Here is a 56562-nt window from a genome sequence, read left to right on the forward strand (position 1 = left end):
GATCAATGTCTGTGTAAAAGTCAGTATATAGCACTGTTATGCATTTCAGGGGACTTTGTACTTTGTGATGTATTTATCTCCTATAAATGGCACTCAGAAGGATGAGGCCACGTGGGCCAAATACTTTTGTTAGAATTGTGGACTGTTAAAACAAAAGAAAAAAAAAATACTTTAAAACGTTTTTTTATCAGACCTTTGACTTGACTTTGAAGTGTTCAGGTGAGAGTACACGATTCCAAGAGTATACAGCTGCAGAACAAAGGACCCCACAGCATAGCTCACACAGGGTAGTGCCATGTGCACAACTCGGAATTTACGTAGTGCTTCACTGACCCGCAACACCCCTACCACGTGACCACAATACCCCACGAACCTTAGGTTTAGGGTTAGGTTATTGTTGTGTGTATTTAAGGTTACAGCCACTAGCCCACAGACCTTAAGTTTTGGGTTAGGTTATTATTATGAAATTAACTTTGTTTTAGTACCTAAATTTATCACCCTTATCATGTGCATATAATGATGACGTCTATTACGAGTTGCGTACGCAGCACTACCCTGTGTGAGCTAAGCCTGGATCCTCCGGCCGTGCAGCTCTCGTTGTGCAGCTCCAACATTGCAGTCATACGTGTGCCGCTTTTAGACGTCATCATTATACTGCCGAAGGCAAGCTCATTCATCAAACTCATTCATCTGAACACCCCAATCACATGATCACATCGTACCTTATCGTAATACAGCCGATGGAAGGCAAGCTCATTCATCAAACTCATTCATCTGAACACCCCAATCACATGATCACATCGTACCTTATCATAATACAGCCGATGGAAGGCAAGCTCATTCATCGAACTCATTCATCTGAACACCCCAATCACATGATCACATCGTACCTTATCATAATACAGCCGATGGAAGGCAAGCTCATTCATCTAACTCATTCATCTGAACACCCCAATCACATGATCACATCGTACCTTATCATAATACAGTCGATGGAAAGCAAGCTCATTCATCTAACTCATTCATCTGAACACCCCAATCACATGATCACATCGTATCTTATCGTAATACAGCCGATGGAAGGCAAGCTCATTCATCTGACCACCCCAATCACATGATCACATCGTACCTTATCGTAATACAGCCGATGGAAGGCAAGCTCATTCATCTAGCTCATTCATCTGACCACCCCAATCACATGATCACATCGTACCTTATCATAATACAGTCGATGGAAAGCAAGCTCATTCATCAAACTCATTCATCTGAACACCCCAATCACATGATCACATCGTACCTTATCATAATACAGCCGATGGAAGGCAAGCTCATTCATCTAACTCATTCATCTGAACACCCCAATCACATGATCACATCGTACCTTATCATAATACAGCCGATGGAAAGCAAGCTCATTCATCGAACTCATTCATCTGAACACCCCAATCACATGATCACATCGTACCTTATCGTAATACAGCCGATGGAAGGCAAGCTCATTCATCTGAACACCCCAATCACATGATCACATCGTATCTTATCGTAATACAGCCGATGGAAGGCAAGCTCATTCATCTGAACACCCCAATCACATGATCACATCGTACCTTATCGTAATACAGCCGATGGAAGGCAAGCTCATTCATCTAGCTCATTCATCTGACCACCCCAATCACATGATCACATCGTACCTTATCATAATACAGTCGATGGAAAGCAAGCTCATTCATCGAACTCATTCATCTGAACACCCCAATCACATGATCACATCGTACCTTATCGTAATACAACCAATGGAAACTTCATAAGACCCCCATCAAACGATTACTATTAACAATAACAATAAACATAACAAAGTGAAAACATCAATTTTACATAACATATTTTTGTCTTGTAAATTAAAACTTCAAAGAAAAGTGAAAAAATAATTCCCCCGATAACTCTTATTCATTATTAGGGGAGACCCTGTCTTGTTCATACAAGGGACATTTTGAAACAGTGTTGATGAAGATTATTATTTAAATTCAATTGTAGTACACGATTGTAATGGGAATGTCAGATTATATGGTAATATGCAAATCACTGTGTGCATTATTACATATTATTATAGTTATCCATGTCACACTGTATGACAATTCCCCAATAATAATTAATCTCAGTATCTGAAAAAAGAAGCATATGAGGAACATTTCTATGTGAATGGGTTCAGAAAATAATCATGAGGATTATTTAAATCAATGTGTAGGAAATAAAACAACTGAATTCAAAGTGGTGGGGTGGGGAGAACTATTAAACACAAACAAACTTTATTGTCGCCTACAATAATGACGTCATTTACAATCTGCGCACGCATGACTGCACGGGAGGAGAGCTGCACGGCTGGAGGATGCAGGCTGCAGAGATACACTGTTCGTTCGTTCTGCAGCAATACCCTTCTCCACGATCCCCCAGTCAACCTATAAGGGAGGATCTTTTATTGTGAAAGAGCCCTATTCAAATGAGCGTGCCTCTCATGGGAGGGGCCAATGTTTTGAATTATTTTACTGCTGCCACAAAAGAGCAAAAACGTTGTCTTGCGCTATTGTGGTGTGATGTGGCATTTGGAAGGAAGCACGCAAACGTCGAAAGTAACCTGGCTGAACCCAGCTCCAGCAGGCTTAGTTCATTAATAATGAATACATTAAAAATCTTTACACTTTACAAGTAAAAGATAAGTGAAGAACCTGGAGTTATCAAATCGTGAAGAAAATGCAAAAGTAACATTTTATATTCGGTAAATGGACACAGTGTAATACATAAGAAGACAGAAATGTATATTTGTTTGAGGAATAAGTGGTGAATTTAAACAGCTGGAGATAATAAAAGGGTTACCCTGTGATGTACAGTACGCGGCGTCAGCAGAACGAACTACAGTATTTTGATTCTGTCTGAAAATTGATTTGAACAAGTACAATATCACATCTTTCTACCGTGAATCGAAATGGTATGTTACACTTTCATTTTTCACTAAATTCTTTCTTATTAACTACACAGTAAAAAAAAAAAAAAAAAAAAGAAAAAGTAAAGATCATGAACCTTCCACTGCTGGTCCAGAGGCTAGGATGGAGTGCATTGAATCAACATAGTGAAGTAAAACAGTTAAATAAATACTACTAAAAAAAGTCTGCTCTCTCCATCCTCGGCATGCATGAATGGGCATAACTGTATTGTTATATTTGGTTGTGCAGTGCTAAATGTAATGGAAATGTCATTTGGTATATGTGACTTGACTGCGTGGGAAGGGTTATTTACCAAGTAGCGAGTCACATTCATTTACTCAAATCTGAATTACCATGTGAATTCCCAAAGAGTACACACTTCAGAAAATACTTGAAAAAAACGATTAGCTCCCTGAAAGAGGAAAAGGGACTCTATCAAAACTAACGGAGTTTATACATTAACAAAAATGCAGAAAAATTAAGCAGAAGTTTAAACTAAGCGTGCAAATTGACTGTTAAAACGTCAGATGGGCGATTAGCTGTTTTAATAAAAACGCACAGAAAGCTAAACTACGGAAGAATAAACTGGCACCAATAAGTTATATTTTAGTGAACCTTGTCTGTTGCGTAAAGGGTTACATTTTTTTTTCTTTTTTTGTTAAACTTTGTAGGTCGGCTGATAAAAGTTTTCAAGTACATATTTGAAATGTAACCGGCGCCTTTCCAAAACAAGCAATCCTGACAGCAATAACTGTTTTAGATCCGTGCCAAAAGTCGTCCTGCAGTAAGCGGGGCAGTAAGTTATACCTAAACATAGGTACTGGTGCCAGACAGTGTAAAAACTGATGTTGATTGTAATGTTTTTAATGTTTACACGTGTATGATTTAAAATGGCAATGAAAAAGTATAAACTCCTTGAAACTATCAGCACTTTTTAACAACTGAAATGATCTGTTTATTTATTTATTTATTTATTTATTTATTTATTTATTTTGTGCTGGGGTACCTGTGTAGTGTTATTTTCAGGTTCATGGTAAAAAGTGTTATCCAGCGCACTGGGATTGCTCGCCTAAACAATGCCTAACAACTTCTGTTAAGAAAGCAGGGAAGTGCCCATTCAAATCTGGTACCTTATTCTGTTTTCAGTCTTTTACATATTTTTTAATTGAATTTATCATATTTTACAGTCTTTTACGTTGTTAATGTAATTTATCATATTTTTCCACCATTAAGAAAATAAATAGTATGCAAATGTGTATCATGCAATACATTGGGTCTTTTTTTTTTACTTGTGCAATTTTGCTTTGGACTTCTCACTTTGTCTTGTTCGTCGTGAATTGTTTTCTTTTTAGGGAAATTGATTGTCTGTTTCCAGTTAAGTTTGCAAAAAAGTAAGGTATAATTAATGGTAAATGTACCTGTGTTTGACAATAGGAAAACACCCATCAAATCGCAATTGAATGCACCAGTACCAAAATCTGACAGCGTACTACTTTCAATGTGACAATGTATTGCTTTCTGACATTACATGGGTCAAGTTTTGGTACACGTACCACTTTCTAACACTACACCGGTGTTGTGCCAAATAGTGTCATCGGAAGAAGTGTCTCATTTGTAGTCAGAACACATGCGCAGTCATGCAAATTTATATGCGGATGCCATAGAATATTTTTTCCTCCATCTTTGCCACATGTCACATTTCATTTTGAATCAGTACATGAAAATGAAATACCTAGTTTTAGAAAACATTTACATTTTTAAACTGAGGGTAAATAGTCGAATAATTGTTGCAAAAATCAACAAAGAAGTTTAAGAAGACATGCCAACAAGTTCTTTTTGGAAGGTAGCAAAGTACAGTATTGAAAATTTGCTTACAGAACCCACCAGATTAGTCTGCAGATTTTCTTTACCCACCAGATTAGTCGGCCATTTTCTTTTAACAATGACACGTTAATGAATAGTTATGCTTATCATGTTTCATAAATAGAGAATTGGTAATACTTATTAGAACAGTCATATTCCGTATATGATCTGCTCATAAACGTGTCGGTAAGATGTGTTTCACTGTCTGCTGGACTATCGGTTGTCTCAGCTAACAATAGTAAAGTTCATCATTAAATTATAATATAAACAAACTAAAAGTAATTATTAAAAATTACCCCAGTGTACGAAAATAAAAAAAAATCCTAAAAAACAACGTTTGATCGGAAGCGACATCGTCGATTGGGAAACCTTTTTAATTAAGAAGAGGAAGGTACCGTCCACACACCATTGAATGCATTTCTGCAAATTTGCACTATTATTAATTAAGATCATTGAAATAACATGAACATTAAGTTATTAGACTAATTGAATGCAAGAGTTGTCACTGTATTGTATATAAAGCAGCCCAGTTTTGTCAACTTTGTTTTACAGCAGTCGCTGACGATGATCGCGCTTCCGACCAAACATTGGAAGGGGTTTTGAATGTTGCTGGGTATCTCAACATTAATATGTCTTTTCTTTAGGTCTATAGTACAAAATATTTTTTAAATAAAACTGTATTTTTAAAGTGTCAGTGAGAACAATCTTTGCATCCTCAGCACATGATTACACACACTGAAAGGTAAATGTAGACAGTATTCTGCTAAGCTAAAGAAGTAAATACACTAATTAGCAGTACAATGTTCTTTGACATACAAAAACAAAGAACACAATACAATTAAAATATCAAATCAATATGATGGTTATACTATCTGTTGCACATTGCTACTTTAGTCGTAATCTTCAATGAGACACAATTGTGCTGGCGACACTATTTGGCAGGGAGACCATGTTTCGCACTAATAGTGACAAATACTGTCAGGTGACACTATTTGGAAGAGACACTATTTGGCATAACACTGGGGCCTCATTTAGACAATAGGATAATGCAGAATAAGCATAATGTGTTCCAAAAAATCTAAAGAATTGTTTATCAGTTCATCACCATTGTTCCATATTGATAAATCTGTCCCATTCACAACCTTACAAAATCTAGCAGTCAGCAAGGTTGGATTACACTGGGTATTATTTATTCAGCATGTGTGGTCACAGCTGCATCCTCATTCTGAGGTTAAAAAGCAAAAGTGGAGAGAGCTTTTAAGACTTCAGGCATTGAATTCCATATGAGATCCGATCTCAGAGTCCGCAAGGACAGGGAAACGCGGGACGTGTGGCCCCAGCATATCAGCGATCTGGGAAGCAGTTTCCGAGGAAACACCCCAAACAGCCTCCTAGACAAGCTCCACCACAGCCTCAGCAGCCCCAACAGGGCCCCTGAAGGCTTGGGGCCTCAGACCCATCCCTGCTTCCAACACCAACTGCAATACTGGCGCAATTGCACCTCAGACTCCTGGGTACAAACCGGTTAGACACTGCAGTTTCGCGCAGTTTCGAGGGATTACATCCGTGAGCAACCCTCTCCAGGTCTTGCTTGTCATGCAATAAGTAGATACACTACTTCAAAAGCAAGCCATCAGTTTCGTAGAACACACCTCTCAGCAAGAGGGGTTCTACTCGAGATACTTTCTGGTGCCAAAGAAGGACGGGGGCCTTTGCCCCATCCTAGACCTGAGACACTTCAATGGGTTCTTGAAGGAGAGGAGATTCCAGATGGTCACACATCACCACATCCTCCAGTCAGTCCGGTCGGGCGACTGGTTTACCACTGTGGACTTAAAGGACACGTACTTTCACATTCATATTTGTCCTGTGAACCTCTTTGCCTTTCAGGGAAGCATTTTCGAGTTTTCCATGCTGCCATTCAGCCTCTCCTTAGCCCCCCGCACGTTTTCAAAGTGCGTGGATGTCATCCTAGCTCCCCTGCGACTGCAAGGCATCAGGGTGTTGAACTACCTGGACGACTGGTTGATTTGCTCCCAGTCACTGCAGAGAGCAGTGATCCACATGGTGCTCGTGACAGAGCATCTGGTGAGACTGGGTCTCACCCTGAACAATGCCAAAAGCAAATTAACACTGGTGCAAAATATGGTTTACTTGGGTCTCTGCCTGGCTTCATCAGTCATCCCACTAGGAATGCTTCACGTGCGCCTGGCCCAAATGTGGCTCAGTGCCTTCCGGCTACATGCCAAATGTGACAGACACCGTCAGCTGACCATGTCCATGGGTCCATGTACCCTTGAGCAAGGTACTTTACCTAGATTGCTCCAGTAAAAACCCAACTGTATAAATGGGTAATTGTATGGGTTAAAATAATGTGATATCTTGTAACAATTGTAAGTCGCCCTGGATAAGGGCGTCTGCTAATAAATAAATAATAATAATAATAATAATAATAATAATAATAATAATAATAATAATAATAATAATAATAATAATGTCTTGCGTATGCTGGGAAGCCCAACATCTGGGACATTCGCACATTCGAGAGGATTAGCTGCATCATGGGCCCTCTTTAGAGGTGCCTTATTGACAGACATCTGTACTGTGGCTAGCTGGGCTATTCTGCATACATTTACCAGATTCTACCGACTCAATGTGGTAGATCCATCCATGCCTTCATTAGGCACAAGGGTCCTTGAGGTTGCACTCTCACACCATGGAAATTAGTTCAGTGGTCGCGAGACTTCCCTCATCTGCTGTCTGCTCACGCTCCGTCGCAGCGGCTTTGATATACTTTCCCAAAAGTATTGTTGTTGGTTGTCTTCGAATTGAAAGGGAATGATAGGTTACAGATGCAACCCCGGTTCCTTGAAAGAGAAGATGACCAACAAAACTTGCAAGGTCGTATCATTCGCATTCGGGGGTTTGATGCAAAAGAGAACGCAGTCTCCATGGAGTGACTACTTAATCCCTCAGTAGGCGAGACCAAGGATGTCACTCCCCGGAGGGGCCTATCGGCAGCTTTGACATAAAGTGCTCAATAAATACCTGACTTGTGATAAGCATATCCCAAAAGTATTGTTGTTGGTCATCTTTTATTTCATCGTTTTTGTTTGCTGTCCTGTAGAAACCCCACCAAATTTTATGTAAAACAAACATTTTTGTTTCTTGTTGTATATGTTAAGCTTACCGATTTCCAGGATTAAAACTTGAACCTCATGTTGTGAAAACTATTATAAATACATATTTAGATTAATTTTCCCCTTTTCCTACTTCTATAGACAGACACATTTTATGTTTATGTAGGTACTGTATATTGTATTTAAAAAACATAGTTGAATTTTCATCCCCATGACGTCACACACCATTCCCCCTTCCTCTGTGATTTTTAGTACATATTTCCGTGACAAAATGCCTTATCAGTTATTAAAATAGGAATCACACATCAAACAAATGTCACTCTCCTCCATCTAAAAGATCTTGGTTGGCTTGTCAGAAATATCGAGTGGAATTTATCACAAAATGGCCATTCATTAAAAGAAGTCGATTGTCTCAATCTCACGTCTGCTGTGAATACTGCCGGACTGTATCACTCACGTAGGTACGAAGAAACACCAGCAATAAGCAAAATCTGACACTCCCCATTACTGTATATTTGTATACTATATACTCGCTTTAAGTAATGAATTAATTATTGGATACTGCACAGCATACTACAGCAATTTGTGTTTTGATAGTTGTAAAAATGTAAATAAAAAACATTATGTTAAATCTTTATTGAGGTGTTGTTATTTTGATTATTTTAAGGTTGAATATTTCAGTCCAGGTTTGATAACACTTACGAGATCCTAAAACACTCTCATTACTAATATTTAAATCCAGAATAAATAGAATTTCAATTTAAAAAGAAAATCAGAGTTGTAGTATTTTTATTGTTTTTGTTTTTTGTTTTTTTAATTCTAAAGGACTTGTGTTTACAATTACCAAAATAATAGATTGAACAGCAAAAATGTTGCCATTGGCTTGCCAGAGCCTAAGAACCTTTTAATTTCTAGGGGCTAGCAGCCACTGGCCTTAAAAAAAATTTCTGACTCACTTTGCTCGGCACATGCTACTATTTTCTCCTTTCAGAAGTTGGCATCTCTGTCAGGACAGGGACATATAGTAAATCATTACAAAGATATTGTATAACAACCCGGTAAATGCATAGGAAGACGTATAGGGGATGTTTACTCCAATTGAATAAGTGAAAACTACAGTAGTTGGGTTTTGACTATTTTCTGCTATATATGTTTTTTTATTAAATCTTGTTGCTCATGCAACAGTAACACAGTGTATGAGTGTGTTAAAAAAAAAAAAAATTGTTTGATCATACATATCCCAATTCCCCGAACTAATCACAGAAAATCTCAGCAAGACAATGAGAAGCAGCTTAGTTATACAGAGCTTGTAGTCTTCTTTGGCCTTTTCATTTGAATTTGGTACCAATGTTTTATCAGAAAAAAAGCAAATAGGAAAACAAGTAAAAATGAAATTAGGAGCAATCGGAATTCTGATAGAATTATTGGAAACAATGAGTAATATGGAAAAAAAAAACAGGAAGTATGAGTAATGCAAACTGTATAAATAGGATATTTGAGATATTTTCTGGAGAAAGAATAGAAATAAGGATATGGAGAAAGAATAAAAAACATGGGAAGTTATCAATCTAAAAATAACTTTTTATTGAACCTTGTAGTGTTTTCCCATTGCTAAAATGTATTATCTTTTCATTTTCTTAAGACTGAAACAAAACAAATATTGACAGAAACTCTATACATTATTACCCACAGATTTGGACATTGTAATACATTTATTATTTAGAAAAAATACATCCCCTCCCACCCAATGAAAATGACCCTGAGAGAAAAGCCATTATCCATGGCAGAAGGCCATGAATGTCATCTGCAAGTTTTTTGACTGAAGCTGGAAAAAAAAGTGGTACCATTCAATGATAAACCATTTCCTTTTACACAGAACAAGGGCTTGTAGTGGAAACAACCTTCTGCAAAAAAATTAGCTGAGACTCCAACTTTAACTATGAGCCCTCTTTTCAAAATATGGGAAGGACTGGAGAAACACCACTGCAATTTGAAAGACATTTTGTAGCAGTGTGAAAAAGGCATTGGAATGTTTTTAAATGTAGTGTGTTTAATGGAGGAAGCTCACTGGTGATTTCCACAAATGTATTATGCTAAAAGAGAAATTATACATTCAGCGAGAGAAACATTAAACATACTACAGGGACATGTTGCTTGAAAGAGGGAAGTAAATCTCTTTAACCCATAGTAAAAAGAGAAAGAGGTCAGGAGGGAATTCCCTTCTTAAGAGAGTCAATAACAGATTTGCTGTTTGCTGGTTATGTTTTTTTGAGGGTTACAACTGTTCATGAATAACAGGCCACCTGCATAAACATGTTCATGAAGTTTAAATTAAGCATGATTTTAAATTATTGCCTGTTTAGATAAAGGGGGACTGCCATATGAACCTAAATGTTGATAAGCACGTAACCAAGTAAAAAACTGATCATTATCCTTGAATACCTCACTTTTTCACAGTCACTTAGCATGCTTCTGTATATTAATGCAAATGTATAAACATCTCAGCCACGTCTCCTTTGTGACTGTCTGCTGCTTGGCTCAATAAGAGTAATTTAACATTGTGGGTGTCATTTTCTGAAATAGATTCCACTCCTACACCGCATTCTGACACAATGAGAGATGAGAAGGAAATCCTTTCTTGATTCAAGCTGGTGAGGAAGCAAAATACTTAAAATGTAAGAGTTAATTTCTGTGTTATAAACGGATTAAACATGATACTCTGAAACCACTTCTTTATTATTTCATATGGTTTAATTGTATCTTGTCTTTTTTTTTTTTTTTTTTTTACATTCCTGTGTTTATCTGAAGCTCACTGCTTTACATGCTATTGGCAACTGCAGCACTGTAATATAGGATTACAAAATCCGGATCACTGTTATCCAGATTACTGGCCCCTGAGTATTAGAACTTTAAATTGAATTCACCCCAAGGTCCAAAGCCGAGTTCAAACCTGCTGTCTAGACCAGAATTCCATGCTTCCAACAACAGAGCATTGTTTAAAGAATTTAAAGCTGTTTAATTCCACTGCTGAAAAAGCAAATCTCTGGTAATTTGAAAATAATATAAAGGGATTATAATTCTTATAACTATTTTAACACTGCAGATCTTTAGGTCTAGGAATACAACTGCAGAACTCTAATACTATGGGAAAGATAACTCCATTCAAAATAGCAGACCAGTAAACTAATCTAATAAACTAATATTGTAATATCTGTTCCTATTGTTATTTTTTGGTACATTGAAAGTATTTCATTAGGTATCGCACGGTACTATTTATATAAAGGTACTTAAAAAAAAAATTCAAAGGGCTTTAGCTAGCATATGTTCTGTAAGTTTCGATGTATACAATTAGAATCAGGTGCTGCAACGTGATAAAAAGAAGATAAACTACAGAACAAAGCAGGGATTGACTGCACTTGATTCAATACAGCCCTTCCAACAGAAAGCTTAATGAATTCTTCCATCATAGAAGAAGGACTGGGTTTGGCCAGAGTCTCAATTTCCAGCTCAGTGGTGTAGCGCTGGGCAGGAATCCCTGCTGACATAGCTTTTAAAACAGGAGAGGCTGGTTTTCAGAAATGCACCGAAGATCTTCAAAAATGCAAGCAAGCCATTTTCTCAGGGGTATAATGGAATCCTTTTAGAAAAAGATCTGCAAAAGCCATAAATGTGTCGACTCAGTGAAACTCCTGTCATAGCTTCGGGAAAAAAAAACAAAAAACTTTAAAATTGCCTGACACATGAACCCCTGCTAAAATAAATAAGAAAGACACTGGGGGAAAATATATATATAGTTTTAACAGGCAAGGTTATTCACAAGATGTATGCCAGTTGTGATAAGTTTTCTGCCATACGTTATATATCTTTGTCACAGATGGCTGGGTGGGTGACGTCACCAGACCAGGAAATACACAGACTCAGTGCTGCGGGGTGAGACGCAAATGCGCTCCTTCTTTATTAAATAGATTAAACAAACCGAACACAAATAAAACGGCACGGTGGCCAAAATAAACAAACACAATAATCAAACAAATATTGTGCTGGTCTAAATCCAGAACAAGTAGCAGCTGTTGTTGTAAATTTCTGCTCTCTCGTTCTTTCTCCTCTCCTCTCGTTCTTTCTCCTCTCCTCTCATTCTTTCTCCTCTCCTCTCGTTCTTTCTCCTCTCCTCTCGTTCTTTCTCCTCTCCTCTCCTCTCTCGCAGCGCTCAGCTGCTACACTTTTTATACATGTGGTCGGCCTCAAATTGGCAAACAATCAAACAATTTGAAGACCACCACATTCTGAATAATAACCTCTACTGCCTGTACAGTGCATTGGACAGTACAGTCCCATTCAGCCCTCTGATTGGGTGCAACTCACAAGTCACGCCCAATCATAACTTGAAGAGCTTCCAGGTATATGATAGACAGAATCTATCATGCGCACCCACTTACTGTCAGTTATACTATTGCTCACTGTAAACATCACCGTCAAACCACAAGCAGAAAGGATACAAAAGTAAATACAAATAAAATACAAAAATTTTCTCAGCCTTATAGATAACAAAAAAAATATGTTAACATAACTGTTAAGCAGGGTGTATTATTGATTAATCTTGGACAACCTAATATTTTTTCCGGTAAGGTAATCCAACATTTGTTCTCACCAGGGTCTGTGAAACCAGACATAAGACATCAACAACAAAGCCTGGTTAATGAGCTCTGTACACCAGAACCAGTTATATTGAACATGTATGTATGTGTCTTAAAACAGAAAATTCTCTGACTAGATAGAAAAAAAATCTTTTCTCTATTTATCAAACAGATGTAAACCATACATTTTATAAGGGTGATAATAAAAAGGAAAAAAATGCCTGCAACAACTCTTTGAAGCTATCCCACACCAATACAAACAGAATGCAATTCTCTTTATGATTCATTTATGAAAGAAGGATATCCAAGACCCAGACTTTAAAATATGCAATTCATTCTGATAACCTACAGCTGCAGACAAGACACTCAAGCTATTCCATCAAATATTCCATGCACGTGACAGACGTTGAGGAAGCCCAGATCTGACTTATGGATTCATTCAGTAGGAACTTTGGCCTCCAGTGTTGCCACTCCAGCGCCTTCCATCATCCGTAATCTGCAAAATTCAAATGTTTATTTGCAAATAACCACAATAACTTCTCAGGATTGTAAAACCTGTGTTTGGCGCAGGTCCCTCCAAGATATTGGAACACAGCCTAAAAATCATTAATGCATGCTTTCCAAAACTGAAAAAGCTATTGGTAACAGATGTCAGGACTGCCCAGATCCTGACCACCTTTCGGCGCCTCCTCAAGACTCACCTCTTCAGACAGCACCTATAGAACTCCTCTTTTCCCTCTGGACACTTTATCACTCTTCCTTAATGCACTTTACTTGCACCTATCTGCTCCCTATTTTACTGCATTTAATCCTGTACTTTACAGATTACTGTACTGTAATCTGCCACTAGTGTTATTCAATCTGTAGTATTTTGCATTTAATCGTATCCTGATGTAACTATCACTGACACTGTTATCTGCTCTGATATTGATTTGTATTTTGTAATATACTTGTACTTACCAGAAATGAAGTCATTGTATTTTATCTTGCTCTTAATTGTATTAATACTTGTACTGTGATTCCTGAAATGTATTTTTTGTTTATGACTGTAAGTCGCCCTGGATAAGGGCGTCTGCTAAGAAATAAATAAATAAATAAATAAATAAATAAATAATAATAATAATAATAATAATAAAATAGCGTAAAGAATTTTACGGTAGTCTCGTGATCATGCACTGAATGAAAGCTCCGGTGTCTGTGTACCATGCATAATTTTAATGAACTTATACATCAGAACTTTAGTTCATAGGTTTTATGTAGTTTATGCTGTAAGGTCACAACTTTCTTTGCATTATCTCAAATTAGACAAATAGGCATGCTCCTGCAACTACTTGTAGCACTAGGAGGATTGGCACAACAAATTCATACTACTACTAATTCAACATTTTTAATTAAAAAAAAGAATCTAGTCTAATTAACTCCTATGTTTTCTATGTTAATATTACAAATTGAAAAAAAGTCCTGAATTATATTTGTTTTGTTCTAGTTTTGTATAATAAACTTTTTTAAAGACTAGAGTAAATGCTAAGCTGCAGTATATTCTTTATTTTTAAAATGGGAGAAGAGAAATGAGTCTGAGCAGCAAACTTGACATGTTCCAGACTTGCCTGAGGGCATTTAGTGTGTTTCTTCCCTTCATTTCAGAATCCAGCCTTTTTAATGTAATGCTTTGACAGGATTTTTCAAAATGAACAAACCACATGTTTAAAGCTGGCTAGGAAATGTATATTTGAACAATAACTGTATTATAATTTCCCTAAAACCCTCCAGCCAGAGTCTATAATTATGTGTTCTGTAGTTGCCTACTTCTCTACAGAGTAGAGTTGTTTTATTATTATTTATTTCTCTCCCTCTCCTCTGTAGGCCACAAGACTGTGTTTGAAGATGCGCTGCAAGAGGAGACCTGTAGTTGCTTTCAGCTTCCTCTTTGCTCTGTCTGTGATGATGATAAACAGCTTTCTGTCCTTCCCTCCTGCCTACTACAGTCTGCAGGAGTTGGAGCCACGTGAAGACTCCATCAGGAAACGAGCTGTCTTCACTTCTGTCCATGAGCACTGGACACTTGGTACGAGGGAAGAGCCAATCAAGTACTTTATTGTTGAGAAACCAAAGAACGATCAGAGGGCTCACCCCAATAAACTTCCTATGAGCAGCAACACACATACCTCAAAAGCAAAAAGGAAAACTCAGGTATATACCTCAAAGGCCAGAGAAGGAAGGTACCTCCATCTCTCTGCACTGGATGCAGAGGGTGTACTCAGTAACCGCCAATTACAAAGGAAGGAAGGTGACAGGAAGAACATAGTGTCCAATCGGACGCCTCCAATTGGTGGGGACTTGCAAAGTTCACTGAAGCTTAAACTCATATTCACTGCAAAGAGCCAAACTAATGGTGGGGAGTTGTTACAGCGCAAATACAAACCAGATGTGCAAGGCGTCACTGGTGGTGCAAAGAAGTTTGTAGTCCCTCTGGCAGCTGGAGGAAAGCTGCATGCTAAAGATATTAGAAAACTTGAAAGGAAACCCAGGCCTGCCACGTCTTTGGATAGGAAGATGCTGCCTTTGCTAGGTCAGTGGAAGGATGAATCCAGACCTCTGTCCAAGGCTGCTAGACAGACAGAGTTTCCTTTGTGGGGAAAGCTTGCAGAAGACCCATTCCCAGAAGATCTGAAAGGGAACGTCAGGTTTGGAGAACAGCCACCCCCGTGGTTCAGTCCAGAAGATGTAAGAAAGATGAAGCTGCTTGCTGACGGTGTGGTTATCAATAAATCAAGGGTGCCATCTCATGGACAAGTAATGAAGGTGGGCCTTAGACGGGGCACTTCTCCAGAGCCTGAAGACCTAGAACACCACTGCCAGGATGGCCTCTGTGCTCTGATCAAGCGTCCAGAGGACTGGTTTGAAGTCTTTGCCTTCCACTTGGACAGAGTTCTGGGGTTGAACAGGAGCCTGCCATCCGTGACAAGGAAATTCCACAGCGAACTTCTTCCATACAAGTTTACGAGAGGTCCAGCCAGGCCCATAGTCTGGTGGGATCCGGACATTCAGCATTTATCCGATGATAATACTGACCAGAACTCCTTCCCGCTCACTTGGCTGCAGTATCAAGCTGTGCTCAAGCAGAGGTGTGGTGTGAAAGAGTCTTCCCTGGAGTCATCAGTACCTTGTGTGGGTGTCCGACACTCTGAGTGGGGCAAGCTTGCCTTCTTTGATTTCCTGCTGCAGGTATGTTCCTTTGGGATACAACATAGTGGTTGTAAAATAATGATTAATCATTTTTTTACTTGCCGGCCACTTGGTCTGCAGAACTAATTTCATTGTGTACATGACTTAACTATATTTCTGGTTTCAGTGGCCTTACACTTTAGGTTTTACTTTTAAACAGGTTTCGGTTACCCCACTTTCTGCTCATATTTTATTCTTTAAACTTCCTTTTTCAGGAAACACATCTAATTCTCTCTTGAACCTATTTGTACAATAGTATTTACTTTAGTGAATTTCCCAGTAGTCTTGTTCAATGATCATAACTAAGGCGCACAATTTTGGCACAGTAATTTTTAGTACATTTCACTGTAAGGTGCGGCAAAAAAACAAGAATTCACGGAAAGGGCACCAAATAATGTAGTTTTGGCTACATCAACATATCAAAAGTGGTTTTACATCCATTTCCAAGATTTCAATGACTTTATTCAAATTTACGATTTCCGTGAACACTGTGGCAAAATCATAGCCTTTTATATGTCATAACCTTTGTGTGAAATAGTCTTTAATTTTTCGATTAGTTATTATATGCTACACCCTTACATTACTAACGTTCAACAGAAATATAGAGAAATAGAGCTTTACTCATGAGCAGCAAAATTAATAAAACATATATCTACGTATATCTTCCTGGGCCTAAAAGATAAATAAATGCAAAGTACAGTACATTGTATTTCCTGCTCGGGTTTATTTTTAAATGTGACATATTCTTTGCTGTATTGTAATAGTACATAATAAAATAATTAAAAAAAACAAAACATATTGCTTGCCCTGGCTTGCATATGTTTAGAGATCTAGATTTCTAACCTACTGTAATTCTTTTTGCTTTTGTGTTGTTGCTTTGATACGCTGTGCTGAGTAAATAAATGAGACTTTTTCAATTGAAACAGTAAGCCTCAGAGTTGTCGATGCTGTTTACTGTTCGTTTTAAGAAGGCTATTGAGGCTTGTTAGCCTCAGGAAGGAGACTCTGAAATGTAATGGCTGCAGTTTAAGCACTAGAGCGCAATTTTATTAAAGCAAAATAAAAGATTTAAACAAACAAAAACAACAATACAAACCAAAAAAAACTACACCCAAGCAAACCACTATCTAAGTGCGATTGCTGCTCGCCCCACCTGCTACTCTCAGCTTTTTCTTCTCCTAAGGGTTTTTCTCTCCCTTTATATACAGGTGGCCATTCCCCAACTAGCACTCAATTACCTAATTAGGGAATGGCCACACCTGTGATTGATGGCAGGGATAGATTGAACCCCATCCCTCCCAAGCTTACATTTATGCCACTATTTACAGCGGCAGGCTTCCACCCTGCCACAGTAACCAGTAATTTACACATTAGTTGAATAGTGGCATCGCCACGTTAGATACATAAACTCTCCGGTTCGCGGTTTGCTTAATGTGTTGGAAACCAGGAATAGCGTGGCGCAGCAAATCAAATACAAGAGCCAGTCAGTGTGCACCTGCAGATAAAAGAGCAAGACAAATGGTGACTAGTAACTACATTACAGTAGAACGTAATACACAAAAAGTAACTGTGTAACTGTTTACAACTGTAAAAAATGATGTGCATTATAGCCGAGATCGCGGTTAGCCCGAGAGCGCTCTACCAAGGTAATACTGTATACTTGTTAGACTGATATATCAATGAAACTGAACAAAAGTGACTTGCAGTTATACCTTCTAATTAACCTCTCTCAGAGTGAATAGAACACTTTTAATAAACTATTCAAGCTGCGACTTGGCATAGGCTTCCCTCCAGCTCAAGTCGATCAGGACCGTCTCCCCACCACATGCATACTGGCACTGCCCATTGTACGAGCTTGGCACTGCCACGGCAAATCCGTGCCACGGTAATATGGGATCCCATCAGCTCACCCCATCAAACAAAGATATATTTGGTAGGGATTGTTTCCTTATTCATGCTTTGAAACGAGGCACATGCTGTAACAGCAGCAGAGTGTCAGTGGCTGCAGTTATCACAAATCATTCCCAGCGTGTATTGGTTATTTTCAGCAGTGATGTAAACATGTGGTTGCTTTTTATTATTATAAATAGAAAATATTGTTTGTTCTTAAACAAACTGGATTTTGCCTTGTTAGAAGTGGTTATATCTGTCTTATCCAACACTTGTTTGACACTTGACACTCCATTTTTTTCAAGGCTCGCTGGTACCTGCCTCAGGAGCTTGTATGCTTAATGAAAAAAAAAAAAATGAGCACATTTGTTTGGTAGCTAAACCAGGAGAATGTTTCAGGAAAGTGTGATGTATTCCTATGAAAACTATTTGTATGCGAGACTGACAGTTATGCAGTATAATTCCACAGGTGTGAGAAAAATAATGGGATGCTGCCCAAGCTGAAATATACAGAGATGTTGAAGTCACTCTGTGCTGCTGGTGTTGGGGGGGGGAAGCATTCATTGCAACTCAATACTGTACTGCTTGAAACAAAATAGGCAACAAGGCTCTAAGATCACCACCAATGGCCATAAAGGGCAGTGTTACCAACACCTACAAGTGCTATTGTATTAACTGCTTTATATAGCCACCAGTCATATCAAAGAGATTTAATTTAAAATAGCAGAATGCTAGATTTTCAACAGCAGTAGCAGGGTGTATACAGTTCTAATCGCCCTATATAATGGATCGCTCTGTGAATAAAACATGAGGCATGTTAGAATGCTTTTACAGAATAATGCATTCGAATCCTGCCACCGGGTCTACAACCCAGATACTTTAACACCTCTTACATGAACGTTGTTTTTTTTAAAAAAAAAAATACATGTGGACATGTGTGCCCATCCAGTTAGATTACTTAAAGAGGAAAGGGTTAAAGGAGCAGTCTAGCAACCAAACAGTTACTGCATTGGGTAGACTGATGCTAGATATGAAACTTGAACTAAAGCACTTTCCAACAGATAAATAGAATTTCATCTAGTAGTGTGAATTCCTCAGGCAGCCAGGGCTCCTTAACCACTATTCACGTCATGTACATATTTTGTGTAGCAGAGTTTGCTTTATGAGAACCTGCCTGTTGAGAGTTTGTCTTTGAAGTCCTGATTATTACAAAGGGCTTAGGGGCCAGATTAAAGATTTTTACACCAAAATGCAATTGGCACCATTGTTTGAGAAAGTAAAATAAAAGTGTTAATGTTACATAACAAGTAACAAACTGCACACGATAACATCTCTTTTAATAATAAGCAACACACTACACACATTTTATCTCAGGTTATCTGTTTCTGTTAGTGGCTTGGAACTGAAGTAAATAAGGTATATCTAGTCAGAACCAGAACCTGTAAATTCAGCGTCAGAATGTTAGAAACCAAGCAGGTTTCTCAGTTTCAAGAAAGTGGGACCTATCAAATACAAATACCAAGTAATACACTTCTGGTTCCCTGTACTGTAGGTCAGTGATCGTCTGGACCGCTACTGCTGTGGATTCAAGCCTGACCCCTCTGAGTCCTGCGTAGAGGAAATGCTCCATGAAAAGTGTAGAAACCCAAAAGGACAAGTACTGGTGCACATTTTGGTATGTTAATACTTAGAGTAATGCCCAAACTGTTTGGACATTCCTGCAATCCGTGTCTCAGACCACCTACATATGAACATGTTTTATATGTAGTGGAAAGGGAATGGCTCTACCATTCTCATAGCGGGTTAATCTACTCTTTTTTAGACTAGGGTAAGTGGGGAATTAAAACATTTTATGTTACTTACTGTAACTGTGTCAGAAGCTTGTAAATCAAGACAAACATGGTTAGTCACAGAGTGTGGCACAGTGCAGCACAGACATTTAGAAAAATCAGAAAGCTTCCCGAAGGCCAGGTAATAGCGTTGTGTAAATGACATGTATATCAGCCCAGTTGTAGGGAATTGTATTTAAAGGTTCATGCGTGTTAAAAGGTCTTTTTCAGTATGTGAATTTTTTGTATTTATGATTTCTAGCTGTATGTGTGTGCAGGACATGCACATGAAAAAATGACTGGTAAGTACACATTCTTATTAACAGATATACAGTACATTTGGGAGGGTTGTGTGAAAATAGAGCTTTATGTTTTTGATTATAGGCATGATTTTATAAAAATGTGGAGTTTTAGTGATCGCAGTACCTGTCAAAATCTGTCAGAGTACTAAACCATAAACAAAATTGCAGAATCAATATCAGCCAGTACGTTTATAGATGGTTTTTTTTCCCAAAGAGATAAGTACAAGATAATCAATAAAATATGACCCATAATGAGAACTGATTTACGTCCCATGGCGATCCATGTCAAGGCACAGTACAGCAGCACAAGAGCAAATTCAAATACAAAGATACAACAATAAGAAGAAGCAAGAGATCAAAATGATATACATAAGAGAACCAGACTAACGGCTGGTTGCAGTGACCCTGATAAGCACTAATCCTGGACTGCATTATCTAGTAAGTCCAGATTGTCCAAGACTAGTATTACTCAGGATCATAAGCGATTAAGGACAAGTGACTAAGAAAATGCAAGATAAAACAAAAATGTGAGACTTGAAGACTGGATACGTAGCAAAACAATACTCCATCACTGAGAGTGTGTGCATTCATTAAAAGTGTTGTATAGTACCTAATTGGATTTTTGTAGTTTCTATTGTAACGTAGATTTATGAGGTACAAGTAATGTATATACATTATAACGCTGTTTACTGCTGTCGCAAGGGGCAGCATTGCAAAGAATTATAAAAGAAAATTTGTGGCAAGAATTTATCTTTAATCTTTTAGGATGTTGTGGTTTCCTATGTCATAAAATATAAACTATCTATCTATCTATCTATCTATCTATCTATCTATCTATCTATCTATCTATCTATCTATCTATCTATATATATATATATATATATATATATATATATATATATATATATATATATATATATAAGACATTTAAAAAATAACAACTGCTGTGTACCAAAAAGAGCAAAATCAAAAAATGAAATGTGAATAATTGATTTGAAAATCTATTATATTCGGACATCTCAGACTACAAGTCCTTCTTCAGCTGGATGGAAAAAGCAGTGCTATGGGACAAATGCAGCCAGGAAGCAAAAAGAAAGCAAATTCATTTTCATATGAGGCACTTTGGAACCTCTTGGAATTAACATTATATTCTGAAGTCATCTGGATCTTTTCTTTTGAAAGACAATATAACAATAGCTTGTTTGTGCACTGCTTTTTTTCCACCCAGCTGAAGAAGGACTTATATAATTTATTTATTTTGTTTTTTGTGTACCTACATTACCTTTTTCTTGTATATATATATATATATATATATATATATATATATATATATATATATATATATATATATATATATAAATGTATGTATATATATATATATACACAGTGCCTTGCATAAGTATTCACCCCCCTTGGACTTTTCCACATTTTGTAGTGTTACAACCTGGAATTAAAATGGATTTAATTAGGATTTTTTGTCACTGATCTACACAAAATAGTCCATAATGTCGAAGTGGGGAAAAAAATCTACATATTTTTTCAAAATTATTTACAAATAAAAAACTGATTGAAAGTCTTGATTGCATAAGTATTCACCCCCTTTGCGGTGACACCCCTAAATAAGCTCTGGTGCAACCAATTGCCTTCAGAAGTCACATAATTAGTTGAATGGAGTCCACCTGTGTGCAATTAAATTGTCACATGATCTCAGATTAAATACACCTGTTTCTGGAAGGCCCCAGAGTTTGTTAGAGAGCATATCTAAACATACAGCATCATGAAGAACAAGGAGCTATCAAAACAAGTCTGGGATAAAGTTCTGGAGAAGCACCAATCAGGGTTGGGTTATAAAAAAATATCCCAAACTTTGAACATCCCCCGGAGCACCGTTAAATCCATTATTAAAAAATGGAAAGAATATGGCACAACCGCGACTCTGCCTAGAGAAGGCCGTCCACCAAAACTCAGTGACCAGGTAAGGAGGGCATTAGCCAGAGAAGCAACCAAGAGGCCAATGGTAACTCTGAAGGAGCTGGAGAGATCCACAGCTGAGATGGGAGAAACCGTCCATGGGACAACTATAACCCGGACGCTCCACAAAGCTGGGCTTTATGGAAGAGTGTCGAGAAGAAAGCCATTGCTGAAAAAAAACCATATCAAATCCCTTTTGGATTTTGCCAAAAGGCATGTGGGAGACACAGCAAACATGTGGAAAAAGGTTCTCTGGTCTGATGAGACCAAAACTGAACTTTTTGGCCTTAGCGCAAAACGCTATGTGTGGCGCAAAGCCAACACTGCTCATCACCCTGAGAACACCATCCCCACGGTGAAGCATGGTGGTGGCAGCATCATGTTATGGGGATGCTTTTCATCGGCAGGGACTGGGAAACTGGTCAGGATTGAGGGCAAGATTCATGGAGCCAAATACAGGGAAATTCTAGAGGAAAACCTGTTTCAGTCTGCAAGAGACCTGGGACTGGTGCAGAGGTTCACCTTCCAGCAGGACAATGACCCTAAACACACAGCCAGAGCTACACTGGAGTGGTTTAAAAACAAGAACCTGAATGTCTTAGAATGGCACAGTCAAAGCCCAGACCTCAATCCGGTTGCGAATCTGTGGCAAGACTTGAAAATTGCTGTTCACCAACGGTCTCCATACAACTTGACAGAACTTGAGCAATTTTGCCAAGAAAAATGGGCAAACATTGCAGGATCCAGATGTGCAAAGCTGGTAGAGACTTACCCAAAAAGACTCACATCTGTAATTGCTGCCAAAGGTGCTTCTACCAAGTATTGACTCAGGGGGGTGAATACTTATGCAACCAACAAATGTCATTTTTTTGTTTAATTAACTTTTGTGTCACAATAAAACATATTTTGCACATTCAAAGTGTTAAGTATGTTGTGTAAATCAAATGGTAAAAATCCCAATTAAATCCATTTTAATTCCAGGTTGTAACACTACAAAATGTGGAAAAGTCCAAGGGGGGTGAATACAATATATTCAGTGCCTTGCAAAAGTATTCAGACCCCTGACCAATTCTCTCGTATTACTGAATTACAAATGATACATTGAAATTTCGTTCTGTTTGATATTTTATTTTAAAACACTGAAACTCAAAATCAATTATTGTAAGGTGACATTGGTTTTATATTGGGAAATAAAAAAACTGAAATATCTTGCTTGCATAAGTATTCAACCCCTGTGCTGTGGAAGCTCCCAGTTTATACCGATGAAAGAAATTGCCTTAACGAGAACACAATTACCTTACCATTGGCCTCCACCTGTGAACCATTAAAGTTGCTGTCACATTTTCTGGATAAAAACCCCACTGTTGAAGGATCATTGGTCAGGCTGTGAATCTGAAGGAAAATGAAGACCAAAGAGCATTCTACATAAGTTAGAGATAAAGTAATACAAATGCATAGATTAGGGAAAGGGTACAAAATAATATCCAAGTGTTTGGATATCACAGTGAGCACAGTTGGATCAATAATCAGGAAGTGGAAGCTGCATCACACCACCCAGGCACTGCCAAGAAAAGGCCGTCCCTCAAAACTCAGCGCTCAAACAAGAAGGAGACTTGTGAGAGAAGCCACAGAGAGGCCAACAATCACTTTGAAGGAGCTACAGAGTTCAGTGGCTGGGAGTGGAGTAATGGTGCACCAGTCAACCATATCAAGAGCTCTGCATAACACTGGCCTGTATGGGAGGGTGGCAAGAAAGAAGCCGTTACTCAAAAAGTACCATCTGAAAGCATGTCTGGAGTTTGCAAGAAAGCATGAGAGTGACCCAGCTTCGGTGTGGGAAAAGGTTTTGTGGTCAGATGAGACCAAGATAGAGCTTTTTGGCCAAAACTCAAAGCACTATGTGTGGCGCAAACCTAACACTGCCCATGCCTCAAGACACACCACCCGTAAAGTGAAGTATGGTGGTGGCAGCATCATGCTGTGGGGATGCTTCTCATCAGCAGGGACTGGGCATCTTGTTAAAACTGAAGGAAGAATGGATGGAGCAAAATACAGGGAAATACTGCAAGAGAACCTGCTTCAGTCCGCTAAAAAACTAAAGCTTGGGAGGAAATTCACCTTTCAGCAGGACAATGATTCCAAGCACAAGGCCAAAGCAACATTGGAGTGGCTCAAGAACAAAAAGGTGAATGTCCTACAGTGGCCCAGTCAAAGTCCTGATCTCAATCCCATTGAGAATCTGTGGCACTATTTGAAAATTGCGGTCCACAAGCGTCGTCCAACCAACCTGAACAACCTGGAGCAAATCTGCCAAGAAGAATGGGCCAAAATCACTCCGACACTGTGTGCAAAGCTGGTACATACTTACCCCAAAAGACTTAAAGCTGTTATTGCAGCAAAAGGTGGCTCTACCAAATATTAATGTGTGGTGGTTGAATACTTATGCAAGCAAGATATTTCAGTTTTTTATTTTTCTTAAAAATATTTCCCAACATAAAACCAATGTCACCTTACAATAATTAATTTTGAGTTTCAGTGTTTTAAAATAAAATATCAAACAGAACGAAATTTCAATGTACCATTTGTAATTCAGTAATATGAGAGAATTGGTCAGGGGTCTAAATACTTTTGCAAGGCACTGTATATATACCTCAGAAATGATCAAAGTAAAACCTGAATAAACCAGTCAGAAGGGACTGAACATGCCTATTCAATGTGCCTCTGTCATTTGCTGATATTAACGTATAAGACACACGTGAACAATACAATAGCAGGGTCAAAATATACTGTATTGGCACCTGATACACAGTACTGTTACAAGTTAACATTTTGTCATTGAAAGTTATTTTATTAGCTAAAAACAGTAGATTCAGAATACTAATCATTAATTGAGTATCAGAAGCCATAGGTTATCAATGGGGCTTATATGAAATGTAATGTAAACGTTTGTGGTATATTGAAGTTAGATGTGTGTTCTATCTGTAGGCATTAACTTTTTGTTTTTGAGCTACTCAAAAATACAAATTAGAAAAAAAAGTAGTTTCTGGAAAACAGCTGTCTTTAAAAGATTACCTTTGACCTGCAATGCATTGTGTTATAACAGGAAGTGACATCAGCAAGTAGTCATGCATGCATGCTCTTGTATATTTCTTTTTTTCTTTCTAAAAGGTATTCCTACCAAAGAACATTGTTTACTTGATTGCCTTCATCAGAACAGGAAATAATTACAAAATTGATTTAATCTAAAAGCCAGATCTACAGGAGGGACAGAATGGCTGGCGTGCAATGTGGATCAACAGTTCTATTTTCACAGATATACTTCAGTAACTCAAATATGATGGACAATTTGTTAACAGAATTTTGATATAGTTAAAAAAAATACATACATTGCACATGCTTTAAATATATTGCTGTTCTGGAAACCAGGTTAGGAAGGAGGACCCCACACGACTGGTGTTCATTGACAATGCTGGTAGGCCTCATCATCCTGAAGACAACCTCAACTTCAGGCTGTTGGAAGGTATTGTTGAGTAAGTACTGGGAAAGTTGGATCCTCGTCACCTGCTTAATAAAACAATACAGTAAAATACTTTCTTCACACACTCAAGTTGTACACTATATAAATATATAATAAATGTGGACTGGAGAGGGGGGCTATAGTAGAAGATTATTGACCCGAGGGAAGACTATTGTTACCGACAGGGGGCTATAATGCCGGACATATATTCTGTTTAAATGTATCAGATACAGCATAAGTAAATACATAAATAAATAACAGAAAATGTTTTTGAAGTTCATACCGTATAGTTAGCAAAGTTTTTCTCCATCTGGTTTGCCGGCTGCTGCATAATCCAGTTTATATCCCGCCCATCATATTTGTTTTCGTCGAGTTGAATTTCAGAAAACCGTGACATGGATGAAGGCTATATTTGCATCCTGAGCCATTTAAAAAAGGCATAATACCACAGTAGTGATGTCAAAAAGTGATCATTCCTCTTGAGGAAAATATACTTTCGACCCATTCGACTCCTCGAGACCATCACATTCAATTCAAACACAAAATGTCTCGTTTTCAATCACTCGACAACACCCACAGTACAGAAATGTTCATTAATTATCAACAGATTGAGAATATGTAAAAAAAACATTCGTATCTCAGAGAAACTGGAGAGGAACGTGAAATGAAAACAAGTTAAAGGCAATCATCCAAATAAAGCTGAAGCACTAATGGATAATGACATAGAACGTCTGTACAGCACTGAAACACTACGTTTAAAAAAAAAAATGTACCGCTGAACCTTGTCTTCTTTAATATTAGCATCACAAGGGTATCCACATATTTTAAAAAATAATAGATGGGCCTCTTCAGTGAGTTACAGGAAAACAATTCCATCTCTGGTTTCTGTGACAGTTTATAAATTACTCGATCTTTGGTCTCGTAATTTATGACATCACAGAAACCCTGTAACTCATTGAAGCCCATCTATTATATATATATATATATATATATATATATATATATATATATATATATATATATATATAGAGTAGCATTTCCGGGTTCTTCACGAGTAGGTGAGGGCTCAAGCCGTTTATTTTCATAAAATAATAAGTGAAATAAAATCATAAAGTAGGGGAAGGGAACTGAGAGTCAAAAATGAAAATAAATGATTGTAGTTGTCTGTTTTACTCTACCCTTTCCTGCTCTCCACACACACCCTTCTCTCTCACTCTTATTTCCTCCAGTCCTCCCAGTCTTTTCTAGGCACCCTCTTATATGCCCTCTCTGCCCCTCTCCCCTTACAAAGACCCCCACCCCCAACGTCTTTTGCGCCAAACCTGCACCCCAATTCCCCTACACACACTCTATATATATATATATATATATATATATATATATATATATATATATATATATATATAGTCAAAAGTCTACATACGCCAGTGGAAATTTAGAATTTCTAGAAATTTCTTGACAAAGAATTTTAGAAAACATCTTTTGTAGCAAAAGGTTTGCTCTTGTGGAGGGAAATAGATGTCTGAATTCTTTATTTCAGTATTTTTTTTGCAAAACTCCAAAACTACTAATTCAAAAGTATTTATATCCTTTGATGCTATGATAATATTGTCTACAAGGTGCTAGACATTTCAATATGATAATGCAGAACCTCATTCTAGAAAAGTCTAGAAAATGCAGGATTATAAGTGAACATTCTTAGAGAGTATAAAAGGGTTAGGCATAGGATGATTGTTGTCATTACCAATAAGTCAATATGTGAAAAAGTAAAGAGCTATCTGAAGACCTTGATTTAATGATTTATTGTCATAAAGCTGGAGAAGGATACAAGAAGATTTCCAAGCATTTGAGTATCTCAATTTCAACTATTGTTTCTATTATCAAGAAGAACAAGACTCATGATGCTCTCACAACGCTCCCTCGGTCTGGAAAAAAGAAGGTTCTTTAACCAAGAACAAGTAGAAGAATTGTGAGGAAGGTTAATAACAATCCGAGATTGACTGCCAAATATATTCAAAGTGACCTGGCTGCAAGTGGGACTGGGGTTTCCATTTCAACCATCGGTTGAGTTTTGCATGGTGAAGGTCTCAATGGTCGCAGACCAAGGAAAAAGCCACTCTTAGGAAAACGTCACAAGGACAATCGCTTAAAACGATATTTGAATGAATGATATGAGTTCTGGTCAAAGGTTTTATGGAGTGATGAAATAAAAAAATGGTCACGCTGATAGTCCTTACATTTGGAGAAAGTCTGGTGAGGCGTACAAAGAAAAGAACACCATACCTACTGTCAAGCATGGAGGTGGTAATATCCTTCCATGGGGCTGTTTTTCCTCTAATGGCACAGGAAATTTAGTTCCAATACATGGTAAAATTGATTCCATAGCATAACAAAAGATATTGGCCAAAACTTGGTTTAAAGTGCAACACGACAACGATCCAAAGTACACATCAAAATCTACTTCAGAATGGTTAAGAAGAATAAAATCAAGGTTCTGGAATGGCCTAGTTAAAGTCCCGATCTAAATCCAATTGAGAATCTTTGGTATGAGTTGAAGAAGGCTGTGCACAAGAGAAGTCCTCGGAATTTGAATCCAGCTAATCCAGCTCATTTATTGCATGATCAACACAATTAAAAATGGACTGAGTAGAATTTGTTTTTGTTCGTTTTGAGAGAAAATATATCATGATAGTGTTGAAAAATAATACTCTCACAGATACAGGTTCAGTTCAATTCAGTTTGTCATACAGGCTGTGGCACTGGGGGATGTATAAACAAATAAAAGGGTTAATCAACACTCTGCTCAAACTAGACTTTGGTTTTTAATCTGGTTGCTTTTTTGTTGACCCCTAGGGTTCCTGAGACTGCTGTATCTGTCCTGAAGTCAGGGTGCCTACAAAGCATGCTTCTACAGTCCCTGTACACTGACAAGGAATTCTGGGAGAACCAGGGCAGACTTCCGGGGTTGAAGCAACTTACTCACAACATAGAGAGACGAGGGAAGATTCTGCTACAATACATTCAGGATAACAAGTTAAAACTCAACAGAGACAATTGAAAAGACTGTGAAAAATTAATCAGGGGTAAAAGCAGGTGATCAAGGATACAGGTTTTACTGTATCAAACCAAATGTTTGTAAACTTGATAAATGCATAATTAAAAGTTGTTGACCATTTTTTAATCACATCTTTTTTTAATGGAGTAAAGGTCAGTGGAGTGCACCCAAGTGGCTTATTGTGGACTTGCTTCCAGGCCAGGGTAGACCCAAGGATCAAATAAGAAAGTGCAGGCACTCGCATCTTACTGATGTATAGGACGTATCGGGTTAGTCATAATAGCAGTTGTTAGTGGTTCTCTTACTAGTATTTTCTGTCAGTATCACTATTTTAACCACTCTTTGAAGATGTATATTTAATACAGATTGCAAATAAACAAAAAGGTAATTTAAGAAAATTAACATCTAAGCCTTGACTGTGCCTGTCTTCCTAATTTTGACAGTTTGTTTAACTGGTTGGTAGTTGATTGTAGTGTGAGCCTTGATGCTGGTCTGGGGTAAAGATTTAAAGAGATGCAGTCTAAACACTGTATAACCTTAGTACTCATTCCAGGTCAAGTGCATTAAAATGGCTACTTCTATCCCTAAAATGCAGAAAATACAAATGTATTGTGCAGTACATACAGATATATGTATGTACACCAGTGGTCTGTGTGTATTTTAAGGACTTACGCTGGCTTTTCCAACCAGCACAAGAAGGTTACACCACAGTGAGAATGTTAAACAACAGTGCTACAGACGGTGTTCCAGTTTGTAAGGTCATTTTATTGTAGGTGGAATGGCCTGTTTTTATTTTATAGGTTGTGGCAAACTAAGATTTAGATTTTTTTAGTTCTCCTACCAAAATATATTAATAACTTCTCACGTTCGACTGCCCTATTAACATTTTTATGATAGGAGGCTATGTGGTCCAATGGTTAAAGAAAAGGGCTTGTACCCAAGAGGTCCCCGGTTCAAATCCCACCTGAGCCACTGACTCATTGTGGGACCCTGAGCAAGTCACTTATGACTGGTTCATAGTTGGGAAGCATATTTGTAAATTGTGTCTATTACTATGTAATTTCCATTTTGCGAGAACCTTTTTCTGTAATTACTTGTATCAATTTGCAATAAATAAATATGGCAAATTATAATATTGTGCATCTTTAGGACAGTGTATGTTTCCTTATTGTGCATAATTATATGTAACATTACAACTACATGAGTTTGTAGATTACTGGTATCTTATTCACTAATATTATCTTGAATTAGAAGTATTGAGTGCCTACACAACTTCAGCATTCATTCAAGCGGAGTGTCTGTGTGTCGCGTGTAGAGCTGGTTAAAGGAATGCATAAGGGTTTGCACAGGACAGCAGCCAAAGATGCACAATAGCATCACGCTTTATTAAAGCAGATCTGAGCATCCTGGAAAATGCACTCCATATGTATACTGCGACCCTGCTTGATACAGCTTAGAGCAAATAGTTATTCCGTAGGTGATTTCCATTGACTGTATAGAGTAATAGTTGCTTCAAACACCATTTACGTTGTTCCTGTTGCTCCAATATTGAGTTATTGCCATTTTTCTCTAAATATGCCTTTGCATGGCTTTGAGTTTGCCTTCCTCATTCCATTCAAATGATATGCCAATATAACTTTTCAACTCTGTCACATTGTCAACGAGAAAGGCTTTTCAGTCCCTTAGAATACTATTGACAAGCGCAAGGCTCAACTTAACCAGGAAAAGACTTGAGAAAAAAGTTAATACCTTAATAAACCAAACCCATAACCACTCAGTTAGATGTAAAAGCAGGACAAAAATAATATTTGAATCTACTAATTCTAAAAAATATATTAGTTCTTTAAAAAAGTACATTTTCACAGTAATTCTGCAGGTTACCATGCTTTATATTTATACTATATGCCTTTGGTTTATCACAGTAAACTTTTATCCTTGCACATGTGAAAGTGCTGTGTTCTCTGCACTAAGCCTCTGGTTCCACAGTTGGAATGTCTGGAGAGATAGCCCAATCCACCTTTTCCAGTGCTAGGCAAATAGTACAATTTCACACTACAATGCCTATACCCTCTGGCTCGCTAGTGTTTGATTAAACTCTGATTGTCTGTTAAGATTGGCAATGATATACTGCATGCTGTCATTCTGTGTTTTTGTTTCACTGCTGCTTTCTAACTTGCAAGCTAACTTGTTACTCTGTTTGAATAAGTATGTTAGATTTCCAGCTTTATTTAAATTAACACTTAGAAACAAGACTGTCAGCAAGTTGCTAAATTTGATGTGTTTTTCTCCAATCATAGTCACAGTCCAGCTGTTGTATTCCTCACAATTAACTGGTAAATGTTTCTCATAAACATATGGGTTGTAAAACTTTCAGTATGCCAAATTCCAACCAAATCATACAGTAGGATATTCTGCTCTGTAGTTAAAGTAAAACCTGCAGGCAAAGCTAGTGCTCATCACTTAGAAAAATAAAGAGCTTTAGTCCAGGAGGTGCTATGGTAGTAAAATAAATGTGATTTGAAAACAAGACACAAGATTGCAGTCATTGGTCAAGCTAGGGTTATGCTGTATCTAAACCTAAACAAAAACATTTCAGGACATTCGCCAAAATGTTGTTCAGAAAAGCTTTACCATTAATTAGGTGGTGCATATATATTCCAGAATACACTGAAGATTGTGATTGAAATAGATTTTGAATGCTGAAATGAACAAAGAATACTGGTAATCTAAAGAAGTAGTGATCCTCTGAAGTTTAAAGAAGTCCAGGTTTAAAATGCTTGTTTACCTTAGTACTCTTTTACTGGCACCAGAAACAATGTTTGTACTGCTGTAGTATGTATAATGCTAATAAACTGTGCATGGCAAATACTTAGTGTTCTTAGTCATTTGCAATTGTAAACTCCCCCCGGAAATTAATTTAAACCATTCATTTTGGCTCTAGTGCCCTAATCTTAATTAAAAAATAGGAGTCTAATTGAGGCCAGAATACATAGTGCCTGATGCTTGCTTGCAATTTGTAGTCTTCAACAATATTGATCCATGTATGCTGAAATGCCAAATATAGAATTCTGTTTGTAGAATCTTGTTAAGCTGGGTGGTTGCTGAGTGCAAATCTTTTGTGGCACCACAGCACACCTGTAGAGTGAATTAAAAAGGACAACTCAATGTCATTATGCAGCAGCAGTGTGGAGTAGTGGTTAGGGCTCTGGACTGTTGGCTGGAGGGTTGTGGGTTCAATCTCAGGTGGGGGATGCTGCTGTAAGGTACTTTACCTAGATTGCTCCAATAAAAACCCAACTGTATAAATGGGTAATTGTATGTAAAAATAATGTCTAAAAAATAATGTAATTGTATGTAAAAAATAATGTGATATCTTGTAACAACTGTAAGCTGGATAAGGTCACCCTGGATAAGGGTGTCTTCTAAGAAATAAATAATAATGTGAGGAGGATAATGTTGTATTACTATGATTTAAATGTAAAATATGTTTTGTTATTATTGTTTTACAGCATAGATGGGGTTCAAATTCCCCATCCAGCTAAACGCATGCATAACACCGTGTAACAATTTTTTAATTTTTTTTGGTTCCTGGGTAGTAAGTGTTATTTCCTAATTGCTTATGCCTCAAAAGTATAGAAAATGGCTACTATTCCCCACAAACTTTGCTTTTGTGACCAGGACAGTGATATTTTGAAATTTACCTATTTCCAATGAGAAAACGGGCGAATTTGTGTCTTTTCGTTCACATAAAGTCAGAAAAAAACAACATATGAATCCAAATTAACATGTATTTATACTAAAGTAATACAAAAATGACTACAAAAGATTCAGAAGTGAGTAGTTTTTCGAGATTTATACTGTAAATCACTTTCACGAATCAGCCCCCAAATGTAGTCTCCCATCATGTTCTCGTTATACTGTCCTTGGTAGCGGCGTTCAAAGTCCAGTATATCCTGGTGGAAGCGCTCACCTTGCTCCTCCGAGTACGCTCCCATGTTCTCCTTGAATTTATCAAGATGAGCATCAAGGATATGGACTTTGAGGGACATCCTACAGCCCATTGTGCCGTAGTTCTTCACCAGAGTCTCAACCAGCTCCACATAGTTTTCGGCCTTGTGATTGCCCAGGAAGCCCCGAACCACTGCGACAAAGCTGTTCCAGGCCGCTTTCTCCTTACTAGTGAGCTTCTTGGGGAATTCATTGCACTCCAGGATCTTCTTTATCTGTGGTCCGACGAAGACACCGGCTTTGACCTTTGCCTCAGACAGCTTAGGGAAGAAGTCTTGAAGGTACTTGAAGGCTGCCGACTCCTTATCTAGAGCTCTGACAAATTGTTTCATAAGGCCCAATTTGATGTGCAGTGGTGGCATCAGCACCTTCCGGGGGTCCCAGCCATACTCATCATACTTCAAGGCATCCAGCAAGGTCCTGATGCTGTTGTAATCCTCTTTGAGGTGCACCGAGTGAGCCAGGGGAAGAGACGGGTACTTGTTACCATTATGGAGCAGCACGGCTTTGAGGCTCCTGGATGAGCTGTCAATGAAGGACAGTATAACGAGAACATGATGGGAGACTACATTTTGGGGCTGATTCGTGAAAGTGATTTACTTTTGAGGCATAAGCAATTAGGAAATAACACTTACTACCCAGGAACAAAAATTGTGTTACATAGTGTAATGTGGCCATCTCTAAATTAAGTAAGTGATTACCAATTTGGAGATGGCCACGTATATATAAAGAGCGGATAAGCCGCTCATCAGGGTTGGTTGTTCAGAGAGGAGGAACGTAAGAAGTAAGATATAAAAATACAAGTGCTACTCATGCTCGATTTCGACCAGCATGGTCTTTTGTTTCTGTTTAAATAGAAAAAAAGAAAGGAGTGCATTTGCGACTCAACCATAGTACCTTGTATGTGTCAATTTTGTCTGTGACGTCACCACTTGACCATCCTGTCACACATTACCACACAACTAACCCGCTCTAAAAACAATACAGATTTTGATCTTCCTGGGTCTCAGTATATAAAACTGATTGCTGTTAGTTCTCTATGTGTTGTTGGGTATTGTATATCTGAAGCATAAGATACAGAAAGGGCTGGAAGATAAACATGCATCTCAGCTTTGCACACAGGATATCCTGTGTATAAATAAAAGGAGCTTACACAGACTTGCTGTTGCATTAGCACACTTGAATTTCAAGTTCTATCACACACCAGACTTTAATTTAACCATGATGCTGGCATTTGCTTTTTAAACTATCGCTCAAAACACAAGTCAGGCACTGGCAGCAATCGTAATGAGAAACAGGTGGTGTTCTTGTGGTAATGTGAGTATACTATGAAAGCATGGATATGATTCATTTTCAAATGCTTGTGGTAGACATGCAGGGCTTTAATTTGGCCCAACTACAGATGAAATATGTACCCTGCAACCCTCTTGAAAAAAGATGGGTAATATTGCTGTACTACAGAAAAACTAAAAGGTTCTAAGGAGGTATGGGAAGCTTGCACCACTAATGAGCAAGTCGTTGAATCGTCCAGAGCCAAGTGCCTCCAGGAGGATCCTCAAGCCATGAATTAAATATAAAGACTGGCGGGAGGGACTTTACAAGCTTACCCATGGACTCGGTATTGAAGTACAGCTTCTGCTCTCAAGCCTACTAGAGCCCCTGTGTCTCAATAAGATAGAACACCAGTGAATACAGTGAAAGGCTTTTTCAGCACAGTGTGAAGTAATGAATTAAATAGGAGCAACAAAAAAAGGGTGATCATTTTAAAGCTAATATGTGCGACTACTTTTTTTATTTAATATATGTGTTAAAGCAATAGGCCCTCTTGGTCAACGGGATACAGAAATGTGCTAATCATATTCATGGATGAAAACTGCTGCTTAGTGAACAAACATGATTAATTGCTTTTATAAGCCTTTGCCAAAAATTGCAGTTAATAATGTGGTAGAATCAACATTTAACTTGCAGAACCATGAATGGATTCAATATATAATGGAATTACCTGCAAAACTGCAGCATTTGATTGAAAAATCCTAGAAGATTCTGGTTGAATTCTGCAGTGCCTTCAGGCGGTAAATCAACAGGACAGTTCCTGTGAGGTTTGGACCAGCTCTTAGGCTGCTGTCCAATCCCAGCTTCATTTCCTGAACTCAGACTCTCTGCTGACTATTCCATTAAAGTTTCAACAATTCATTTCATAGATCTCTGTTACAAATAATAATTTAAAAAATATTAACACCTTGGCTGCCAATCTACACGCAAAATACAGCCTTTAAATTACAGTTTTTACAACTTTTGGGTTATTTAAGTGCATTTTCTGAATACTCCATGCGAAGACCCATTTCAAGTGATTACATAATGTCATAACAAAATCTATACAAAACTTGATAAGGAAGATGCATGAGGCATTCTATAGATAGAGATCTGTTAGATATATGATATTATATTGCTGTAGTTGTTTTGTCAGAAGTGGTTAGAGGAATAAAAATGTTAATAGGGTTAATAATATTTTGCTGGAGGTTATATATAGTTTAACTACACAGAAGAATATTAAGTCAATCTTATTGTTTTTATTACACCGATTTATGTGTATTCTTTAGCTTTAAAAGTTTGCCTTTTTTTTATCTATTTGAACTTTTATTTCAACCAGAAATTCCTTAGGAGCATAATGGATTAAATGTCTATGGAAGCTTAAATACAGAAGAAAAAGTAGAAGGGCATAGTGGGGTGGGGTGGGGTGGGGTGGGGGTGTGTGTGGAATGCGCAGTTTTCCTGTCTGAGTGCAAAGGCTCCCAAGTTAATCTGGAGAAGACCACAAACCAGTGCTCAACTTCATGAAGTGTTTTGTCTGCACCATTTCATGTCCACAACAATATTCAACCTTAATTTAAACCTACAATTTTCATTGCTTTTACCATTAAAATACTGGTATGTATTTCATTATTATAAAAATCAATGAGAGCAAATTTGCAAACAAGGGGAAATTGTATTCAAAGAACACAAGTGCAGCTTATTTCTATCCCTTTTAGCAATCTCTGCCCAAACTTGTTTAGGTTAATTTGTTAATTCCAATTGACGGTGTAAATGCCTGAGAAACTGTATCCTCAGTTTGCCTGAAGGCACAGTTTATATGGACAGTGTCTATTCAGTGTTTTCATTATCCATCACACAACGTTTCCCAAAGTAGTCATTGCATTATTTAGTTTGCATTACAAATAATCTTCAGAGTACTCCTAAATAATACTATATGGTCTTTTTGTGGTTAGGGTGGGTTTACCTTTCTTAACTTTTTGCCCAGCTGGAAACTGCAGTAACACTGGATTAAAGCTGCCGAACTTTATAAAAGTCACAGTATTTTTGTGTGGTATATTTGCAGTTTTCCCATGGTTATACTATGCATTTACCATAGGTTACCATGTTTATAAATACCTTGCTATTCTTTAGAATGCTTTAACTGTGCTTTACTACTGTACACTTTTAGAAGGGTTATATATATACCTGGAAGTCCCTTATACTGAGAGTCAGGGCTGAACAAAACTGTCAAGCCTGTTGAGAAGGGAAGGAAGGATTTTAAAATACTAGCTGGTTACTACTGTAACAACAGGAAAGCACTAGGAAAAGTAATTTGAGTCCATTTGTTTACATGCGGTTCATATTTAGTTTTTTTTTATTGTTTCACACTATCATTGTTAGACTTGCTGATTGTTTATTATCATAAAATTAATTTTAAAAATATTTTTAAAAAGTGTTCAAAAGTGTGCTGTCACCCAATATTACGCCCCAGTTGGGATCAGTATTCTGATACTGTATGTCCATAGAGTATAAATGGTGGGAATTACATTTTTTCCAACATTTTCATTGCTCAGAAACCTTTTGCAATTCATGTGGTCAATCAGCACTCCACATTTTAGTTATATTTTATATTATTACTATTTATTTCTTAGCAGACACCCTTATCCAGGACAACTTACAATTGTTTCAAGATTATTTTTACATACAATTACATTATTTTTTTTTACACATTATTTTTTACATACAATTACCCATTTATACAGTTGGGCTTTTACTGGAGCAATCTAGGTAAAGTACCTTGCTCAAGGGTACAGCAGCAGTGTCCCCCACCTGGGATTGAACCCACAACCCTCTGGTCATGAGTCCAGAGCCATGACCACTACTCCACACTGCTGCCCAACTGTGTAAGACATGCTTTGAAGCCTTCTAGAGGTATACCATACTTTAGAGCTGCTTGTGGTCTGAGGCAAGGCTTCAAGACAATCTAGTTTTTCTTCACACTGTTGAGCCATAACCTTTGGAGGCTACAGGGAGCAACAAAGTGTGTACCATAACCACACAAAACAACCAAATAACATCACTGTAAAACATCAAGGTCTAAACCTAACAAAGTTTTTCAACAATTATTCATCAAGACTTGTAATAATGTAATAATGAGGCACTGGAGATGCTGTGGAAAATACATGTAGTCTGTTGGGTAGTCAGCTAGGTCATTTTAAAAGTATGCAACATCACAGTAACAGTAAAAAGAGAATTATTTTACACCAAAGGATTTTTTTTTTTTAATTAAGTAAACACAATATACCATTATGTGGGCATGCATTATGCACATACACATAATTCAAGTCAATATGACCATTGTAGCAAATTATCTACACAATAGTAAGGTTAAAAAAAACCCCGATTGGTCCCAAATCATACCGGTGAACCTGGAGCCATCAGTCACCCTATGAAACGACCCCAAGCAACACAGACCAGCAGAGGTGGTGGAGTGCTTTGGGTAAAATGTGACGGTATGTGCAATCCCTGCAATGTCCACTGGATGAAATTAAATGAATTGTGGGAATGCAGCATCTGTCCAATGTCTTTGATATGACATCCATGTGCCAGTTAAATGATAATATTTTATTTTAAAACACTAAAACTCAAAATCAATTATTGTAAGGTGACATTGGTTTTATGTTGGGAAATATTTTTAAGAAAAATAAAAAAACTGAAATATCTTGCTTTCATAAGTATTCAACCCCTGTGCTGTGGAAGCTCCCAGTTTACACCGATGAAAGAAATTGCCCTAACAAGGACACAATTACCTTACCATTGGCCTCCACCTGTGAACCATTAAAGTTGCTGTTACATTTTCTGCATAAAATAAAGTAATAAGAGATAAAGTAATACAAATGCATAGATTAGGGAAAGGGTACAAAATAATATCCAAGTGTTTGGATATCCCAGTGAGCATAATTGGATCAATAATCAGGAAGTGGAAGCTGCATCACACCACCCAGGCACTGCCAAGAAAAGGCCGTCCCTCAAAACTCAGCGCTGAAACAAGAAGGAGACTTGTGAGAGAAACCACAGAGAGGCCAACAATCACTTTGAAGGAGCTACAGAGTTCAGTGGCTGGGAGTGGAGTAATGGTGCACCAGTCAACCATATCAAGAGCTCTGCATAACACTGGCCTGTATGGGAGGGTGGCAAGAAAGAAGCCGTTACTCAAAAAGTACCATCTGAAAGCATGTCTGGAGTTTGCCAGAAAGCATGAGAGTGACTCAGCTGCGATGTGGGAAAAGGTTTTGTGGTCAGATGAGACCAAGATAGAGCTTTTTGGCCAAAACTCAAAGCGCTATGTGTGGCGCAAACCTAACACTTTTTAAACGCTGTGAATGTCAAAGCCTGTTGGTGACTTCCACATGATTTGATTGGCTGTTGTAATTCTGAGATTTGCATATCCCAATTTCCCATAATTCTATAATGACTGCTTTCTCCCACCTTAACTCGAAAGTTACTTGGTATTGAGAGAGAGAGAGAGAGAGCGCGAGAGAGAGAGAGATTGATTGATTGATTGATTTTATTAATTTGAGAATACAGACAAACTTTTGCATTAAGCCTTTTCTTAACTGACAGAATATCAATGTTTTACAGATAACAGTAAAACACAGCGCGCGGCGAGTACACCTCAATAAAAATAACTACGACAACTATTCTCAGGAACTAAATCGGAAACAAAACAACATAACAGGACTCTACAGTGTGACTAATTTGGTCGCATATGCGACAAAAAATGTGCTTGTGCAAGCGTAAATTTTAATTTAGGAGCATGTGTGCCACTGGGGTAACTCGCTACTTGATTGCGTACGTGCGTGCACACAATCACGATTAACTGGCTTGAGTACAGAGCTTAATAAAGTCAAGAGATTCTGACAGGTATATAAACAGCTTCTTCTTCAGTAACCTAAGCTCCTTTTGATGTGATAAGACAAAGACAATTTAGATTTATAAACAAAACGTTTAAAATAGTTTGACAATGTACGCTTTGAAGAACTCAAATTTCATGCATATGATAAATACTACAGTATAATTGATGCATAGTATGTATCTACAAAAAACATGTTTATCTATTACGTTAAGTAATTTATCTAACACAATGTTTATATACATTATGCCCATTTTTTTCCAGCTAACGCTTGCTTTTCTCTTATAACAAGCCATTATATCTTCAGTCACGTTTTTAAAATTTTCAATCCTTACAACTAGCGCAAAGTCGCATACATTGTAATGATTACAATTTGCTATATCCAGTAAATTATTAAGAGCTGTTTATTTGTTATACCACAACAATTTAAAAAAAACCGGTTTGACACATTTAATAAATGAATTACCAAACATACAGATAAATAGTAAACAACAGTCAACAACTGTTTCACAGGACAAGACAAGATAAATAAATAAATATAACAAGTAATATAACACGCTACTTTTTTATTAAGTAATAAGTAAGGATATTTCATTAGTTTTTTTCTGAAGAAACGAGTAACGAGTAATAAGTAACTTTTTTTCAGTAACGTGCCCAACACTGTTAATCAGCCACCTGCTTCCCCTGAAGATACTGTTAGGGTGAAATGACCTAGGAAGTGAAACACTGGCAGACTTGCTGAAAATAAACAAACAAACTGAGAATGCCGTTTAGTTCAGAGCAGGACCAGATATCAGGTTTTAAAATAAAAACACATTATTTAAAAATTGCACATTTGAAACCTACAAAAGGAAGTGCTCGACAGGTAAGGTTTATGGCATTGTTTTGTTTGCTACAAACACTTTGAAGATGCTAGAAACAGGGGCAGAAGGTGAGATTGTGTATTCAGAAGAACCTTGATGTTCACAATGAAACAGAGATTAAAATCAATGAAACGTAACACTGACTTCAAACACTGCAGCCTGAACCCTGCTCACTGTGGCATGGCACCTAATCTTATTATGTAGGTTGCAGGAGATGAAGCTTCCATTTAAAAGCCAGACTTAAAGGTAAGATGATGGGTAACTTTTTGATCTTCTGAAAATGTAAAGCCTTACCCCTGGTTCTCTTTTAGCTTTTGTGCGAGGGAAATAACATACTGCAATTCCTTTTCCACTGTCCTGGTAGCTGGGCTGCTTGCTATTTTTGGGTGGGGTAAAAAGTCAGCTTCAGTAGCAAACCAGCATATACATGTAGGGTAATTTAACTGGTTCTTCTAAATTCCCACATTACCTGAATAATTAGCCACCCCAAATTACCATACCTGAATAGAAAACTTTCTTCATTCTGCAATTCGTAAGAGTCAGGCTTGTCTCTTGGGTTAAGAAGTTTGTTGAGTGAAATTAAGTTGGTAAGTGTGTCGTAGCAGTGAAGTAAGGGGCTAAAGGGGGTGCATTACATAATTGGGAAGTTAAAATTGATTACAAACAATATTTGTTTTACCTGTATTTTAAGAATGGGATAACAGTAATGTCCAAAAAGAGGGACACTTCATATATAACAATCATTCTCTACATTTTTGTTCCAATCACAGTTTGTCAGCAGCCTCTCTCTACTAACATTCACAACCTCTTCATATTGCCCAAAGTAAATACTGTTCAGTGTAATTTTTTCATGTAAGCCTGACAGGAATGATTAAAGATCTAATTTATTATGTGTTTTTTTTCTTTGCTGCTTTCAGGGAAGGTAGTGTTTAATTTTAGACCACCCTAGGGGTGGGGTGTCCATCCAGACCGATGAAACTTGAATAGAAATAACAAAGGAAGAGCAAAAAATATAAAGAAAGGGGAAACTCTTTAAGAGAGTGAACATCTGTATTTATTTTTAAAATAATTCGTGCCTCAATATTGCAAAACAGTTATATACTATGGAAAGAAAATTAAACGTTCTTTTTTCAGCTACCAGTGAGCCATTATGAGTGAATGCATTGGCTGCCAACACATGGAAGTTGTTGTTTCAACAGAATATACAATATTTGCAGAAATGGACTTGTCCCATTTGTATCTTTTCCATGTTTATCGAATCATGTCTGCTCCTTTTTCATGCTTTCAACCCCTTTTCTAATGTGAGCGTTATCTTTAATGATCTTTAGGGAACCAGGGAGAGAGGCAGATAGATAAGTTCCTGCTTTTTGTAATTGTAACTACTACATTTGGTGACATTGTAAGGTGGTGTTTGAATTGGCTGAGTTTGTGTGTGATTAGTACCAGGTGAGTGGCTAAATTGATTAGCAGTTGATTTTGCTATTTGATTGGTTTCCACACAGTTTAGTTGGTTCTTTTGCCAAGCAGGGGTAACAACATTTATTCAAGCAGCTTATTTTAGCGCCAGCACGAAGCGCCAGCCAACAGAAGCGCCTCAACAAAAGAGCCGGGAGTCTAGCTGTGGGAGTCGACAGGTAACCAGGTAACCAGGTAACCAGCATTTGAAGCAAGATAGGTATTTGATCCTGCTCCTAGTAATTTTTCCATTAACTATATAGTATTACCTGGTGTTTCTAATTGGGGAGGAGTGTGTGATTTTATCCCAGGCAGTGTGCTTATTTTGAGTACTTAATTTGTAATTTGTAAATTTGAATCAGGGTGGGTTAACTTGATTAGAGCAGTTTGCATTTGAATTGGTCTCCACACAGCTCCTGCAGTTGTGTGATCCCATCAAAGTGTGTGAAACTATTGTCTCCAGAGCAGTTAGCAGCTAGTTCCCTTGCTAAGTGAAGGGAGTTATTTAAGAGTGGGCATCTGGTAATTAGTTCAGTCTTCAGGGAACCAGGGAGAGAGGCAGATAGATAAGTTCCTGCTTTTTGTAATTGTAACTACTACATTTGGTGACATTGTAAGGTGGTGTTTGAATTGGCTGAGTTTGTGTGTGATTAGTACCAGGTGAGTGGCTAAATTGATTAGCAGTTGATTTTGCTATTTGATTGGTTTCCACACAGTTTAGTTGGTTCTTTTGCCAAGCAGGGGTAACAACATTTATTCAAGCAGCTTATTTTAGCGCCAGCACGAAGCGCCAGCCAACAGAAGAGCCTCAACAAAAGAGCCGGGAGTCTAGCTGTGGGAGTCGACAGGTAACCAGGTAACCAGGTAACCAGCATTTGAAGCAAGATAGGTATTTGATCCTGCTCCTAGTAATTTTTCCATTAACTATATAGTATTACCTGGTGTTTCTAATTGGGGAGGAGTGTGTGATTTTATCCCAGGCAGTGTGCTTATTTTGAGTACTTAATTTGTAATTTGTAAATTTGAATCAGGGTGGGTTAACTTGATTAGAGCAGTTTGCATTTGAATTGGTCTCCACACAGCTCCTGCAGTTGTGTGATCCCATCAAAGTGTGTGAAACTATTGTCTCCAGAGCAGTTAGCAGCTAGTTCCCTTGCTAAGTGAAGGGAGTTATTTAAGAGTGGGCATCTGGTAATTAGTTCAGTCTTCAGGGAACCAGGGAGAGAGGCAGATAGATAAGTTCCTGCTTTTTGTAATTGTAACTACTACATTTGGTGACATTGTAAGGTGGTGTTTGAATTGGCTGAGTTTGTGTGTGATTAGTACCAGGTGAGTGGCTAAATTGATTAGCAGTTGATTTTGCTATTTGATTGGTTTCCACACAGTTTAGTTGGTTCTTTTGCCAAGCAGGGGTAACAACATTTATTCAAGCAGCTTATTTTAGCGCCAGCACGAAGCGCCAGCCAACAGAAGAGCCTCAACAAAAGAGCCGGGAGTCTAGCTGTGGGAGTCGACAGGTAACCAGCTTATTTTAGCGCCAGCACGAAGCGCCAGCCAACAGAAGAGCCTCAACAAAAGAGCCGGGAGTCTAGCTGTGGGAGTCCAGCGAGGGGAGGCCTGCGCTGAGACGCTGTTCGACTAGATCCGAACCTACCAGCGCTCTGGAAGAAGCCATCTACTAGTCAGGTCTGTATCCTCCACCCCACTGCTCCTACTGTGCCTTTTGTCTTGCTTGTCCTGCTATGACTGTCTCTCACATCCCTGTTCTGTCCTCCCGTCCTCGTCCTCTGCCCTCCCTCCGCTGTTGCTCCTCCAACCCCTCTAACCTCATTTCTCTGCCTCTCCCCCCCTCCCGCACACTCTCTGGTGCACTCTGGAACTGTCACTCTTCTGCTAACAAAGCTGATTTCATCTCTGCCTTTGCCTCCCACCTCTCGCTCGATTTCCTTGCTCTCACTGAAACCTGGCTGTCCCCTGATAACACTGTTACTCCTGCTGCCCTGTCCTCTCTCTACGTCCTGTCCCATACCCCGCGTCTCACCGGACGGGGAGGTGGGACGGGTCTTCTCCTCTCTCCCTCCTTACTCTTTTCTGTCCCCTCTGATCTCACCTCCCTCTCTGTCACTACCTTTGAATTTCATGCAGTCCAACTAACCTCTCCCTGTCAACTCCTGCTCATTGTTTTGTACCGCCCCCCTGGGCCTCTCACTCACTTTCTGGATGAACTCGACTATCTACTCTCCTCCCTCCCCTCTCTGTCTACCCCGACTGTCCTGTTGGGTGACTTCAACATCCATCTCTCCAACCCCAGCCACTCTGCTGGATTCCTCCCTCTCCTTCACTCCTTCGACTTCTGTCTCTCTCCGTCCCCTCCTACCCACAAAGCTGGCCGTCAACTGGACCTCACCTTCTCCAGGGCCTGCTGCCCCTCCAACCTCTCTGTCACCCCCCTGGACCTCTCTGATCACTATTTCATCTCTTTTTCTCTCTCTCCCCCCTCTCCCTGCTCCTCCTACCCCCACTGTCACCTCTCGCCGTAACCTCCGCTCTCTCTCCCCCTCTGTCCTTGCCTCCACTGCTCTCTCTCACCTCCCTCCTATCGACTCCTTTTCACAACTCTCCGTAGACTCTGCTACCTCCACCCTCTTCTCCTCACTCACCTCCTCCCTCGACTCCCTCTGTCCCCTCACCTCCCGACCCGCTCGCCCCTCCCCTCCCCATCCCTGGCTCTCCTCTGTGCTCCGCTCGGCAAGAATCACACTGCGATCTGCTGAAAAGAAATGGAAGAGAACCAAACTCCCTGCTGCCCTAGACCTTTACCGCACTCTTCTCTCCTCCTTCTCCTCTACTCTCTCCTCTGCTAAATGTGCTTATTTCCAATCTGTAATCCAAGCCTCCACTAACAACCCACGTAAACTATTCTCTACCTTCTCCTCCCTCCTAAACCCTCCCCCCCCTCCTCCTCCCTCCTCTATCTCCCCTGACGACTTTGCCTCCTTCTTCTCTTCTAAAATCTCAGATATCCGCAAACTCTTTAACACCTCTCCCTCCCCCGCACCCCCTCCCGCTCCAACCCCTACACCCACTACATCCCCTACTAACTCGCCCTCCCTCTCCACCTTCTTGCCCCTCTCAGACTCTGACCTCTCCTCCCTGCTCCAGGGTCACAAACCCACCACGTGTGCCTTGGACCCCCTCCCCACTCACCTCTTTCAAGCTGCTGCTCCTGCTCTACTCCCCTTCATCTCCTCCCTCCTCAACACCTCTCTACTTTCTGGCATCTTCCCCTCTGCCTTCAAAAAAGCCTCTCACTCCCCTCCTCAAAAAACCTACCCTCGACCCCACCTCCCTCCAGAGCTACCGTCCTGTCTCCCTCCTACCCTTCCTCTCCAAAACCCTCGAGCGGACTGTACACCGCCAGCTCTCTGCTTTCCTGTCCAACCACTCTCTGCTTGACCCTCTCCAATCTGGCTTCCGCTCTGCTCACTCCACTGAAACCGCCCTTCTCTCTGTCACCAACTCACTTAAGTGTGCCCGAGCTGCCTCTCTCTCCTCTGTCCTAATTCTCCTCGACCTCTCTGCTGCCTTTGACACTGTTGATCACTCTATTCTACTATCATCTCTTGCTGACCTGGGGATCTCTGGCACTGCTCTGGCCTGGTTCTCCTCCTACCTCTCCAACCGCACTTACCAGGTAACCTGGCGTGGAGCAACCTCCACACCTCACCCTCTCTTGACTGGAGTCCCCCAAGGGTCAGTCTTGGGTCCTCTCCTGTTCTCTCTCTACACCCGCTCCCTGGGCCCCCTCATCGCATCCTATGGTTTCTCATACCATTTCTATGCTGATGATGCTCAGATTTTCCTCTCCTTCCCCACCTCTGACTCCACCATCTCCTCCCGTATCTCTACCTGTCTGTCTGCTATTTCCTCCTGGATGCACTCGCATCACCTCAAACTCAACCTCTCTAAATCTGACCTCCTTTTCTTTCCCTCCTCCTCCCCCTCCTCTGATCTCTCTATCTCTGTTCCTCTGGAATCTACCACACTCTCTCCCTCTTCCTCAGCTAAAAACCTTGGAGTCACCCTGGACCCCTGCCTCTCTTATTCCCAGCACATCTCCACTCTGGCACGCACTTGCAGATTCTTCCTGAGCAACATCCGAAGAATCCGACCCTTCCTCACCAACTATGCTACCCAGCTCCTGGTCCAGGCCCTGGTACTCTCCCGCCTAGACTACTGCAACTCCCTCCTGGCTGGCCTCCCTGCGTCCGCCACCCGTCCGCTCCAGCTCATCCAGAACTCTGCTGCTCGCCTGGTGTTCTCTCTACCTCGCTTCGCCCACGCTACTCCACTACTCCGCTCGCTCCACTGGCTCCCGATCACCGCTCGCATCCAGTTCAAGACTCTTGTACTAGCCTACAGATGCCTTGATCAGACTGCACCCAGCTACCTCCAGACCCTCATCTCTCCCTACACCCCCACTCGACCTCTCCGCTCCGCCTGCACTAGAAGACTGGCTCTACCTCCGCTACGCTCCCCTGCCTCCCGAGCCCGCTCCTTCTCCACCCTTGCTCCGCAGTGGTGGAACGACCTTCCTACAGATGTCAGGACTGCCCAGTCCCTGACCACATTCCGGCGCCTCCTTAAGACTCACCTCTTCAAACAGCACCTGTAGAACTCCTCTGTTGTATCCTGGGACACTATCACCCTTCATTTAAATATGCTTTATTTTGCTCTTATCTGCCCCCTATTTTACTGCATTTAATCCTGTACCTCAGAATATTGTAATCTCCCAAGTGTTTAATCTGTAGTATTTTGTACTTAATCATATCCTGATGTAACTATCACTACTTAATCATATCCTGATGTAACTTTCACTATTATCTGCTGTATTATTGAATTGTGGTTTGTCACACTTGAGAATTATTGTATTTCTTGTTCTTATTGTATGACTTATATTGTAACACTTGAATGTATTTGTATTTGCTTGCGATTGTAAGTCGCCCTGGATAAGGGCGTCTGCTAAGAAATAAATAATAATAATAATAATAAAAAAAAAAATATCAGCAGTCTACATTCAAAGGGTATTTAGGCATCAATGTTTGAACACACAAAACAACACACATAACTGTAGTTGTAAATTGTGAATGCTGTTCTTGACTATCCTAGAGATAACATCTCATCTTCTTCTGTGCATGAAGTGAAAGTGTGAATGACACAGGCTCTCGTCGATACCCAGGTGCTCCTGTGACCTGACAACTCCAGAGGGCAGACTGATGATGGCTGGCAGAGAGGCTGACACTGCTCCAGCGCTGGCTCCACACTGGAAGCTACATGCCATTAATTACTATGGCACAAGCCCAGCAGGAGCTGTCAGCAGGGATCACATCTCCACAACTAACCTTGCAAAAAATAGCCCTTAGTGTAAGGATTATGGAGCCTGTGGGGGATTGAAGGATACCGGAGAAGGTCTCAAGCTGGTCCTGCGTGCTTTCTTCTCCACTCACCACAATTTGTTTTAAGGATTTGTTGACGACCCTGCTCTGCAAAATGCAAAGAGATTGCCTTGCATTAAAAAAGAAATGCATTCAAGCCCATGACTCCTTGCAAGGACAGGTACACTTACTAATCTACATGACTCCTGGAAAGGACAGGTACACTTACTAATATACATGACTCCTGGCAAGGATGTCTTCATTTTTCAATTACACATTTAGAAAAAAAACACACTGGAAGCAGGTAACCAGGCAACAGACAAATTGAACTATCAAAATCGTGTATTTTGTGAATTTAGCACCACAGGCTTGGCTACTTGGTTTGCATAAAATGACAAAATCATCAAATAAAACTACTGTGTATAAAAAAAAATTGTGATATGGATTTTACCTGTGCAGGAGAATAGAGTTAAGTGGCCAAAATGTTAAAGTTTACAATAGTGTTGCATATAGTATAATGAAGTAAACTACGTGCAGTGTTTCAGCTAATATTTTAGACTACTCTAGAATTAAATGTTAATAGTGGTACTGACGATGATGACGATGATTAGAATGGACGTCATTGGGAATGAACCTACAGAGAGGTTTTAATGTTTCATGGACAGACCGTCCATCAGCAGACCAGCCTCTGCAGCTCAGCAGTGCAGCTAATGAAGTGTGACGGGCCCTTGCTGCAGGTTAGCTGTGAACAGCTGCTTTTTCTTCCAGGGGAAAGGATTGTTTAGCTGCAACAGGTTTTTGAAAGGGTAGGGTTAAAAACCCTTTGATTACAACTAACATAGACAAGCTTCATACATTCAGATACAAGACCCTGCCATGTTTCCTGTTGCATTCTTAGAAAAAAAAAACAGTACAAAAAGAGACATATCTTCTTTGGTGTAACTGGGCAGAGGCTGGGCATGAACCGGCGACCCTGCACACCGCAAACAAAGAGTGTTAATCACAATGCCGGGCTAGTCTGCATTCCTAATTATACAGCTTTAAAGCCCCCGAATCTGTAATGGCAGTGCATCACATAACATTGCTAGTTACATTCTCTACTTCCTTTATTTAAAAAAAAAAAAAAAGCATATTGCCTAAACATGTTCAGTTTTATAAACTATTCTGTTTATAACCAGAGTAGGCACACTGGGATGCCATAGCTTATTCAAAGTAAGAGTCCTGATAACAGGTTTGTATTTTTTTTGGGTTTTTTCTTGCTGGATGTATGGAGATCAGTTTTTTTGTTTTTATGTTTATGAAATCCTGAAAAACTAACCAATAAAAACTGAAATTAAAGAAATGCCCATTGCAGAAATGTGAGTTTCTGCAGCAGCTAAATATTCATAATTCCACAACGTATATTCGGAAAACTCCCAGATACAATAGTTAAGTTATCACATACAATTATAATTGTGTTATACACACCTGCCAACATAACACTGTCAATGGGCAGCCAGGACAGCACTGACATCAATGTTAAAATTGTGAGTGCAAGTCCTTTTTTTTTAATGAAAACTGCTCTTCAATTGTGAATGTAGGTGCAAAAACATTCTGACCATACATCAGTAATGAATTCTGCATTACAAAATGAATATTTCAACTGATTAAAAAGGTACCTATGTGGTTTAGAAAAAAAGCTGCTCCGAACAGCAGAAGAGAATTGGAGAGGCAGAAGACAACAGGTACAGTAGATTTTTCAGGTAAGGGATATAAAGGTAAACTTGCTTGTGGTATATTTTGTTTTTAATTAGGAGTAATGCATTTTTTGAAATCCAGCCCAGTTGCATGCAAAAAAAGACACAAATCAGGAATTTGTACAAAGTAATGATGACATAATTTATTTTACATCAAGTACACAGCTGTCAAACATACGATAATCTCAAACCATTTGCAGTTTATGGATTCTAAATTGATACTGAAAATAATCAGAGGTTGTATTGTAAGAAAAATAAAATAAAACACTCAACGCCAAAGAACATTAACCTTTAACTAGTTGATTTAGAAAGCCATGTGTTCTTACTGCAGCACAAAGCACAATACCCCAAGCAGTAATGGGTATGGTGTTGTGTGGAGCAAAATGAAGGATTCTGAATTAGAAATGTTTTTAGTAATATACTTATGGTTATGAAATTTTATTCTTTTCTACCTGTTTTATTTTTGACGGCTGATGCATGAAAAGGAGGCCAGGGTATTGTAAACTAAAACACTAACCAGCACTGGGAGGTAGATGGTTAACTATGATTCAGCTGTGTATTAATTTAAATATGGGTTGTTTATTTGCACCCAGAATTGCATCTTAACATAAACTAAATAAAGCATCTTAATCATAATCGTGTGCTCATTCTAACGTCAACGTCAATCATCTTATGAATCTTCCTCGATTTGGGAAAGTATTAGGAACCAATCAACACAACGCAGACAACAATATGGCATGGTTATCTCAGAATGCAATAATACTTCACGGCATATTACGTTTATGTAAGATGAATATAAATTACTATATGTTTTAATGGGTCATGTTCTCAAGTACCAACCACAAAAAGCCCATATTACTAGTGTGTTACTATAGAAACACAAGTATATAAAACAGCATTAAAACAAACAAAAAATAATATTCACATTCTTTGGGACTTGTTCATCTTAATAAAAAATGTAATACATTACCAACACCAATGAAACAAAAGATTTCCTCTCGTCATAATCTAGAATTCAAAAACACACACACAGAAATTCTGAGGCTAAGCTATTAAGTTGAGGAACCCTTATCTATGTTTAATAGTTTAAAACTATTTACTAATTTTTTTCACTATCAGATCACTATAAATGATGAACTTTTTTTTTTTTTTTAAACAGAAAATCTATGCATAAAACATATTCGATTAAATGTTAAGCAAAATACTTTGTTTGAAAAATACATTTACTTTTATGGCTGGCTAATGCAGAACAAAAGCACAAATGTCTGTCTTTCAATTTTAGGCTTTACAAAATGGTATTTAAAATAGAACAAGGAAATCATTCACTCACCGTTGTCACCCCACTCTGGGGATGAAGACACATCACCTTCCAGCAAGTACCAAGGATGTCCCAATACTACTTGGTGGGTAGTGTTCAAACTAGTTCTGCAAAACTCACACTACATACAACTACTTTCGTCACTAAAATGTAATGGTTTTGAGTTTGATTTTCTGTCTTATAAAAGGGTCACTTTCAGCTAGATAATACTGTATTCATTCAGTTAAAACAGTTGACTTCACACCATGCTCAGTTCCACAGTTAAACCAACAAATGGAAATTTAAATAAAAATCTGTGAACCAAGCAAAGACTGCATCGTCTTATTTCAGTGACATCACTTCTTAGTATAACTGTGCCTAGTTTTTCATGATACCAATGCCTATCTAAAACCACAGGTTTTTATTTTACTATGCATGGGGATGCATCAGTGTTTAAAATTAAACAAAGATTATTTTCTTATAAACAGGAAAATAGAAAATGGCAGTGCAGTGAACACTTCACAATTAGTTAAGTTCAACACACTACTGCTTTCAGGAGTCACTAACTTGCATGCTAATTTAGCTTTCATTAAGCCACTTATGTTTTTCGGTTTTGAAGAATTTGTATTATTATTATTATTATTATTATTATTATTATTTTAAATGCTTTGTTTAACATTGTAATTATACTTTAATTTCATTAACTCACTAAAAATGTAATCACTTTAAAATATATTTTATACAATTATTAACCAACACAACATTACTGATAGGATACAACAATGAAATAGCTACAGTATATTTCTTCATCAAATTTAGGGATAAATAATAATTTTAAAAAATCAGTTTCGGGGTAGAAATCTGTCTGTATCTGGTATAAGCCTCAAATCCTTAAATGAACCGCCCAAGTTATTTATTAGTTAGTTACAAGGATTTTCAATGTTATTTTAAAAAAACCCTCAAAAAACAACAAATAGGTTTTTAACTTAGCATGGCGGAGGGGTACATTCTTATGTAACCTCCAAAGGCAGGTGTAAGCTAGCCATTTAAACTTCTAACAGCTCTGAAAAAAAGCAGTTCCACAATCATGATTGCTGCTACGAGAGGTTATCTTTTAAATTCAAAATGACAAGAGGAACCTTCATGACTTAAGCAGTGCTATTCAAAAGCCATATATCACCTTGAATTAGCTTAAGTACCATGGTCAACCCTCTCCAGATTGTATCCCTGCTTTTATCTCTATCGCACCCACCAAAAGAAGTCTCTGGTTTAAAGTTTGTGCTGCTCACTGCTTTGTGTGCTCACTCCAGCACAGTGTACCCAACGTGCAACACTCTCTGAATCTAGTCTTTCTTCAGTGAGTACTACCAAGGCTTTTATAACAGGAGCGAGTAGGCAGACTGTGCATCTTTCTAATAATTCCCTGGATATGTTCTCAACTTCAGTGTAGTAGTCAAAGACAATTAAGTTTGTGCTGAATGCTATTAATCTGTGAAAATAGCATTGTAATTACAGAGTAAATAAAATAAAAAAAAACAGAACCTACATACACTCGACTGTGTAATAAGACAAAATCATGTTTGTTTTCTTTAGAATAACAACAGCAAGGGTTGCAGAAACACCAGCTCTGCAGTTAATTCTGCTTAAAGAAGGTGTACTGCTCAACTTCTCAAGTCGCTGCTGCTTTTAAGAACACACATTGGGTTTTCTTCTACCACGTTGGCTTTTAACCCTTTTCCACCCTGGGTATGTTCCCACACCTATTTAATGCCCATTTTCTCAATGTCAAATATATTGGACACTGGGTTAATGTAGTATTAAAACTTGATGAGATTAATTGTTGAAACAAATTACACAATTACATTTTTCCCCACCTTCTCTTTACAGTAATACATGTGTGGGTTGGCACCATGATGAGAAAATCATACACCTAAATCACTACACAATGATAATCCCATTGTAATCCAAATATAAAATCCTACTGCACTGCAAACTGCTTTACAAAATATCTGTATTACACTAAATCCAATCACCTGCACACACACATACATGGAAGTCTTTGCTTTTTTTTTAATATAACATTTTTTTAAACACTCCTTTTCAGGAAGGAAATTCATATTTATGAAACACCACCTTTTAATTACACTTCAGGATCAATTTTGTAGCATTTTCATGAAAAAAAAACTACCAAATCATACACTATGTACAGCTGTCCAATTTGTTTCCTTTCTAGAAAGTTTTTTTTTTTTTTTGGTATCACTTAATGAATAGATCACATGGACACCAGAAAACAGAAATCATACATACCAATAACTACATTCCCTAATTGACTTGGATCTTTGTCTATATTGCTGGCTGGTGGTTAGATGCTGTCCAACGTGTACTGGGGTGCCTTTGTCTGATCCATAAAACAAATGGTTTGAGATCACTGCTGAAAGACAAATTCAGACTTTAGTAATCATAAAGAGCTTTCGATCAAGTCCCTTTCAAACCTTTCAGAGGCAACGGTTGCCTGGAACAAGTCATGATATAACCCTTACATGACCGCAGCTGTATTTAAACTTATGTTCTGCAGACCAACACGTCTGCAAAGGGTCCCAGAAGGGTTTTGTTGAAAAAGCAACGTATCCATACTAGGTATGTGGTGAAAGGCTTGATGTTCTCTGAAAAGGTGTAGTTCTGGTGTGGCAGGATATAAGGCATGTATGTGTTCTCCCCTTGTTCTTGTATCCACACTTCGTATTTCACTTCCCGGACCTTCAGGTACTTCAGGTTCCAGGGAATCTGCCAGGAAACAGTCAGTCTGGCTTCACTGGTGCCCTGGACGGATGCCTGGCATTTGGGATCCCTCACTTTGCCAGGGTGGATAACAATTGCTGGCTTCACCTTCTTCAGGTTCAGCTTGGTCTTAACCGTCTGCCTAATGGCTTCAATAAGCGAGGGGATATCTACTTTTGTGTCCTGATAGATGCGGAAAAGCCATTCTGGGTTGCGGCAACACAGGTGCTGAGGGACTTCCTTGCTTTTCATAATGCGCTCCTGCTCGGCTTTCTCCAGGTGGGCTATGCCACCTTGATCCCAGGGTCTATCCGGAAAAGCCATCGAATTCTCTTCATTGGTGTTCTGCCAGGCAACGTACTGCAGGTCAATGCCAGGCAAAGAGGCCAGAGTTTTGTATGGGGTGTAGTGGTCTGGGTTAACAGCATATGGGAAAAGCTCAACAACTAGAGCTCCTCTAGGCAGGAAGACTGATGTAACAAGCTGGGCCCCGTGCATGCTGACTAACATGGATGCCCTGCTGATGATCTGCACGATATCTGCAAAGGAATGGTCATCCAAAGAAACAGTGACTGTCTTCATCTGGAACTCCTGTGCAAGGCCTAAAATAAGCTCTGCTTCATTAAGAATCAGCCTATTTATTGTACGACTGAAAACTACAATGTACTCTTCGCCACTGGAGCTTTCTTCCATGCTCACATTCAGTTTCTCCATCATGAACCTGGTGAACTGTCTGATTTCCATACCCGACACCAGTATGTTGGCTTTGGCGCCCTGGGGTTGGACAAAACCATACTGGTACCAGGTGGTCATTTTAGATAACCCCACATACGATTTGGTGAAGCACAGGAGCTTGCCAAAGTTCTTCAGCTGCTCTTTCAGAAGGGGCTGCTTATTGCTCATTAAACGGTAGAGGTCAAAGTGCATACCCTCATTCCAGCCTTCCATGAAGACCAAGCGGGCATCCTGGTCCAGATCAGGGTACAGCAGCATGGTGTAGTAAATAGGGAGAAGGTCATCATGAAAAATATGCATTAGGTTGTCCGGGTTGAATCGGTTCAGGATAAGAGTCACATCTGGCACAAACACGGGCTTGGGCATGAACTTGAGGGCAGCCGCAGGCAGCTCCAGGAAGTTAAAGTACTGGGTGTTGTGGTCCTCTACGGAGGAGAGGTCGAGGAGGGCAGGCTGGAACCTCCTTGATCCCAGGTTGGGCAGCATGACTGAGGAGTTGCTGTGGAAAAAGACAAACTCTTCAGCCTCGGTGGAGTAGCAGAGGTAGTCGAAGCGGCAGATACGGTCAGTGTGCATCTTGCCCGTGCACACCATGCGGGTTCCCTCCTCCTGGAGGGACTGCAGGGCGGCGTGGTAGTCGATGCGGACCTGAGACAGCTCCTGGGACTGCTGCGTCAGGAGCAGCTCCTCCTCCACTGAATAGGTATGCTCTTGTAGCTTGGCATACTTCCACAGCACCGCGGCCAGAACGGACACCAGCAGCCCGTTCAACACAGCAGCAATGTTCATCCTGCAGCTGGACCCTCGCATCACAGCAGATACACGGCAAACACCAGGGGATGGACCTTCATTTTCCAAGCTACAGACTCAGCCTACAGAACAGAAATAGAGAAGATACTTTCTGAAAAAAACACCTTGACTGTTACATGCAACTATATTATTATAGTTTACTCCTTTTTGGACCAAAAGCTTAGTAAACCTGGTCTGTTAGCTTGTTTTGGAAGTGCAATGGTGTACAGTTTTAGAATATATTTTATATTTTCTATATATATATATGTATTTTAAAACCTGGTATTTTGTATCAGATAGACATTATATAAAATAAAGGTTTTAATTTGCATTTCTAAACCTAAACATGTTTGTCAAATGAGCCAATGTATTTCACATACATATTAGCAGAAACATCACAGGCCAATGCTCCCATACCAATGTACTATGCATCCTGAGGGACATTCTCTGTACATTCGGAGGCTACAGTATACAAAAATGTTGATTCTGCAGACTTATCTGAACCATATCAAAATATTCTGAATACCACTACTTTAAAGTGAGGAATTAGAAATGCTTCTGTTTCACCGATCAACCTCTACCTTACAATTTTATCAGGTGCATGTGCGCTGCCTAAATTGTTGTAGTTCATAATCAATTACACCACCTCATAGTGGCAAACACCTTACTCTACCAACTAGACAACTTGAATCAATGGCAAGGAAATTAAGGAATGTACAAGTGGTACAGTGAGGCAATTATGAGTGGACATACTAAGGCTTTAGTTCACAGAGTGCTCTCTTCTCCACCTCCAACAAGCAATGTTTTTGCATTTCATGAGAATGCCCCAGTAATAGATTAGCTAGCTTGAACCTATTTATCAATTCATCATCTCTGCAGAGCAGACAATTTCCTGTGATGACAAGGATGCAAAATATTAGCTACCCAGTAACAGCACTAATAATACTATATTGCACAGCATCACATTAACTCCTATCTTTTTTCACAAGTTGGATAGCATGTGTATCCTTTATAAACATTTTTTGTTTTTTTTAAGGTGTGCAAGTATGAGTGAGATACAACAGTTAAGTCTGATATATATATATATACACACACACACACACGTTTTATATCACCTCGCTTAATACCATGCCCCATTTATTATCATGATTTTTCAAAAACCACTAGCTATGCACCATAGGTTCTCTGAGAAGTGCAACGCCTAATTGATAGCTCTCATCAGTCGACAATTCATGGCATTTTTAGATAATGACACAAACTGTTCGTTCCAGTTAATGATACAAAGCGGATTTGTCTTGTAGTAAACTATATGCATTTGTTTAAATGTAAAGAACGACTAAATGTCCAGTATTAAAACACTGCTCTTTAATTCAGTTAATTTTCTTTCTTTTTTTCTTGCACTCACAATGTGCCGTCATAGGCAAATATGAAACCCAGTTTATATCAGGACCCGCTTTATATCATGAATTATGTCTGCACGGCAATCTTGATGTAAAGCTGGTTCATCTGTGTGTGTAATATATGTTAACCTTTAGGTGTAATTCGGTAGACGCTGTAGAGGGCGCTCTCTCGCTGAGCTTCCAATTTTTATGTTTGTATTCGGCTTCTCTAGCTTCCCTGACAGCTCTCAGCGGGGGCGAGATTAGCTCCAAATTACTTTCAGGTGGGGGGGGGGGGGGGGGGGGGGGGTGCAGTTCAGTTTCAATGAAGTCCCAGTCTCTCTGCCAATAGCTCGCGTCGCTCTATTTGGTCAGGTAAAAAGAAAGGGTGTGACCAGAGCAGTATGGGCAATCCCATTAGGTAGCTTGCATGTCAATCTCTCCTTCTTTTTTATTCATACACCCAGCACTGCTTCCGCCCTTTGTCTGTGTTTGTTTTTTGTCCTCCTCCTCCACTTTCTCTTATTTCTAATACCGCTCCGTCCGCACAGGGATCCCTCTGGGGGGGGGGGGGGGGGAAGTGATTTTCACTTCCCCGACCGACCGGGCTGGCCTCCTGCCCAAGTCGCTGCCGTCCCCGGCGGTTCCTCACCGGCTAGAGGGGACCCCCGGCGACAACTATCCTGTCGCAGCTCATGTGCTAGCCTCACCAAGGCCACAACCTTGCTATCCCATCTACCTAGTTTCTTTTCTGGTCCGAGCACCCTTCTGCCCCTTCTGGCTGGCAGAGTCCCAGCCGCCGAGCCGGGCCCCGCCAAAGGGGGGGGGGGTTCTCTATTTTCGTCTCTCCAACACGGACCCAAGACTCTTTATCCTAACTCTCCACGCCGCCCAGCTGCCAGCCACGCTGCCTGGGGATGCTGCACTGAGTAGTCTCTCATCGAGAGTGTCTTTTATGTCTCTCATCGAGAGTGTCTTCTGTGTTTGTCCTCTCATTCTCTTTGTTCGTCCAGCAGCTAAGAGACGCCGCCTGGTTCCAACCTGGACTGAGAGCTTTGTCCTTATTTGTTCTTTCTCTAATTCTCAATAGCCAGCCAGCAGCCAGAGGAGGCTGCCTGACCCGGTGAGATGTGAGAGTTCAGAGTGTTTCACGTCGTATGTCTTGTCCAGCTCTTCTCATCTCAAGCTATCCAGCTTTATGTCTCTAATTTGTGTTAGACAAGCACCCTCGTTCCTCAAATTAAACCCCCCTTATTCTCCACTAATCAAGCCCTTGTAAGTGACCAGTGAAATATATATATATACAGACGTGCTCAAATTTGTTGGTACCCTTACAGCTCATTGAAATAATGTTTCATTCCTCCTGAAAAGTGATGAAATTAAAAGATATTTTTATCATGTATACTTATTTAAATGGAGAAATGGAGAAAAGTAGTCACTGTGCTGTTTGGTATCATTGTGTGCACCACACTGAACAT

General features: G+C 39.1%; 3 protein-coding genes across 9 annotated transcripts in view; 2 read left to right on the forward strand and 1 right to left on the reverse strand.

Annotated features, from left to right (window-relative positions):
• The first annotated feature begins 2558 nt into the window (after positions 1-2558).
• On the forward strand, positions 2559-31849 carry LOC117399417 (Golgi-associated kinase 1A-like). 3 transcript variants are annotated; one of them, XM_059022291.1, is made up of 6 exons: positions 2559-2983; positions 10565-10656; positions 14479-15840; positions 19283-19405; positions 25259-25362; positions 28203-31849. In XM_059022291.1, the coding sequence occupies exons 3-6, from the start codon at positions 14500-14502 to the stop codon at positions 28405-28407; spliced, it is 1773 nt and encodes a 590-aa protein (XP_058878274.1). In that variant the 5' UTR covers positions 2559-2983; positions 10565-10656; positions 14479-14499; the 3' UTR covers positions 28408-31849. The 3 variants fall into 3 exon arrangements, with proteins under 3 accessions (XP_058878274.1, XP_033854437.3, XP_058878275.1); XM_033998546.3 differs by lacking the exon at positions 10565-10656; XM_059022292.1 differs by lacking the exons at positions 10565-10656; positions 28203-31849 and adding an exon at positions 19822-19861 and having other exon boundaries at positions 25259-25338.
• Positions 31850-45007: 13158 nt separating this feature from the next.
• On the forward strand, positions 45008-46648 carry LOC131736849 (uncharacterized; the record flags this gene model as incomplete). The annotated part of the gene is made up of 1 exon (XM_059022295.1): positions 45008-46648. A coding segment is annotated over one exon (603 nt), but the record flags the coding sequence as incomplete, so codon positions are not given.
• A 1575-nt stretch (positions 46649-48223) lies between these two features.
• Positions 48224-56562, reverse strand: part of LOC117399418 (protein O-linked-mannose beta-1,4-N-acetylglucosaminyltransferase 2-like) — a 23719-nt gene continuing 15380 nt past the window's right edge. For all 5 annotated transcript variants that reach the window (XM_059022294.1, XM_059022293.1, XM_033998547.2 and 2 more), the window contains one exon: positions 48224-53788. In XM_059022294.1, the coding sequence (XP_058878277.1) occupies positions 51966-53726 (1761 nt within the window). In that variant the 5' untranslated portion in view covers positions 53727-53788 and the 3' untranslated portion in view covers positions 48224-51965. The remainder of the gene's footprint in view (positions 53789-56562) is intronic.

Source organism: Acipenser ruthenus, chromosome 4, assembly GCF_902713425.1.
Source record: "Acipenser ruthenus chromosome 4, fAciRut3.2 maternal haplotype, whole genome shotgun sequence".
In the NCBI taxonomy this organism is placed as follows: domain Eukaryota; kingdom Metazoa; phylum Chordata; class Actinopteri; order Acipenseriformes; family Acipenseridae; genus Acipenser; species Acipenser ruthenus.

What these genes read in the sequence shown, in the direction of transcription:
- LOC117399417 (XM_033998546.3), top strand. An exon ending in TCTTTGATTTCCTGCTGCAG is followed by an intron (nt 15,841 to 19,282) that starts GTATGTTCCTTT and finishes CCTGTACTGTAG; the next exon opens with GTCAGTGATCGTCTGGACCG. An exon ending in CTGTTGGAAGGTATTGTTGA is followed by an intron (nt 25,363 to 28,202) that starts GTAAGTACTGGG and finishes GTTGACCCCTAG; the next exon opens with GGTTCCTGAGACTGCTGTAT.